The following is a 72,089-nucleotide window of genomic DNA, read 5'->3' on the forward strand; positions in this document are numbered from 1 at the left end:
TATTATCTGCTACTTAGTATTATTAAATCATGTTTTAGACTGTTTTCTTGTTGTTTAATTGTTTAACATCGAATTGGGAATAGTTGGTTGACTTTGTCTTCACGAGAGGCGCCATCACAATCGGGTCCGGGTTTAGGGTCGTGACAAGTTGGTATCAGAGCCTAGGTTACATAGGTCTCATGAGTCATGAGCAAGTTTACTAGAGTCTCACGGATCGGTACGAAGACATCTGTATTTATCTTCGAGAGGCTGCAGAACCTTTAGGAAAAACTTCATATTCTTGAAATTCTTGTCGTGCGAATTTGTTGATCCGAGTACTAAACTTCTGTTATTCTATTCTCTCACAGATGGTGAGGACACGTGCTACCGGTCAGGATGGACGACCACCAGTACCACCAGTTGGGGCCACTAGAGGCCGAGGACGCGGTCGAAGTCATGGTAGGGGCAGGGCAGCTAGGACAGCACCTACAGATCCACCAGCTGCCCCAGTTCAGGATCAGGTCCCAGGTATGGATGCTCCTGCAACACCAGCTCAGGCACCAGCTGTGCCCATTGTGATTCCGGGTCTTCAGGAGGCCTTGGCTCAGATCTTATCAGTTTGCACTGGCCTAGCTTAGGCAGTTTCAGCCACTACAACTGCAGCTACTTCTCAAGCCGGGGGAGGCAATCAGACTCCCGCCGCTTGCACACCTGAGCAGGTCGTGCAGGGACTTCAGACGCCAAGGGCACACCCAGCCCAGCATGTTGCAACTGCTCAGGACTATGTAGTTCCTGCTATGCCGGAGGATGAGCAGCATAGGTTGGACAGGTTTGGTAGGCTATAGCCTCCGACCTTCAGTAGTGCAGAGGGCTAGGATGCCCAAGGTTTCTTAGATAAGTGTCAGAGGATGCTTCATACAACGGGTATTCTGGAGACCAGCGGGGTCGCTTTCACTACTTATCAGTTTTTGGGAGCTGCCTTTACTTGGTGGGAGGCTTTTGAGAGGCGTAGGCCTGTTGGTGCAGCACCTCTTACCTGGCAGTGGTTCTCCGTTCTCTTTCTAGAGAAGTATGTGCTGCAATCCCGTAGAGAGGAGCTGCGTAGGGAGTTTGAGTGGTTACGTCAGGGAGAGATGATTGTGATGTAGTATGAGATAAGGTTCTCCGAGTTAGCTCGTCATTCTATTTGGATGGTTCCGACAAATAGGGAGAGGATTAGGAGGTTTGTTGATGGCCTCACTTATCAGGTTCGTATTCTCATGACCAGAGAGAGGGTAATTGATGCTACTTTTGAGGAGGTTGTGGAAATTGCCTGTGAAATTGAGTCTGTTCGTCGCTAGGAGCGAGAGGAGAGGGAGGCCAAGAGGCCTCGAGGATTTGGTAGTTACAGTGGTGCTCCTTCGAAAGGTTAGTTTCAGTACGGCAGAGGTCGTCCATTCAAGCATGTCAGCCAGCTCGCCCAGGTTATCGTGAGGCGTCGTCGGGTCATGGTTCTCACAGTTCTCATCAGGGCCATTCGTCACTTAGTGACCTTCCAGCTTAGAGTTCGACCCATGCTCCATTAGTCTAGGGCTCTTCTATGCCGAGTGCATCTGCTAGTCACTCCGGTATGAGGGGTTCCCTTCAGTCCCCTTCTCCAGCACCTGAGAGTTGTTATGAGTGTGGTGAGATGGGTCATATGTGGAGGTAGTGCCCTCGTTGTCTTGTGAGCTCATCTCAACAAAGGGGTCAGTCATCGACTTCAGCGCTAATTACTTCACCACCACCTGCCCAGCCAGCTAGGGGTGGAGGCCAGTTAGCTAGGGGTCGCCCTAGAGGGGGAGGTCGATCAAGTGGCGGTCAGGCCCATTTCTATGCACTTCCAGGCAAACCCGATGTTATTGCTTCAGATGCTATTATTACATGTATTGTTTCAGTCTGCCACAGAGATGCCTCTGTATTATTTGATCCCGATTCCACCTTTTCTTATGTGTCATCATACTTTGCTCGTTATTTGGGTTCGCCCCGTGAGTCTCTTGCTTCACCTGTTCATGTATCTATTCCGATGGGCGATACCATTATTGTAAACCGTGTGTGGTGACTATTGGGGGTCTGGAGCCCGTGTGGATCTTTTATTATTGTGTATGGTGGATTTTGATGTCATTTTGGGCATGAATTGGCTATCTCCGTGTCGTGCTATTCTGGACTTTCATGCTAAGATAGTCACATTAGCTATACCGGGTGTGCCGCGGATTGAGTGGCGAGGTATGACTGATTATGTTCCCAGTAGAGTGATCTTATTCTTGAAAGCCCAGGGTATGGTTGGGAAGGGTTGTCTTTCGTATCTAACCTTTGTGAGGGATGTCGGAGCTGAGACTCACAGTATTGATTCTGTTCTAGTTCTGAGGGATTTTCCTGATGTGTTTCCTACAGACCTGTCGGGCATGCCACCGGACAGGGATATCGATTTTGGTATTGACCTGGTGTCGGACACTCGGCCTATTTCTATTTTGTCGTATCGTATGGCACCAGCAGGAATTAAAGGAGCAGCTTCAGGAACTCCTTGATAAAGGGTTCATTCGGCCTAGTGTGTCACCTTGGGGTGCGCCGGTTCTATTTGTGAAGAAGAAGGATGGCACTATGAGAATGTGCATTGATTATAGGCAATTAAACAAAGTAACAATTAAGAACAAGTATCCTTTGCCTCGCATTGATGATTTATTCGACCAGCTTCAGGGAGCGAAAGTGTTCTCCAAGATTGATCTCCGTTCAGGTTATCACCAGTTGAAGATCAGGGAATCGGATATTCTTAAGATAACTTTTAGGACCCGATATGGTCATTATGAGTTATAGGTGATGTCTTTTGGGCTGACCAATGCCCCAACAGCGTTCATGCATTTGATAAACAATGTGTTTCGGCCTTATCTTGACTCGTTTGTCATAGTCTTCATTGATGATATTCTAGTATATTCGCGTAGTCAGGAGGAGTACGCGGAACATTTGAAAGTTGTGTTACAGAGATTGAGAGAGGATAAACTATATGAAAAATTCTCCAAGTGTGAGTTTTGGCTCAGTTCAGTGGCTTTCTTGGGGCACGTGGTGTCCAGCGAGGGTATTCAGGTTGGTCCGAAGAAGATAAAAGTAGTTTAGAGTTGGTCAAAAGATCGTCCTCATCTACAGAGATTCGCAGCTTTCTGGGTTTGGTGGGTTATTATCGCTGTTTCGTTTAGGGATTCTCATATATCGCATCGCCCTTGACCAAGTTGACTCAGAAGGGTGCTTCATTTTTATGGTTGGACGAGTGTGAGGAGAGCTTTCAGAAGCTCAAGACAGTTCTGACCACAGCTCTAGTGTTGGTTTTGCCATCAGCTTCAGGTTCATATATGGTGTATTGCGATGCTTCGAGAGTTGGTATTGGTTGTGTTTTGATGCAGGAGGGTAGAGTTATTGCTTATGCTTCTCATCAGTTGAAGCCACATGAGAAGAACTACCCCGTTCATGATTGGGAGTTGGCTGCCATAGTTCACGCGTTGAAAATTTGAAGGCATTACTTGTATGGTGTGTCTTGTGAGGTGTTTAATGATCATCGTATCCTCCAGCACTTGTTCAAACAGAAGGATCTCAATTTGAGGCAGCGGAGATGGTTGGAGTTGCTTAAGGATTATGATATCATTATATTGTACCATCTGGGAAAGGCTAATGTGGTGGCCGATGCCTTGAGCCGAAAGGCGGTGAGTATGAGAAGTTTGGAATATATTCCAGTTGGGGAGAGACCTCTTGCAGTTGATGTTCAGGCCTTGGCCAATCGGTTCGTGAGATTAGATGTTTCGGAGCCTAGTCGGGTATTGGCTTGTGTGGTTTCTCGATCTTCCTTATATGATCGCATCAGAGAGTGCCAGTATGATGATCCGCATTTGCTTGTCCTTAAGGACAGAGTTCAGCACGATGATGCTAGAGATGTGACCATTAGTGATGATTGGGTGTTGAGGATGCAGGGCCGGATTTGTGTGCCCAATGTGGATGGGCTTCGGGAGTTGATTCTGAAGGAGGCTCATAGCTCGCGGCATTCCATTCATCCGAGTGCGGCGAAGATGTATCAGGATCTGAGGCAGCAGTATTGGTGGCGGAGAATGAAGAAAGACATTGTGAGATTTGTAGCTCGGTGTCTCAATTGTCAACAGGTGAAATATAAGCATCAGATACCAGGTGGCTTGCTTCAGCAGATGGATATTCCCGAGTGGAAGTGGGAGAGGATCACTATGGACTTTGTTGTTGGACTTCCATGGACTTTTAGAAAGTTCGATGCTATTTGGGTGATTGTGGATTGGCTGACCAAGTCCGCGCACTTCATTCCTGTGTGTTCTACCTATTTTTCAGAGCGGTTGGCAGAGATCTATATTCGGGAGATTGTTCGTTTGTATGGTGTCCCAGTTTCCTTCATTTCAGATAGGGGCACTCAGTTTACATCGCAGTTTTGGAGGTCTGTGCAGCGAGGGTTGGGTACTCAAGTTGAGTTGAGCACATCTTTTCACTCTCAGACGGACGGACAGTCCGAGCGCACTATTCAAATATTGGAGGACATGTTGCGTGCTTGTGTCATGGATTTCGGAGGGTCATGGGATCAGTTTCTATCGCTTGAAGAGTTTTCTTATAACAACAGCTACCAATCGAGTATTCAGATGGCTCTATATGAGGCTTTGTATGAGAGGCGGTGTAGATCCCCAGTTGGTTGGTTCGAGCTCGGTGAGGCTAGGCTATTGGGGACAGACTTGGTGCAGGATGCTTTAGAAAAGGTGAAGGTGATTCAGAAGAGGCTTCGTACAACGCAACCGAGACAGAAGATTTATGCTGATAGGAAGGTTCGGGACGTGTCCTACATGGTTGGCGGGAAGGTTATTGAAGGTTTCACCTATGAAGGGTGTTATGAGATTTGGGAAGAAAGGTAAATTGAGTCATCGGTTCATTGGGCCTTTTGAGGTGCATCGAAGGATTGGGGAGGTGGCTTATGAGCTTGCTTTCCCACCCAGCTTATCGAGTATGCATCTAGTATTTCATAATTCTATGCTCCGAAAGTATATTGGGGATCCGTCTCATGTTCTGGATTTCAGCACGGTTCAGTTGGATGATGATTTGACTTATGATGTGGAGTCAGTAGCTATTTTGGGTCATCAGGTTTGAAAGTTGAGGTCAAAGGATATAGCTTCAGTGAAAGTGCAGTGGAGAGGTCGGCCCGTGGATGAGGCTACCTGGGAGACTGAACGGGAGATGCGGAGCCGATATCCTCACCTATTTGAGGCTTCAGGTATGTTTCTTGATTCGTTCGTGAACGAACGTTCGTTTAAGTTGGGGAGTATGTAAAGACCCGGCCAATCGTCTCATGAGTTACCGCTCCGTTTTCCCTATTTCTGCTTTGTTATACTTTGTTTACCCGTGTTATGTGGTATCGGGTTGGTCGGATCGAGTTCGGAAAGGATTTGGCAAGGTTTGAGACACTTAGTCTCTTTAGAGTGAGTTTAAGTTGGAAAAGTCAACCGGATGTTGACTTATGTGTTAGAGGGCTCGGATGTGAGTTTCGATGGTTTGGATAGCTTGGGGAGGTGATTTGGGACTTAGGAGCGTGATCAAATTTTGTTTTGGAGGTCCGTAGCTAATTTAGGCTTGAAATGCCGAAAGTCAAATTTTTGAAGTTTCCGGTCCGATAGTGAGATTTTGATCTAAGGGTCGGAATGGAATTCTGAAAGTTGGAGTAGCTCCATAGTGTTGAATGTGACGTGCTTGCAAAATTTCAGGTCATTCTGACGAGGTTTGATAGACTATTTGATCGAAAGCATAATTTAATAGTTCTTGGAGTTCTTAGGCTTGAATCCTATGTTAAATTGGTGATTTGATATTGTTGTGAGCGTTCCGAAGTTTTGAACAAGTTTGAATGATGTCATGGGATGTGTTGGTACATTTGGTTTGAAGTCCCGGGGGCTCAGGTGAGTTCCGGGTAGGTTCCGGAATGTTTTAGGCCTAAAATCATAGCTATTGCAGGTCCAGAGGAGTTGCAGACCTCTAAACCCACTAGTGCGGTCTGCATAGGATTTTGTGCTGCCGCGGTGGGGGCTTTGCGGCCGCACAAAATCTAGTGCGTTCCGCGGTGAGGAAAGTTTCGCTAGTCTGACTTCGGAAGCTTATACTTTTGATCTACTAGGAAATTTGAGATGATTCAAAAACGAAAGTTGTAGCCCTTCATGTCTAGTTTCCAGAAAGGTAAAGAAATCACAATTTGGATATATGTAGAGAATGTTATAGCCAAAATACTAAAGCCTGTCACTGCAGTCAAATCCACCGCGGACAGCACTGGTTTTTGTGCGGTCAACGGTGGTTTTTGTGCGGCCAGCAGTGGTGGAAATCCGGGAAGTGCACTATAAATACGAGGTTTAGGGTTTTATTTCATATTTTGACCTAGAGAGCTTGGATTTTGGCAATTTTTCGAAGGTTTTTCTAGAAATTCATTGGGGTAAGTGATTCTAACTCGGATTTGGCTAGAGTACATGAATCTATCATTGAATTAATCATTTGATTTATTATTTGGGATGAAAATTTGTGAAACCTTTCAAAAATGTAAAATGATGATTTGAAGGAACAAATGGTATCAGAATTGGATAATTTTGGTATGGTTAGACTCGTGATAATATGAGGATTCTAGTTTTGTAAATTTTGTCGAATTCAGAGATGTGGGCCCGGGGGTCGGGTTTGACCAATTTCGGAATTTTTGATGTAAATTGGATATTTTCTAGTAAGCTTTGTTCCCTTAGCACATTTTGATGGTTTTGTACTGATTTTGATTAGATTTGGAGCATCTGGAGGCCGATTCGAGAGGCAAGGGCATCGCGGGATAGAGTTCGGACCGCATAGAGGTGAGTAATGATTATAAATGATGTTCTGAAGGTTTGAAACCCCGGATTGCACATCGTAGTTCTATATTGAGGTAAGGCACACGTTTGATGACGAGCGTGGGGTCGTGCACTATTGGGGATTGTGACTTGGTCCGTCCCGATTGATGATTTTACCGCGTATTTGACTGAAATCTATTTGTTATCGTCATTATTTGGGTTGAATGCCATATTTGGGCCTTGTGCCAACTATTTGAACCCTTCAGGGATTTTTACTGGTATTTTCTCACTGTTTTGACTTTATACTTGAACTCAGTCATGTTTTATTTCACTGTTTCGTACTCAGCCATCTTTACTTTGTTTTAACACTTAAATGATCTTTTAAATGATATTTTGGGCTGAGAAACATGTTTTACTACTGCCGAGTGGCTTGTGAGGATTTTGATTGAGTAAGGTCGAGGGCCTATATTGTGAGGAAACATTTGATACTAATTATGAGGCTGAGGGCCTGAGATATGTACGCCACGAGGTGGCTTGATTGATATGAGGCCGAGGGCCTAGTGATGATGCCACGAGGTGGCTTGATATTGCGCTTGAACCGTAAGGGGCCCCTCTAAGAGTCTGTACACCCCAGTGAGCGCGGGTACCCATTGTGATGTAAGATTGAGCCCGAGGGGCTGGTATTGTTCTATGTGATTGTCCGAGGGGCTGGTACTATTTTGAGATGTTGCCCGGGTGGCGGATTTGTTGATACTGTGCTCGAGGGGCGAACCTTTATGTGTTTACTTTTTATAATTGACGGTGTTACCTGCTTAATTATTGAAAAAAGGATTTTCATGAAACTACGTTTGAGTTAAAGAATTTTACCTATCTTTCACTGGTTTACTGTTTTAATTATTTTACTACTTCATTATATAATGCTTTGTGCCTTACGTGATTTCTTGCTTTCAGTCTTTATTTACATTTATTACTCACTGAGTTGGAGTACTCACTTTACTCCCTACACCCCTGTGTGTAGATTCAGGCATTGCGGATCCTGCTAGTGCGAATTGAGAGCTCTCGACAGATATCAGAGTCCACGAGGTAGCTGCTTGACGTCCGCAGTCCCGTGTTTCTCCTCCTTTATCATTTCTATCTCTTTTCAGATATTTGTACTAGCTTATAGACTTAGCAGACTTATATTATGACTTATAGATGCTCATGACTAGTGACACCCCGGTTTAGGGTTGTGTTGGGTTGTCCTTCCGCATATTATGATATTACCTGCTACTTAGTATTATTAAATCATGTTTTAGACTGTTTTTTGATGTTTAACTATTTAACATCGAATTGGGAATAGTTGGCTGGTCTTGTCTTCACGAGAGGCTTCATCACGACCAGGTCCGGGTTTAGGGTTGTGACATTATTTTACCAAATTCTTCTTCCAATTTTTCAAAAATCTAATATAAATTTTTGCTACTGGTACAAGAATCCACAAGAGAAAACACAAATGGACGAATGCAGTTTTGAAGCAAATATGAAGCCGTTATCGCTATTGAAATGGAAATAAATAAATCCACACCAAAGAAATACTTATTTTTTGTACGGTGATATTTTCTAAAAAAAAAGTAAACCTTATACAATTCATATACAATTATCATACATTTATTATACAATTTGAAAATAATTTCGATACAATTCTGATATAAATGTGATATAATTATGAACTTCTTCCTTTTCAAGGTTCAATATGAAATTCCACGTAAAACCAGCAACAAACTCCATAAAAACCAGCACAAAACTACCAATAACCATAATTTTTATTTTCAAATTAAAAATTGAGGAGAAAGAACAAATCATATACAAAAAACATACAAACCAATAGAAATTTGGTACAATTTTGATACAAATATTGCATTAAACTTGTATTAATATTCTATCAGGTATTATTTTATGTATTGATGCATCAGATACAACTATAATACAATTCTGATATAGTCCTCAAAGAATTTTAATGCAATTGTGATACAATTATCATACAATCCTAATTCAATTCTTAACTACTACTACTACCAACTCTAAACTTAATCAAATTCCCTCAAAATTGATATATAAACTCCAATATATATTCAATCGTTTGGAAGAAAACCCAATCCAAACAAACCACAAATTCGTAAAATGCGAATAGTGATACAAATGTGATACAATTAGTATACAATCATGATACAATTCTAAAACAACTTCTTCTTTGAGTTTCAATCTGAAAACTTTAACTAAAAACAACTTTGAACTTAACCAATCTTCCTCAAAATTAAAATATAAACTCCAAGGTATATTTTTAGTCATTTACAAGAACACTCAATCCAAACAACTCACAAATTCTTAAAACCTGAATATTGAATTCAAAGCTTCGAAACCTTTTAATGGCTGTTAATGAAACACTTTTCATGCTGCAATTTTAGAGATACTATCGATATATTGTATGAAGTGGGAGAGGTTTGGGTTGATTTATATGAAAGAGAAAGGAATATTTTGAAATCTTTTTTAAAATGTGATAAAAACGTGATTGTAGGAGTTTTCTATAATTGATAACATGCGAGTGAGAAGGGGAGGGGGAGGGGGAAACGTGGGAGGGGGACTATATTAGTTACATGCAATTTTTAAGGGATGCTCTTTTTTAAGGTTTTGTATATAAGTAGTAAATTAAGGGATGCTCTTTTTTAAGGTTTTGTATATAAGTAGTAAATATAGATAGAGAATATAATTTTTAAGGAACCTGAAGAAAAGTGGTAAATAAGTTTTTATTATAGTATAGCTAGATAAATGTCTTTATGCCAACTTAATAGAAAGAAGACCACAAATTCTAAGCCCTATATATTTTTTTTAAATAAAACTATTATATGTTCAATTGAGAAAGAAGCCTAGTATTAGCTTTTTCTTCCTAACATATTTCTGCCGCCAATCCACTGAATAGTCCTCCAAACCTTTTTTTTAAAATTATATTTCTTTAGGGTTTTAGAAAGAGAAGACTAATTTTTATTCTTCCTCTTTGCCATTTCGTCGCTGTCACCATTACAACTATTGTAAATGAAGTGAAACCTTTGTTTCTTCTTCTTCTTCTTTTCTTTGCCATAGCTCCATTTTTTATTTATTTTATTAGATATTCAGAGAGTACAGAAGCTATGGCCTGTCACTACCCCCCCCCCCCCCCCTTTTTTGAAAAATTTCCGGCCATGACGATGTGACAGTGACAACCTGCAGCGGTGGCAAAATCTCAGGTACGACGGGTACAGATTGATCGGAAAAAAATTGTTATATGAGAAACTGATTCCCCTTAATAGATTTGGAGTAAAACCAAAAACACTCGTCTTTTTTTTATATATAAAAAGACTGATTACCATATTTAATAAAAAAAAATACAAGCACTGGTAATCTCAAAATCAGTGTTGAAACCTTATCACACTGATTTAAAAAAACTATACTTAAAAATAGTGTATATAAAATTTATATGCATTCCAATTGCACACAGTGAAAACAGATACACATATTATTTTACAAAAAGGACAGAACAGATCTATTATTTTTTCGGACCAGAATGCCAACCTATAACTCTGATACCGATGAAAGGAACATGTTAAAATAAATATATTAGATTAGCGTGTAAATCGTAAAATAAGAACTTACGTGTTCTCCGTGAATCGGTAGACGGACGAACCGCGACTGTAATTCCTGGTCGACAATGGTTTACGGTGTGTTGGAGCAACCCCCTATATCACAATCTAAGCCCTTCATTTGATATGGGAGTAGAAAGCATGTAAAATTACTGCTTAGATTAGTATTTTAGTGTACACACTAAGTGTACTTATATAAGAAATATTAGAGTTAACTAATAATCTTATTGGGCTTTAAAGCACCTCTTATGGGTGGACCAATTTTCCTACAATTCCTAAATATCCCTTAGATATCTTTAGCATTTTAGTTAGATGCTCATATAGAGATTCATAATATTAGACCTTGTCTAGGTATGTATGAGAAAGATTCATTTGCTTCGCGATTCACATGAAGTTAATATCTAGGTAGCCCTTCAAACTTAGCACGAAATATTAGTTGAATACTGTAACTTTATCAGTGAAAAATTGAACACCTTAACTTGATCAATATGTGTCTTATGAATTCAAGAGTTAAGTTTGCAATTCATTTGCCTTGGTATAAACAAAAGATTCATTATTGTATTTGCTGAATGTCAAATTTTCATACATTAAGTTCATGTTAAACCATGAGTTTTGCCAGAGTTATAGTTATATGATTTAGATCTTAATACACCAACTCATGGTGCACATTGCCAGAGTTATATTTATATGATTTAGATTCTTAATACACCAACTCATGGTGCACAACAGAAGCTCCAATTCATTTTTGAAATTGGCTAACATAAAAACAAGGATTGCTTGGCAGTAATAGAAATGAATATGTTGTAGTTTATTTTTTAAATTGATTGACATGAAACAAGCAGGTAGCAATGGAAGATAGATTTTTCACTCTTGTGTAGAACTGAAATACTTAAAAGAGCAGTACCTTTTATTTTATTATTAATTTTTTTGTATAATATTGTTTCGAGTTGAGTTTATATGAAATAATATGGTCAATAAAAATTTATATAGCGGAACATAGTTAATATGAGATTGCGACATAGTAATTGTTGTTGTATATATCTGAAATCACTTTGCTTTAGTTTATAGTATATACTAACAACTTGTATAGAATTTTATGGTATCAACCTATTCTTACCAACTAAAATGGATCCTATATTTTATTTTTTAAGTTACCATGTTAATACACTTAAACGTTATCAATTAATAGACCATGACTTTTAACATGTTTTTTTTCCTTTTTCCGGCAGTTAATTCAAAATACAATAAATTTAAGGCCGAATATATAGACAGACACTTATAGTTTATCAGGCACTCGAACATCCTCCCAAATGTGCCAATTAAACACAGACCTCATATCCGATCTTAAAATTTAGGAGCGTGTATGTAAACACGGCTGATGTGTAATATATAGCTAATAAAAATCATCCACATGTCTAAGTAGTCCACATAAGCCGTGTTTGCCTTAAAACAAATTTACCGACTTCATTTTTACCCTAAATCAAACCCGATTCTCCCCACTGTAAAACCCTAAAAATTGTAGGTCGATTATTGTTTGATTTCAATTTTCTTCCATGCTTACAAGTGTGTTTCGTTGTTTAACCGACTATTAAGCGAGGTATTTGTTGAGGTGTTGGTTGCATGTATACAATCCAGAAGTCCAGGTTAAGAAGCTATTAATTTTCCAGATTAATCAAGACTTTTAAGTACAAGTAAGCTTCTATATTGTTTATATTTATGATTATTATAGTTATAGTGGTGAATTTGGAATTTTTCCTAAAAATTTAGGATTTTTTTCTTGTCTGATTGAGAGAATCTTCTGAGCTGGGCTTTTTGTTTTTATCTTTGACATGTCTAGGGAATATATTCAGGCCCGATTTCACCATGGTGGTACTTTTACCATGAAGCCAAACCAAAATACATAGATGAGAAAGACGTGGGAATCTACGGTATTAAAGATCACTTAGTTGGACCTAGACATAAGTCAATTATAACAATATTGGAGAAAATCAGATACAAAATAATGAATAGGGATAATGACATGAGGAATTTTGCTAAGACTTGGATAAGTGACATTTCACCAATAGCAAGGATGATTTAGAGGAGAACAAGGAACTGTATAGGAGATGTAAAGTAAGATTTAATGGATATGATGGTTTTGAGATTGAAGAAGGTGATAAGAGGTTTATTGTTAATATGGTGACAAAGACTTGCACTTGTAGATCCTGGATGTTGAGGGGAATACCATGTCAACATGTTGTTTGTTCATACTATCACTTAGAGCAAGAGCCAAAACAACATGTTGAAATTTTGGTATAGAAAAGAAACACTCCTAAAGGCTTACAAATATTTTCTTCAACCCATGCCCAATATGAAGATGTGGCCAGAATCTAAAAATCCAGTTATTGAGCCTTCAGAGCCAAAACTAATGCCAAGTAGACCAAAAGATGTAGGAGAAAAGCAAAGTATGGCAAACTGTTCAAGAAAGGGGTGAAGATGACATGTTCAAGATGTCATCAAGTAGGACACAACAAGAGAGCCTACAAAACAGAGGTAATGTTGTTCAATTAAGTTTAATTGTGCTTTATAATTCAATACTTAATCATTTATTTGGTATTACAATTGCAGCCTGCTATGAGACAGTCAAGTCAGTCAACTCAGCTAAGAGAACCAACTCAACAAAGACAGCATGCTCCATCCTCAATTTGTGATGATACAACTGTTGTCACCAGATGTAATCTGGACACAATCAACTGGTGTAGGCAGGGGTAAGGGAACAGGGAGAGGTACTGGCTTAAGAAATGGAGCATTCCAAACAGCTGCTTCTAGAGGAAGAGGATTTGAAACCAGTCAAGAAGGCACATCCTCTAACATTGAACAAAATAGACCAAGACCTGCAGGGTGGAGCAACAGTTCTGAATGTAAACAACAGTTATCTTAAGCAAATGTTATTTTATATTTCATATTAATTGTGACTATGTGGCAATTTTAACCTGGTAATCCATCTGAAAGAGTGATATCATAGGGGAGACCTCTGAATAACACAGCTGAAACCAATATAGATATTGGATTTAAGCCGCCTGGTCTAAAATGGAAAGGCAAACAAGCAGTGACAACTAACCAACTCCAGCGGATGAGTGCATCAAAGAATACAAAGACTTCTAATCAAGAAGGCACATCCTCATCTTTTCTGTCAGGCTAAAGGAATGGAACCAAGTGACTTCATTGTTTAATATGGTTTAGGTGCTTATTTAATTAAGTAATTGGACATGTAATGACTTCTTGAACAACAACTTTATTTTTATATTGTATTGATGGTTACATGATTAGACTTTGGTTTAGTTCTTATATTGGCTTCAAGAACAGCTTGTGCTTTAACTCTTGTATTTTAGTCTTGTATTGGCATCATGAACAACCTATTTTGTAGCTCTTTATGATCTTAGAGATATATATAAGTCTTCATTTGGCCGCTATTATACGATCTTGCTGTTAACCTTCATACTCTTGTATTTTAGTCTTGTATTGGTATCATTTATCAATAACATTTATACAAATCTTGCACCAGTCAAATATAGTCTAAGCCATGTAAAGTAGACTCAAAAATACCATTATCATTAATTGAATACATAATCCAAATTTGGGTACACTTTATGTCCCAATCATGACCAATGATACCATTTCAATTACAACCAGTGATACCGGGTACAAAATTGTGTAAAAGTCTTACAATAGGTAATACAACGATGTGTTCTTATCGCAGCTAATACAATCAACCAGTAATACCATTCCAAACCCACAACATAAATATCATAACTAACACCAAGCAACTTCTTTTCCACACTTTAGCATTAAGTTCAGTTGCATCATTCTTTTTGACCTTCTTCAACAACCCCCATATCACCCTTGTAGCTTGATCTGAAAATTGAGGCTCATATCACATAAAAAATTTGCATCCACTTTTGTCTTGAAAGCAGACAAAAAACATTAGAATTTATAAAACCAACAAATAATAAAGAAAAATTCAACAACGATGATAAATTCATGCGCTTACTTCGTCAATTCTATAGCGATAAAATCGACGACCTGAGTTTCTTTCTGACCATGATGTTTTTAATAGAGCATTTATCGTACAGTGACAAATAATCGGTCCATTATACAAATTCATTGTCCTTTGCGAAATTGAACTAGACGAATCCACTACCAATTACATCGAGTCACAAAACAATAAATAGAAAAGGAAGAAAGAAACAGAAGAAAATCATTTACTTGTTTGAGCCTTCAGTTTGTGGTAAGAAACAAGAAAAAGATATTGAACAATTTCAACTTGGATCTTCGATCTCCTATGTTAGAGACGACCTATGATTTTTTTAGGGGGAAAATATGGTAAATTTTTGGGTTTGGGGGAAGGGGTAAAGAATCTATTTTTTTACCGGTGGAATCCTCTGTGTCAATAAAAAAATCAATTTTCATGCACCTATTTTTAATTAACGTCACGTTATATTACAAGTCGAACACTCTGTATTTAATTGACACATATTAAAAGACGTTTGAGTGCCTCGTAGGAAAGACCTAAACTTTATGTGTCCATATAAAAGTGGGTGCCAAGTTTCGGTGCCTGTCGATGTATTTGGCCTAAATTTAACTAGATTTCATGAATTGAAACCACAACTGTGGCAATTTGGAGTCTTGTACTTGCAGACGAGCAAAGTAACGGACACACCAAAAAAAGAAGGAAACCCCGAAAAACAGACCTTGCCTCATATTCAGTTGGCATTTTCGTTTTACAAAAACCCTAAACAATTTTGAAATAGCAAAGTGAGAAAGTTTATCATCTTCTTCAACCATGGCAGAAGCAAATTCTGTGACTCAAAGCTCTGAACAGCCCAACAAATTGCCTGAAGCTGTGGCAAATCAAAACCCGCTGCCAAACATTCCTGAAAATGAAGCTGAAAAAAGTGGGCCTCAAAGTAAGTTTGGTCTCTGGTCTTTAAAGCTATTGAAACTATCAATTGGTCATATTTAACTTGAGTGATGATAAAAATTGAGCTTTTGTGATATCTCATTTTTGCAACTTTACAGGATGGTCGGGATTTAGTATTTTTAATCTGCGGAACCATCACTTATGTGTCTGTAACTTGTCAAGTGTGGATATACTTGACTTCCAGAGTAATAAAAAAATATGATGTGTCTGTGTTCCTAATTTTTGTTTCATTATTTGAAGCTCGTCACTGTTGGGTTATCTATAGCTTTAAACTTTAGTAACTACGGTCGATTTTGATTTAGTCTCATGGATTTATATTCGGGAAACTGTTATTTAGGGATTAATCACCAGACCGCTATTTAAAGGTAGAGGACCATCACACATACCCATTGGTGGTACTGGGAGCTTTAATGAACTGATTTAGAAGATAAGAGGGCTGAATAAGTAGGATGATGCATCCTAACCCCTACTCGCCGGAAGTTTTTATTTTTTTATTTTCTCTGAAGAATTACTTGAAAAATCGGTGCATGATTTAATTGATTTGCATGCACGTAGATAGGTGTATGCTAGTGTATATATTATGAACTATGTAGTAGTTTCCTAGTTAGTTCTCTGTTTTGAGAAAGATGTATTATGCATATGTTTTGAATGGAAACTGACCCTCAAAATCTTCCTCTGTTTAGCCTTTTTATAGAAGACGACGGACAGTATTTTTTTTTGGTTAACTTGTTTTAAACTATTGGAACATAATGCGTTTATGATACTAGCTCCACTTTTCTGAGTTGCTCCTTGTCATTTCTTGTTATAGAGATTCCTGATACACACAAGAACCGCCTTCAAGAGTTCACCCAACGATCATCCCTTGATCGCCCTGTTTATCACACTGTCAATGAAGGCTCTCAGCATGCACCTCTCTTTAGATCCAGTGTCTTGGTTGATCGGTTTTGGTATACATCTCCTAGCACATTTTCACAGTTAAAGGTTGCGGAGCAGGACGCTGCAAAGGTTGCCTTGACTGGCGTGAAAGAAAAGATGAAACATGAAGGGTGCCCTCTTATTCGTGAGGTTTGTGTATCATTGCAAAATAATAGATCTATGACATTTAGCTAATATAAGAGTCCAAATGGCTTGTATCTAGTTGCTACGTGATTTCTCAAAGGAACACTCTTCTTTAAGGCATGTTTTATTTTTAATAAATGCTCTTTTTTAGAAATTGTCCTTGAATTTTATTATTTCTTTGGGCAATGTCTTAGCAGCTATTATTAGGGTTAGAGTACTGGATATCTGGAGGTTAACAAGGTTGATTATGATCATCCTGAAGTATGGCACTGCTAATGTTGTAATATGAGATGAAGGTCTCTTCTTTTTCCAACTGAAGAGATCAATAGACGAAAGCTTGAAATTTGTAAAGTGAATAATAAAGCACACTCATGTGCTTCATATAAGGATGCGTAGGCCGATGCATCATAGTTTTGTATTCATTTTATAGATCTATGACTATTAAGAAATTCATTGTTGATCTATCCCCGATCTATTTAACTTGTGAATATTGAGGAAAGGTTCAAAGTGTAATACTCTGAGATATTTTCTTTATCAATGATTTAAGAGAGTATGCTAATGTGTAGGCATTCTCTCCAAAATCTTTATCTCAGTATATAAACAGTCTCCAAAGTGCTGGTCAATAATTACCAAGTACAAGTTCTTGCAAAGAAGAATTTTTCAATATCTATATGTTTAGTCTCAGAGTTTCCTATTATGTGCAACTTCCTCAAAAACTTAGTGTCAGCGAAATGCCCAAGGAAGTGATTTTCTTCACTTGCTCTCTATTATCCATCCTCATGTTCGTTTTCTTTGTCATCACACAATCGGTTTTAACTTCATAGCAGTGGTAGTTATGGCAAATATTATATGTTTGATGTTGATGAATGGGTTTCTATAACTTTCTATTTTAGACCCAGGGAAGTAGATGTGATGGTGGCGCTATCACAAAAAAAGAAAACAAAAGAAGATGTGATGGTGGCATGTGACAAGTTTATCTAAGAAATGTCTGTCTGAAAGATGGTATTCTTCTTTGGTTAGTAATGAGTGGGTTAATGACTTAATTCAATTGGCCGGTTCAGATGACCTTCTCATAACCCCGTAATAGTAAAGACAAAGCTGATTATGGATTGAAAAATTCACAGTTCTGGTAGATGATTTACCATTTTAGTGAGTGAAACGAGATTCTCTTTGATTGAAGTTTTTAACAGTCCTGTTTTTCAACACGAGCTGTGAACCTGTAGTGCCCGTAATTTTTTTAAAACAACAGTGGTGTCCAAGTCATCTTGGGCGCACCTTGGCTAATTCCATGGGATACTTCGGACATAATTATGTGCAAACATTTACCTTATATGGTGCTTTAACTTTTAATGCTCTGCTGTATAGATGAAATCTCTGAGACTTTAGTTCTTTTTTAACTTACCATAACTTATTATCAACTCTAATTACAGATATTGTTAGGTTGAAGCTGATAAAAGCGTTCTTCTTGCTAACGGTCATATGAAAATTAGTCAACTCTGAAGTGCTATTCGTCTTCTTTCCAGCATCATCAATAAACTGCAGATGACTTTTTAGTAAATACTAAATAATAAGTTCAGCAAAAAAAAGTTTGTCAATTACTGTAGCTCTCCGTTATTGTGTTTATAAGCATACTAAAATCAACACAATAGGATTCTGCTATGTTCTTCATTATAGACTTGTCTGTATTTTATGGTGTTATTGAACTTGTATGTATTTTGAAAAGAGCATATGAAGACCTTTATATTGAAAGCTGAAATTGAAAAGATAAAAAAACTCTTAATCTTACTGAATTAGGTGAAGATTACATACCATGCATGGAAGAGTTTATACTAAGGTATAAATTACAAGCATATTTCCTTTCTAATTTTACATAGTCAAAGGATATTTGGTTATAACCTAAGTTGCTCCGACATGGCAGTTTAGGTGCCGAACCCGTGTCGACATGACACTAGTATGAGTGTGGGTGTAACAATTTCAAGTACTTTGACCATGATGGACTGAAAAATTCGAGTCGAGATACAATTTGATTCCCGAAATCAGAACCAAAACTAGGCTAAATCTGAAGAAAATAGCATACCTTATCTAAGAAATCAATCATTTACTTATCTACAGCTTGAGAATAAAAAAGAGATTCACACTTTGCAAGCTATACGTAAGAATTCCACAAAATTTCTCATAATTTAGAGATATTTTTATATTTTTATTGTTTTGAATTATTTTTAGCCGGATCCCCGCACCCGTATCCGTACTAGGATCCGTATCCCCAAATTTTAGAATTTACATCTCGAAGGATCCGACCTCTAGATCCGCACCCGTGTCGGACACCCGCACCCGTATCCGAGCAACTTAGGTTATAACACTAACTGTACGGTATTGAAAATATTCATTATGGATATCCTGGAGTAGTAAGCTCCTTGACAGTATTAACTTTCTACCTTAAGTACATTCATGGTGTGTATATTTTCTAAAAGGTTTTTTGATTTTTCATTTCAAATATAAACTCTTAAAAAATTCAAAGTAAGATCATATTTTTTGAGATGTTTTCACGATAGAGAGAGAGAGAGAAAGAGAGAGAAGTAATAGGCTATTTTTCTTTAGCATTGTGACTTTGGACATTTCTGTTCATTTTTTACATATCATGGATGTATAGACATTCTGACACAAAATTAGGTTGGTTTATTTATGAAGTGTTAAAGAGCCAGAGAATTGAGATAATGGAGAAACTTTCGGTTAGAGCTGTTGTACTGATGTGGCGTTTGGATCTTAGATCTAGTATGCTGGTCCATCATTTATATAATTTCTGAATATCTAAAATTTATGCTTCAAAGATTAGTTAATCCAATTCTGTCTCACTCTTGGTCAAATCGGCCCCATTGAAGTTTCTTGATCCATTTACTCCAAACCTGGAAGACAATCTGACAAATGTTTCTCCTTTTTCATATTACTTATGCTGATTTACCTTTTGTACTTTTGTCTAGGATACGGTGTTTTGCAAGTCTATCTTGAATGAGTATGCTGTTAAGATGAAGCTTGAGAAACCTATTTATCATACAGTTCAACCTGAGGGGTTGCTTCCTGTTTTCAAGTCTACAGCAGTCTTTAATGGTAATCAGTATATGGGAGAAACTGGGAAAAACAAGAAAGAAGCTGAACAAATGGCAGCTCGAGCAGCGGTTATGTCCATTTTAGGTCAATCGCCTTCAACCAAATTCCGCTCCTGGAAAAGGAAGGGAATCTTAATATCCAGTCTTTCAAGTATTTGCTTTGTAACAAAGTGTTTAACTTTTCATCAATTCTTTTGCAGAAACTGATTCTGGAACCATGATGTTGGAGATCATCAAGTCTAAGCGCAAGCTTTATGTTGCACTGGATAAAGTTCAGGATACAGGTGATATTAATGCTGGCTTCATGCCAACGGAACTTAACCGTCCAGTTCGTGTGAATAAAAGGAAAGAAGTTGAAGTTATTGAGGATGCTGGGGAAAAGACTTATTCTGGACTTTTAGCGTGTAGTTTGGGACAGCCTAGTGATATTCAGGCACTTAATCAGCTTCATGTCTTTAAAAGACCAAAATTGGCATCTTCATCAGTGGAAGTTGCTCCTCCCATGGTATTTGTGCCCCCTGTCGTGGATCCATCTTTGCTATGTTCAACTTCAGGAAAGAGACGTAATCGGCGAAACAAGAAAAATGCAAAGAAGGATGTGCAAGTTGACCCTCAGTAAGTTTTATAATTGAATGATTTTAAAGGTTCTGCCAGAATTAGATTCGCTGAACTTTTTTATTTCATGGAACTTAAAGTCCTGTATAAGAAGCCCGTTCTATGTTCACAACCAAGTCAACTAGCGCTCTGCTCATTTTTTCTTCTGTATATAATCCTTTTTTCTCTTCGCTGATGGGCGGCTAATCCTATCTGTTTGCCCCTCAGTTTTACATTCTCCCGCGTACTTCGGTCATTGCAATTTCTTCTCAACTCTAGCAAGTTGGTTTCTGGTCAAACATACCTTGTCAAGTCATGAGTCTGTTAGTTGACCATATTATAAATATCTTATCGAGATGAACACAACAGTAAAAGTCTCGCCCACCAAGTTTTTAAAAAACACAACAGTGCATTTGTTTCACATGCCTCATGCACCATCAATTGTCTATGGTTGATTTAATTAGTTAATATCAACTAATTCGTCTAGTTAGCTATCTATGTCAGCTGACCTGTTTAGCAGTCTAGATCAAGTTAGCAATTATGTCAGCTAACCTTTCTAATTAGTTGTCCACGTCAGCTGACACATCAAATCAACTTACTGTTCTTTCAGCAGTAGACGCCACACAATCCAGCACTTAGTGCCCCATCATCAAGCACGTCATGATGTCTTCAATAATTAATATCAATAGTATCTGGAAAATATAATAATTGGTTCTATGTATTATTTCGACGTTTTGATTCTATTTTGCAGTAATTCGTTAAACACACTATGAGATCCCAAAATCCAGAATACACTATGTGTGACAAGTTTAGGACGTAATTTTTTTTTTTTTGGACAACGTTGGTATCCGGGCTAGCTTGTGCGCACCTCGGCTATCCCACCGGGTACCTGCTACCTCACAACAACACAGATACCAACTAATGTAGTCCACCAAGGCTTAGGCAGATGAGAGATGTTGGCGCTTGAGAGAATCTTGTTGAGAGAATCTTGTACTTTCCTTCTCTAGGTGTTGAAGTTATTCTACCACTCAAGGAGAGATGTTGTCTCTTCCAATTCGCCAACCTTTTTTCCATCTTCTCAAGGACCTCATTCCAAATTGACACTGATTTGTATTTGGCTCCTAAAGGTAACCCCGAATATTTTGTAGGAAAAGAACTGTGATTGCATTGCATTATTGTTGCAAGATGACTGATTTGACACAGTATTCACCGGAAACATGGAACTTTTTAAGAAGTTTATGTGCAAGCTCGACGCAGATTCAGACAAAGACAAAATCATTCTCAAGATTAAAACCTGATGTTCATCTGCATCACATAAAATTAGGGTGTCATCAATGTATAAAACGTGAGAAATTTTTATATTCCCCAAGCCTCTACTATTCACGTGGAAGCCCGAAATCCAGTTTACTTGTGAAGCTTTGTGTATCATGTTGCTATGCCCTTCCATGACTAGAATAAAAAGAAATAGTGAAAGTGGATCTCCTTGCCTAAGTCCTCTTTATGAAGAGAAAAAACCCTGTGGGGTACCATTTGTTAGAACAGAAAATTTTACTGAAGAAATGCAAAATCTCATCCAGTTAATCCATTTGTCGCTAAAACCCATTTGACTCAGCATACCCATTAAGAGCTTCCCGTTAACATGGTCGAAAGCGTTCTCTATGTCAAGCTTACAAATGATCCCCGGCTTTCCTAACTTAACCCTCGAATCCAAGCATTCATTAGCGATCAAAGCAACATCTTTAATGTTCCTGTTATTGAGAAAAGCCATCTAAGAAGAGCTGATTAACTTCGGAAGCACTACTTTATGTCTATTCGCCAAAGCTTTTGAGAGAATCTTGTTGAAATTGCCTATCAAACTGATAGGTCTATAATCTTTAAGTTCCTTTGTACCTATTTTCTTAGGGATGAGAGCAATGTAAGAACAATTCAAACTTCTCTCAAATGCCTCATGGGTATGGAAATAGTTGAGAGCATTCAACAAATCAACTTTAATAATCGGCCAACACCTTTTGTAGAATCCCATAGAAAAACCATCCGGTCCTAGAGCGTTGGCGCTTTCACAACTTTTATTGATGCATAAAATCTCCTCTTCTGTAAAAGCTCCATGTAGCCACTCTTTTTCATCATTGGAGATACAACCGTTGATTCACGTCCTGCACCTCTCATATGCACCCAGCATCGGGCCTCGCTCATTCACGTCTTGACCCTGCTACTACTATGGACTTGTCTCCTCCTAGTCAGCCGATTGCACTTCAGAAAGATTTACGGACCACACTTAATCGTAATCCCCATTATGTCGGTTTAAGTTATCATCGTTTGTCATCACCCTATAATGCTTTTGTATCTTCTTTGTACTCTGTTTCCATCCCTAAATCTACAGGTGAAGCACTGTATCATCCAGGATGACGACAATCTATGGTTGACGAGATGTCTGCTTTACATACGAGTGGTACTTGGGAGCTTGTTCCTCTGCCTTCAGGTAAATCTAATATTGGTCGCCGTTGGGTGTATGCAGTCAAAGTTAGTCTAGATGGCCAGGTTGATCGACTTAAGGCTCGTCTTGTTGCCAAAGGGTATGCTCAGATATTTGGGCTCAATTACAATGATACTTTCTCTCCCGTTGCTAAAATAACATCAGTCCCCGTTTTCTATCCATCACTGCGGTTCGCCATTGGCTTCTCTATTAGTTGGACATTAAGAATGCTTTTCTTCACGGTAACATTGAGGAAGAAGTTTATATGGAGCAAACACCTGGTTTTGTTGCTTAGGGGGAGTCTAGTGGCTTTGTATGTCGGTTGCGCCGGTCACTCTATGGCCTAAAGCAGTCTCATCGAGCCCGGTTTGGTAAGTTCAACATAGTTATTCAGGAGTTTGGCATGACGCATAGTGAAGGTGATCACTCTGTGTTTATCGGCATTCTGCTTCAAATCTCTGTATTTGTCTGGTGGTCTATATTGATGATATTGTTATTACCAGCACTGATCAGGATGGTATTACTAAGTTGAAGCAACATCTCTTTCAGTACTTTCAGACTAAGGATCAGGGGAGATTAAAGTATTATCTAGGTATTGAGGTCGCTCAGTCTAGCTCAGGTATTGTGGTCTCGCAACGGAAGTATGCCTTAGACATTCTTGAGGAGACATAAATGACAGGTTGTAGACCTGTTGACGCTCCTATAGATCCGAATTCTATACTTCTATCAGGACAGGGGGAGCTGCTTAGCGTTCCTGCAAGATATAAGCGGCTGGTTGGTAAATTAAATTACCTTATAATGACTAGACCTGCCATTTCCTTTCCCGTGAGTGTTGTGAGTCAATTTATAGATTCTCACTGTGATAGTCATTGGGTCGCGGTTGTCCGCATTCTTCGGTATATAAAATCAGTTCCAGGCAAAGGATTATTGTTTGAGGATCGAGGCCAAGAGCAGATCGTTGGATACTCAGATGTTGATTGAACAGGATCACCTTCTGATAGACGTTCTACGCCTGGATATTGTGTTTTAGTAGGAGGTAACTTGGTGTCTTGGAATAGTAAGAAACAGAATGTCGTTGCTCGGTCTGGTGCAAAAGCAGAATATCGAGCAATGACTATGGCAACATGTGAGCTAGTTTGGATCAAACAGTTGTTCAAGGAGTTGAAATTTTGGTGAGATCAGCCAAATGGAACTTGTGTGTGATAATCAAGCTGCCCTTCATTGTATAGAATCTGGTGTTCCATGAGAGATCTAAACACATTGAGATTGACTGTCACTTTGTCAGAGAAAAGATACTCTCAGGAGATATTGCTACAAAGTTTGTGAAGTTGAATGATCAGCTTGCAGATATTTTCACCAAGTCCCTCACTAGTCCTCGTATTGGTTATATATGTAACAAGCTTGATACATATGATTTGTATGTACCAGCTTGTGGAGGAGTGTTAGAATAGCTGTATGAATATATATGTAATTAGTCTTAGTCCCGTATGTAATAGGAGTAGGTTATATATTTTGTGTACTTATAAATATGGCTCATTGTATTACAATTAAAATCAATAATATATTTTTCTCCCGTGCTTTCTCACACTCTTTATACTACCTAAATAAATCCACTCCTAGATAGCAACCATGCATGGGTTTTTATGTAATGCTAGTCCAACCACCTCTTTTCGTTTTAGCAACCCAAGAATTATGCAAGTTGTCTTCTTATTCGCGATCATCACATGTTTCTTTGGGAGCTCTCTGTATGGTTTCATTCGCTTAATTAACACATCCTCTTGTGTATGCAGGGCGCCTGGTGCCATGTTGCCGTTGACTCAACTTCCTCCCTGCTCGGTGGCGCAGTGAGTTCCTTTGGTGATCATTTCTGCCAGAGGTGAAGAAACTTCACGAACCTCGTTTGAATTCTGTTAAAAACCATGCAAATACTAATTGTTTTCGCTAGTTGTGATTAATTCATCTGTTGAAATATGTTGCAGGTGTGAAATCGTTGCATTTGCAGGACTTGCGTCCTATGTCTGATACCATAACAAGACCCCTATATGTATGTAACATTATGTAAACTTTTGCTCCTTGTAGTAAGTTGGTGGACAGTGTCCGACATGTTAAAGCCTTGCAACTTCTGCTGTAGTCGCGGATAGTTTGTTATGGTTTGGTAGCAAACTCATGACATTCTAATTTTCCTTGTGCTTTTACTTCCCATGGCGTTTTCTTGCATTGTTTTCTTTGATGCTAATAAATGAAATTGATTTTACAAATGCAAGGAAGTAGCGGATATAAAAATCAGAGTGGAGACTAGAGAAAATGCGCTCTACACTTGGAGTGTTAAGTCATGTTTGTTTGTGGTACTCTTAAGTCGTGTTTCTTGTTCTGCTCTCTGTCTTCCTATAAATTTGGTATTTTTTGTACTCGGTAGGTAATTGAGACCAAGTGAAAAATAGGACACAACAGAGAGAAAAAAAGATCCATAACAGTATCAATTGTCATGTTAGTACGCTTGCTTTAATTTTATGTTCTAGGACACTTGGTCATGTCTGAGATTTATATTCTAGTAGAAAGCATTGAGAGCTTCTAGTACTTGATATTTATTTTGTTTAATATCGGTTTGAGATGCTCTTAATGAAACCACATGATTAGTGAGGATTTATATTGTTGATTTCAACTCGTTTGGTTTTGGCTATTGAGGGGTAGGTGTAGGTAATTTAGATGCTGATACTATGTCCTAAAAATTATACAAAGAAACAAAGCATAGCATGATAGAGAAACCAAAATTTCCCAACGCACAGTAAATTAGTGACACGAAAATCGTTGGCCTCGATCATGCATACACCACTTTTGTATAGTTGGATGATAATTAGCGCACCACATTATTATTGGGACGATTTGTAAAAATTGTACGGGACGCCCCCATTTAACCTATACCCATTTTTTTTAAAATTTTTTAACTTGTACCCACTTTTTAAACAACTTTAACCCCCTTTCTCCTCCTCCTCCTCAAAGTTATATCCGCCTCTTCTTTTTCAAACTTCTCCTCCCTTTTCTGCAAGAAATCTGTTACACAACGTTTTTATCTAGGATTTCGTACGTAAAATACACAAGCTCCTTCATAATTATAATCTAATCAAATACTATTAATAATAATGGGAAACAAAATTTAAGGAAAATCAGCTGCAATTATCACAGTGTCAGCAGCCTCGACCTCCATTTTTGCTCTCAACATATCAGCCTGTGTTGCTTCCTCCTCACTTCTTGCCATCATCTTCTTTCCCTAAAACATTAATAAACTATTCTTGTAAAGCTACAATCAGTTACATTAATAAACCTGCAGTCTTAGAACTTCAGCTCTAGAATCAGTTCTAGAGCTCTAGAGCTGAAGTTCGCCAGTTACAAACAAAAACTTCAGCTCTAGAGCTAAGTTCGCTAGTTACAAAATAAAAACTTCATCTCTGGAGCTGAACTTTAGGCTCGGCTACTAGAATGTTGAAGTTTTGCGTGATTGTCTTTGCTATTTTAGCCCCGTATGCTGAAGTTATGCGAAAAAGTGGGTACGCTTGCAACTTTTTTTGCAAAGCGGACACAAGTTAAAACGTAACACAAAAAGCGGGTATAGATGCAAATGCACGGACGATTTTGAGTAAAATTCCAATTTTTGAGGGATTATGTTGGGCATTTAGCCCATTTTACGCTAATGGCCATTTCAGAACAGCCTTAGCTCATACTTAGCTCAAACCCATTGTTATGTGATTTCCTTAAGCTAGATAGCAGAGATACTTTTTACTTTTTAGGACTTACGTATAGTAGATGATAACTGGATATTTTAACTATATAAAACGAAGCGAAGGCATATTCGAATATGCGAGCAGATTCCCTTAATAACCATCTATTAATCCCATGTGGGAATTAATGATATGACAAAAATTATATGAAGACAAAAAAAAAAAAATCAAAATACATTCGAGTAAATTAAAGTAATCCATCTTAATATAGACTGTTAATTATCCGTTTACTTATTTGTTAAAATACCATATTTCCTACTGTAATCTATATTTATTTATTTCAAATTTTATTCTCCAGTTTAGTTACTAACAACAATTTCAATTCTAAAGATGTCTCTGTCCATGTGCTGACACGTAGCAGCCCATGTTAAAAGAGCAGGATTAAAGGGATCCGACTTCATTAAATGTTAGCCAAGGCCAATCTAATCTCAGTTAAGTAAATCATTGAGGCTTAATTAGCTGTTTATTAGATAAGGGATTTATATATTAGTACATATTACCTGCCCAGATAAGATGTATTCAGGAGGTTTAAAAAGGAACATACGGTGGCGGATTCAGAATTTTCATTAAGGGGTGTCAAAATATAAATAATTAGATATATCAAAAAGTCAAGAGGAGTCAACATATAATAATATACATAAAATAAAAAATTTATCTAATAAAATAGCGTAAGTTTTCGACGAAGGGATATCACCCATTGCTTTAATGTAGCTCCACCACTGGGAACATGGGGTTTTAACTATACTACATATAGTATTAGGATATTACTGCCTTTAAATTAAATGCACTAGACCTAAAACACAACATAATCTCCTTGAGACAAGGAATTCTGCTCATCTCCCAATGCCAGCTTTGATTTACACATTCCCCATTTCTTCTTGTCTGTGACAATACACACAAACATGTGGATGACTATCTTCATCGGGTTTGCCAAAACATTATGAAAAGAAATTGCTTAATTTATTTCTGTTTTATGACTTAACCAATATTAATTTAATACTATCAACCATCTCTTAGCGGGAGAAATAAAAAAATAGCCAAATTTACAAGTTGTCATTTAAAAATAACCACAATTTCAAAAATAATCGAAATTTAGCCATTTTTCATGTAAAGATAAATCTGAATGAAAATACTGTTCGAAATCCGGAAAAATACTCCAGTATTAGACTGGAGTTCCAGTATAATATACCGATCCAGCATAATATACTGGAGTTTGGAGCACCTGTGCTCCAGTCTCCAGTATATTATACTGGAGCCAGCAAAGTATACTGATCCAGCATAATATGCTGGAAGTTTATACATAGGTGCACCGAACTCCAGTATATTATGCTGGACTGGTCTCTGTTGCAGCAAAATAATGGTTATTTTTTAATGACTTGACAAATACTGATTAGTTTTAAATTACCAGTCCGAAAACTGAGTAGATGTTACTATTTTAACTCTCTTAGTTAGTGTCGACATCTCGAACTTACCTTAAGAAGTAGTACTATAACGACTTTGCACACTTGTGAAGTACAGTTTGCCAAGTCGTGTAGAAAGAGACGTAGTGCGTTTCCGTCAATTTTTCCTATAATTTTCCTAAAGCTAATACTAAAAGTTTAAGTTCTATATATGCTCTGATGATGTACTTCTTTTCAATAACCAACTCATGTTAAAAGAGCTCTAATAATGTAAATATTTTTACAATGTCAATATATATGATAAAAATGCAAGTAATCACATAATTAATGTGTCAGGATAACTACTATTTTCTCCGTTTTAATTTGTTTGAGCCTTTTCGGAGTATGAGGATCAAATTAATTAATTTTCTGTGTGAATTCAAATTTAGATTCTTTAGATTTTTCGAAACAAAATTTACATATAAAAAGTAATATAAATCACAATAATTAATAATTTAAAAACTATTTATAAAAAATATGATCAAAGAAAACCTTATTTAACTCCTCAAATAGTAAAAGGTGGTTTATTCTTTTTAAAGCATATGGAGTATATATATAGTAAGAGTTCCATGGTTATTTTAAGAAGTAGAAATAAGAGTGGCACTGTTAGTCAACAAAAATGGAAGTTGTGTCCAAGATCAATTAAGACAAAACGTCCCTTTCCTGCAACTAACTCAGGCCAATTGTTTTAGCAATTATTGGAAAGAAATTCCATGCAACCACACTTGACGACTTGAATAATTGATCGTCAACTTGGTGCTGCATGCTATTAAACAATAATACAAGCTGACTGATCCAAACTAATTGTGTACATGTACAGATAGTATCCGAGTGGAAGCATGAAATTTAAAATATAAATTATGACTAATTGTAAAACCTATAGTACTAGCATCCCAACAAAAGGGATCATCAACGACGTTGGAATACGTTGTATAGCTAGTCCTATAATTGTCTAAAACGTTGTTTTCTATACATAAACCATATAATGTAAGCAACATTAGGATGCACTCAAAAATAAATACGAAAGACAAATGTACATCAATTATTTTAAATAGAGAAAACTTTCATTAATGTACTTTAGAAAACGATCTCTTCACTTCGACCGTCCAAACTTTGTTTGCGTCGAATCAAATGTTTATACGTCGATTTTCCTTTTTTAACTGTCATAATTCAAACTAAGTACCTTCGTGAATGATTTGTAATAATGTAAATTCACGCATTCACGATAAGGTAATAAGGTTCCAAACTTTTGAAAACTCAGAAGTACGAGCGAGAAGTATAACCAATATTTACCTTACAACTAGCTAGAGTAGTTCCGCCACCCCACCCACCCCCCAAGGCGAGGGTCTATTGAAAACAACACGAGGTAGGAGTAAGGACATAAGATCTGACCAGTGGCAAAACCACATGGTCATAAGGATGGTCAATTGACCACCCTTCGTCGAAAAATTGTACTGTATATATAGGTAAAATATTATGTTTTAGAGGTATATAACACATACTGAACACCCTCTATCGGTTATTGTTTTTATTTGTTTTAAATTTGAACACCTTGTGAAAATTCCTAGCTTCGCCACTGGGTCTGACAACACTCTACCCTCCTCAGCTTATGCCCTACTTATGGGATCGCGCTGGATATATTGTTGTTGCTGTTGTAACTAGAGTAGTTTTTTGGCATCGAGTATTCGTGGATCAGTCGGACCAAGAAATTCCAAGTGAATCTGGCTGCATGTTAAGTATATCTCAATTAAACAAAAAAAAAATCCTAGAAGAATTTCCAAACCAATCTAGGCTGGAGAAAGTATATGTAAAATCCATCACTAGCTTAATTAGCTGGCTCGTTTAGCTTAGACACCTCCATAGAATGTGATATATAATTTTATATGAAGATCCACGTGCCGTAGCTTGGCTTCTCAAGTTTGAAGGAAGGTAGGTAGGAAAGAACGCCCTCAAGAAAACAATGTCCATTTTCCAGAAATTTAGACTTTTAACAATGTGTTGTATTGGAATCTGAGACGTGGGTTTTGCGAAAGAAACGCCGAAGGTCTTGCTGACTTCTCCATTTTTTTTTTTTTTGTAACATTAATCACTTCTCTCATTCAATTCTAGTCACCTTCTGCCAGCTAATTAATTATTATCAATCTCAAACTGTTTTAAATAATTTATTATGTACTATCTATATATACTCTATTTTAGTCTCACTCTTGTTTCAATAAAGACAATTGCACCTTTTTATTACTACAAAAAAGCCAGAAACAACCAAAATTTAGACCTAGCTAGCAACTTAACTTTAGCTTAGCTATTTTCTTCAGATATGTCTATGGCGGCGTTAGCCAAAGAACATATTATGAATGACACAAAAATGGGCTTAGTTGATAATTATGAATATTATGAAGGTGAATTTGGAATGAATGATCATTCCTCCCCAGAGCTATATCATGGGATAAATGAAGAACCTCCAAAATCAGTTTTTGAAAATCCAGAGAAAACAAGTCCAAATATAGCCAAGAATTTTGCTATAAGCAGTTCTTCTTCACTATCCAGTCCCAGCAGTTCCAATTCCAATGGCCATTCTGTTATTAGCTTCAAAGGAGGGTATGGTGGTAATTTTATGCATTCAGCAAATGGTTCTTTGCTAAGCTTTGAGCAAAGTGAAAGATTTTGTCCAAATCCAAGAATGAGTAGTAATAAAGTGGAGTGCTCAGTTTGGGAAGATAATAATTTGCAGTACAATAATAGTAGTAATAATTATAATCAGAATTCCCTTACTTCTAAGGGTAGCAGCAACACTAGTCCTCGAGTATTGATTAATGAGAATTCCAAGAATATTCAACGAGCCAATAGCTATGGGAATAGTAATGCGATACCATTTGGATGGCTAAATTCTGAGGCTAATGCAACTGTTGAGGACTTAGAGAGAGAGGAATCACGTTTCAATAAGCGCCCTTGCATGGTAATTTCATATCTAACCTTAATTACTCATTTCACCTGTTATACCAAGTTATTTATTCTTATTTTTCATGTTACCAAATTATGTTTGTTATAAAAAGTACTTACCAGTTGTTGTCAAAAAAAATAACGTAGAAATATTATATTTTGTTAGTGCACAAATAATATAACATAGATAGAGTTAGATCTACATTCTCAACTTAAAACTCACAACATCTATATGTCACTAGAAATATCCATAGACTCTTGTGGTCCCTCAATTTAGAAACCACGTCATCTAAATTATGTATACGACACTAAAAATATCCATCATATATTCGCTAACCAATTATATAGGTAATAGTAGGCACTTACATACCTTTTTATTTGTTCACAAAAAAGATGATTCAATACATCGTATTTTATTATCACCAATTTTCTCAATGATTATGATTCCATTATAAAGAGATGGATTTAATGCAGGAAGAGAGCATGCAAACTAATAAGAAGCAATGCACTGGGGGTTCAAAGAAGGCCAAATCAAATACTTCTGTTGCTACAAAGGATCCACAGAGCATTGCAGCCAAGGTTTGCTAGCTCCTAATTAATATTGAAGTAATTTAAAAGCTTAATTATTTTGGAATAGTGTGTTAAAGAACAAAAGGAATGTCTGTTTGTAGAATCGTAGAGAACGGATCAGTGAACGCCTTAAGATATTGCAAGAACTTGTTCCCAATGGTTCCAAGGTAGGTTTAATTAAATCCTTTAATTACTGTTTCTCCATTTATAATTCTGGAGGTTACTTAATCATATGAAAAATCCTTATATTAATGCAGGTTGATTTGGTCACCATGTTAGAGAAAGCAATTAGTTACGTCAAATTTCTTCAGGTGCAAGTGAAGGTGAATACTTATAAACCTAATTATTTTTGTGCTTTTATCCTAAAAAGAGTCACTTTCCTTTTATATGATTTAACTTGTATACACGGGCAATGTAAGAATAATTTATATTTTTAACATATCTTGTAGTAGGTAACTTGATTTCTAGGTAACTAATTTCATTATTTTTTATTAATTATTTTATGTAAAAACTTCTTATGTAACATGATAGTATAAAATTCGTCATACCGTAATAAAAGTTAATTAAGATCTTATCATTATTATTGTTATTATTATAGGTGTTGGCAACAGATGAATTTTGGCCTACACAAGGTGGAAAAGCTCCAGACATTTCTCAAGTAAAAAATGCCATTGATGCTATCCTTGCGACTCAACGAGACAGAAACTCAAGCTCCAAATGATCGATAAAACCTAAGATTAAGGAGTATCGGAGTTTTCCGTTTGTTAATTATCATGTATTAGAATTAAAAGATTCCAAAATAAGTCGTTGGAAAAAAGAAAAAGAAAAAACAGCTCATTGAAAAAGAAGTGTTCTTTTTTTTGGATCGTCTTCTTCAATTTGTCATTTTTTTTTTTAAAGTTCAGTCATCAGTGTAATATAGGGAGTGAAATTTAGGTTAATTTATGGAAGAAGCTGGCTATTTTCATTACAGTCTTCCAAAATTCAATTTTTAGCTTTCTCATATTTGAAGTACTGAAGAAATCCCTAGGTGTAATGAGGAAGTACAAGAATTCAAGGTGGTTGACAAATTGGGACAAAACCAAGATTTATATAAATGCATGTCAATGGATAAGCTAATGGTTTGTTTGGAAACTATATATATGGTCTAGTTACAAAATTGTGTAATTACCTTCTTAATAATTGCACCGTATAACAATTACAAAACTTATTTGTTTGTCATATAAAGTGTAATTACAGCGTAGTTTCTAATTTCATGTTTGATTGCACAAGTATAATTATAAAATTAAATATTTTTAATTAAAACAAAAGTCGATTGTAAGAAAATAAATATATTTTATATTAACAAGCTTTTTTTTTTGGGTAGGAATACGAAATCTTCATTCATTAGATAATACGATTACATAAAGCTAGAGTCCCATTGGGATCACTAGTAGTTACAGTCATAGTGCTGTTAATACTAGAATTACAAGTAACAAAAGGATTTTCAAGTTCAGCCAAGCTATTAAAACATTAGTAGATACAAGTCTAGAGCTAGTAGAGTCGATTTTATCTTCAAGGACAAGTTTCAAAAAGGCAGGAGGAGGTTGTGTCCAAAGAGACAGTGAGTTGTTGCTTGCTTGCTTGGATCCTTTAGTAGCCAAAAAGTGAGCAACCTCGTTTCCTTCCCTAAAGTTATGCCGGATCGGCGGATTCCCCAGTTTCTTCAGTAGTGACCTGCACTCAGTACCCAAATTAGTATAAAATGAACCAGTGTGAACTCCAAGCAGGCGAATGATATCCGTAGCACCAGTTTCAATTTCTAAACCTAAGAAATTTTTTTCAGAGGCTAATTGCAGCCTAGTTCTAAGGGTAAGCAAGAGTATAGACATATGCTAAATTGCAAAATCTCAGAATCCAATCCCCATGATTGTTTCTAAAGGTTCCGCCAATGCCTCATTTCTTATACTTATTCTTAAAGACACCATCAATGTTGAGCTTAAAGGAAGCTGTTGTGGGCAGGAGCTACTTTATTATAATGGTTGAAGTGGGAGGGGTGTAACGTGAAGAGTTGGTACAATATTTATATTCCTTACAGCGCATGATAACCGTATCTAGGGACAGTTGGCTACATAGATTGTCGAAAGAGTTATTACATCTATTGAGCCAAAGATTCCAAATAGCAAATGGGAAGAATTCTTCCCATGAGATACCCAAACGATGCATATTAATGTTTGTGTCCTTGAGCAAAGTGAGCCAGTGCTCAGAGTAGTGATTTAATGTAAGAAAGTTTAGGTGTGCATCATTCCAAAATTTTATGGCTATAGGGTATTCAAAGAAAATGTGAGTAAGGGTCTCCTCAGCACCTTTACAAATTGAGCATATAATGTCTATGTTAATGCAAATGTGATAGAGATATTGCTTAGTGGGAAGTCAATTATGGGAGCAATGCCAGAGAAGGAATTCAATTTTATGGAGTGTTTTTAGTTTCCAAATCCAATAAAACTTATAGTTTGTGGATGGTGGAGGGGAAATAAGTTTGTAGGCAGAGTTGGTAGAGAAGATACCATTTGGAGTAAGAGCCCAAATTGGGGTATCTCTAGTGTTATTGATACTGATGCGGTTGATGAAGAGGATTCTATTCTTGATGTCTGAAGGAAGTACAGAGGATAGTTTAGAAAGATCCCAATGGTCATTTATCCAAAGATTCTTGACTTTAAGAGATAGGTCTGATTGATTCATCGGCCCTTGGATTAGAGTATCTAGAGGTGGGAGATTAGGTATCCATGCAGAGAACCAACAATTAATTTTTCATGGACCAATTACCTATTCAAGACCCATACTACAGGTTTTCCAACCTGTCAGAATGTTGTTCCAAATGAAGGAGTGAGAGGTCAGATTTCTCTTATGGATGTATTGGCTAATAAGTGTGGTGGCTCATATAGAGCTTGGGTTGGTGAAGAGTCTCCAAGAGAGACTGGCAAGTGAGGCGATGTTTTTGTCTGATGCTTTCCTAAGGCATAGGCCCCCAACTTGTTTGGCTTGGGTAACAGAAACCCATTTGGTGTAGAGGATTTTTTTCCCAAAGTGGTAGTGCTCCAGATAAAATCTTTTTGAATCTTGTCGATTTGTTTAAGTATGGAGAAGGGGAGTAGAAAGTATTGCATTGAGTGGTTTGGGATGGAGTTGAGAGTTGATCTAGCGAATGTTGTTCTCCCCGTAATTGAAAGAATTTTTTTTTTCCAACTAATTAGCTTAGAATTCATGTTGTCAATGACGAAGTGTAAGTCAGAGGCCTTAGGTTTACAAGAGAGAATAGGGAATCCCAAGTATTTACCAAAGTATTTACTAATTTTGATGTTGAGAATATTTGCGAGGTGAGTTTTGGTTTAAGGGTCACAATTCCCGGAAAAGATAATTTTGGACTTGGTATTGTTTCGTCCAGATATTTGAGAGAAGAAATGAAGGCTTCGATTTATGGTGTGGATTGATTTTAAATTGACATTAGCTGAAAGAGTTAAATCACCCGCATAGAATAGGTGAGAGATTGATGGACCGATGGGATTGAGCTTTACGATCCCAGAGTCCAATATTAACTTGGTGATTTATATATTTAGAGAGTAGTTCCATATAAAGTATAAAGAGATATGGTGACATAGGGTCGCCTTGTCCAATACCTCTTGATGGATGAAAAGTTATTTTGGACTCGTTAACTAAATTAGCAATTCTAGAACTGATGATGCAGTTCATGATAAGTGTGGTGATTCATGGAGGAAATTTGAAATAAAGGAAGGCACGGTAAATAAAGGACCATTCAAGTATGTCGAAGGCCTTTTCAGGGTCATTTTTAAGAGGACTTTACCCTGGCTACCCTTAATTTTTGGAAATAGTTAATAATCTCTTGTATAATAAAGGCGTTGTCACTAGTTCGTCTACTTTGAGAAAACTAGATTGATAGGGGCCAATCAACTTATCAAGGTAGGGCTTAATTCTATTAACAATAATATTAGTAATAACCTTGTAGATAGTGTTACAAAGACCTATAAAGCAAAAATTATTGAGATTGTTCGCATTGTGAAATTTTGGAATGAGGCAGATGTAGATAGAGTTTAGAGTTTCTGGGATTGAGAGATTTTTAAAAATATTGTGAAACGAAGTTAAAAAAGAATCTCTAACCACATGCTAATATTTTTGATTAAAAAAAAGATGAATTTCATCAGGGCCCGGAGCCTTAAAAGGCTTAAATGAAAAAATAACACGAGTAACTTCAATATCTTTCAATGGACAATCTAGTTCTGAGAAATCTATTGTTATCAAAATAAGTTTGTGGATTAAGAGTATTTTTCTATGGTGTATCTATATGATCAGTTTGAAAAGCCTTTTGGAAAAATTCAGATGTGTGATTAAGGATTTGTGTTGGGTCATTGATCCAGTTACCATCACTTTCTTTGAAGAATGAAATACTATTTTTTCTTTTACGATTCACTATACTTAGGTGGAGGAATTTTGTATTACCATCACAGTCATTAAGCTAATTAATACGAGACCGAATTTTTCAATAGTTTTTCTCAATTTTTAAGAGGTTATTATAGTCATTTATAAGGTCATTTTCTAGTAAGTATAGAAAGTGGCTCGTGGGATAATGTGGGGAAGATTGAATTCCTTTGAGCCTAGTAAGAATTTTATTTTTCTTCCTATTAAAATTACCAAAGTTAGGTTTTGTCCAGTCCAATGCCTTATGTCGGAAACAGTTAGTGGCTTCGAGTAATTGTCTCCCATGCCAAGAGTCCTTGATAATATTGTCAAATTTATGGTGATAACACCAAAAGATTTCAAGACTAAAAAGCTTCTTACTAAGGGGAGGGGCGGGTTTGGTAAAATTAAGTAGTAGAGAAGTATGGTCTGGGTGAGTTCTAGGTAGATGAGTGATAGATGCATCAGGATATTAGTCAAGCCAAAGTTTGTTGGCAAGATATCTATCTAGTCTTTTCGGGATCAGACCAATGGAGTTAACTCTACGGTTGGTCCAGGTATATTTTGCTCCTTTAAAGCCTAGGTCACTTAGGTTGCAATAATTCACACATGACCAGAAGCGTGAGGAACATTGAGTATTAATAGGTCTACCACTCCATTTTTCATTTTAAGAGAGGATTTTATTAAAATCCCCACCCACTAGCCAAGGGCCATAATAAGTGTCCACTATGGCACAAAGATTATTCCAAAGGTTACTACGAAGACTAAGAGAAGTACTAGCGTAGATAATACTAATAAGACATGGAGGTTGGTTAGGAGATACCTGGAGCATTGCATGAATTTCCTGATGTGACTTGTTAATGAGATTGATTGTAACCAAATTTTCAAACCAAAGGATCACCATCCCGCCAGCAAAATCTACGTCTGGAACCTCCAGCATATAAGTGAAATAGAACTCATCGCGGAGAGTAGTGTGGTCAGTCATTTTGGTTTCCAACAGTGCAACCATGTGACAGTTATGAGTATTAAGAAGTCCTCTAAGATTTCTTTTAAAATCATCATTGTTAGGACCTCTAATATTCCAGACTACTAGACTCATTGACCTATTTATTAGGAGTTGGTTGTTGTTGAGATTGTTGTTCCCTAGCCCCTCCTATAAGAGCTGAGTGAATTTCCTCAGAGATGAGCTCAGTACAATTGTAAAGTTCCCTGTTGCTTCTAGGATTGGAGGTCGGATGGCGATGGAGCACTTGTACAGACCTACTGGGCACTTGAATGTGTATTTCCTGTCCTTCATCTCCTGGAATAGCATGAAAGATGCTTATTTGATTCTTGAAATTTCAGTGAATGATCCCCCGACCTGTGGAATGATTATTTCCTCTACCATCTCTTCTGCTATCTCTTAATCCTCTTCTTCTTGCTCGTTGTGAGGGTTTCTTTGGTTATGGATGTCTAGAGGGATCGGATTGTGTTGTGGGATTGGTTGCCATAGGTTAAAGATCGGGTGATCCGTCATTTGATTGATAGGAGTGAAGAAAAGAAGTTGGTACAGTAACTCCATATTGTTGAGAGGGTTAAAGTTATGTGGGAGATTTTGGTGTGCTTGCATATTGTGAAAGAGGGCAGGAGATAGGGCTGGGGCTAGAGGGTCTAGAATGTTGGCTAGCCACATATAGTTTATGTAGTTCCCCGTAGCTAGGGCCATTGCTTCCGAGATCAATTGTGCTAGGAAGTTTGGAGTTTGTAGGACAATCCATACCTCTTGACTATTGATGGTCATTGGGAAGAAAGCTGCATGTCTGTTTACCGTGAAAATGGTAATAACAATTAAATTTGTTGATGGGACTCTAAAAATACGTGATCTATTTTTAGCTAGTTTGTTAAGCAGTTGATGCTAAGTATATGAGATTTAGAGATGAAATAAAGTTAAGGTGGGAGATACCGATAGGCCAGTTACTTGGGACCTCGGGCTTGTTAATTCTGGGCCTCCAGGTTGATCCCGGGGCTCATCCATGAGCTGTTGAGGGTAATTAGGGTAGGGCTAACATTTATGAGGTAATTAAAGAGGGCTCTTTATGGCCAATGATAAGCAATAAATGATGAACAAATATGAAGATAATAAATGACAGCTATAATATCAAGAGAATATGTTAGAGAGTGAAATAGAGAGTTCTTGTATATTTTCGTGTGGAGCAACTAAAGTGACCAACCCTTACAAAGTGATTGGGATCCCCTTTATATAGGAAGGAAATCCCACCATAGTACAACAAGAATTAATTACAAAGATATGGAGATGTGACCACTAGATGACACCCTGACTCGGGTCTTAGAGTAGCTCTCTAGGCTCTGTCAGTCCTAGCCACGTGCCTTGGGAAATCCCCGTTTCTACCGTGACAGTGGGCAACATTATCCTAAGACCGAGTGTCGACGAGCCTCGAGGGAGGAGACTCGATCATAACCTTGTATCCTCGAGACTTCGAGATGGTCTTCTGAGGTGCTTTGATAATGAGAAATTGGACCCTCCAATTTTACCGTATACAGATAGTCCCCGCGTTTCTTAGAGAGGAGTGATAAGAAATGATTTCGACATCCAACTCTTCGGACTTCTCGCAGTGATGCCACGTTGATGATATCATACTTACGATGTAAACCTTCACGATAACCGGTATATCCCATGGACTTGTCTTTTCAGCATCATTCAATACACTTCCGATTCCCATTCTTCAAGGTGTCCGTATCGCCGTCGATCCAGTTTCCAATGGCGCATTGATTGCGCTTGTCGATCCGTCTTTCAAAGGCATTGATGACATTGTTGGCCACATTATCATCCCCTATAAATGGGGCCTTTCCATGCTATCTTTTTATCCAAGTGCCTTTAAACATATTTCCATTCCTTTCTTCTCATTCTCATTATCCTTCTCTATTTCTACTCGCCATGTTTTAGGGTCTCTGATCTTAAGGTCTTATGGAGGCATTCTTATCAGTCACGCCATGGCCTTTTACCTAGGCTCTACTGTGTCAAGCGATATTATACTGTCTTGTTGCTATCGTTACGACTATCACTGCTGTTGTCGTTAGATCGAGGTGACGAGATAAAGGGGGTTGGCCTGTTCCGACTTGGGGGAACATTTGGACTCTACACCGTTGCTCGGGAGAGTGTTCGGATTATACACCGTTGTTCACTCTCCTCCCCTGTCCTGGTGCGGCATTTCACCCCTCGAGTCTTTTCCCAAGGGATAAAATGGCACACCGGCCATTAAGCTCGCACGACACGATGTCCCGGAAGGTGGAATCGGAGTGGTCGTGCGAGTAGGGTTGAGGCCCGCCGAATCTTCAACCTTTGGATTCAGCGGGCTATGTCTCTTTTTTCTGCCTCTTCTGCATTACCTTCCTCTTCTTTGCGTTCTCGCTTGGAGATATTGCTCCGTGAGATTGAGCTAGGAACCTAAAGGAGGTGGCAGTCGAAGGTATCACCGTCGAGGACACATGCTTGAGGGGGTGGTGCTCGGAGATGAGCCTTCGAGAGTAGACTATTGCTTCTTTATTTCTGTGTAAGGACCCCTCGTAGGCTTTTGTAATCAAATGTTCATGAATACAAAGATATTTCTCCAATTTGTCTTCGATACTTGCTATATTCTTTTATGTTTGCGGAGACTCTAAATGCATGACTCTGTTTGCTGATGTTGAGTTGCAAGATGACGAAGTCCCTTTGGTAGTTGAAGATATGCTTGATGAAAATCTGAACAATGAAGTGAGGATTGATATTCAAGAAGTTGAGCTGGATACCCAAAATGATGTGAACCCGTCTAGGGAACACATAATTGACATGCCGGAGCCGGTTGTGCCAAAAGCCAAGGCTACTTTGCCAAGGCTACCTCCACCTTATCCTCAAAGGCTCGCGAAGCAGAAGAATGATAATCAGTTTAAAAAGTTCATTGACATGATGAAGAGCTTATCTATTAATGTGCCTTTGGTGGAGGCACTTGAGCAAATGTCGGGTTATGCAAAATTCATGAACGACTTGGTTACAAAGAAACGTTCTATGGATTGTGAAACTATAAAGATGACTCACTAAGTTAGTGCTATATTGCATTCAATGGCCCCGAAGCTTGAAGATCCCGGTGCTTTCACCATTCCTTGCACTATTAGGATTGTAGATTTTGCCAAGGCTCTATGTGACTTGGGAGCTAGTATCAATTTGATGCCTACTCGGTTTTCAAAACTTTGAGTATCGTGCAACCTGGACCAACTTCAATGAGACTTCAAATGGCGGATCGATCGATGAAGCGACCTTTGGGCATTATTGATGATGTGCTTGTTCGGGTGGACAAATTCATTTTGTTGGCCGACTTTGTCATTTTGGATTATGAAGTGGACTATGAGGTTCCTATTATCTTGGGCAGACTTTTCCTTGCAACGGGGAAGGCATTGGTTGATGTTGAAGCGGGTGAGCTCACTTTCTGAGTGGGAGATGAAAAGGTCGTTTTCCATATTTTCAAGTCTATGAAGCAACCCAATAGTACCGAGGTGTGCTCATTTTTAGACCTTATCACAGCTGTGATTGTGGGTGATACCTGTGCTATGATCAACGTGGAGGATCCTCTTGAGGCCGTGCTATTAAATCTTGATGTCAATGAGGATTCAAGTAGAGTGGAGTGTGTGAATACTTTACATGGGATGGACTCTTATTCTTATGAGCCTAGAAAATTGTCTTTATATCTTGAAAACCGGAAAACTCCACCAACAAAACCATCAATTGAGGAGCCACCGGTGTTAGAGTTGAAACCACTTCCTCTACACCTCAAGTATGAATTCTTGGGCTCAAACTCTACTTTACCAGTTATTCTTTCTTCTTGCCTTACTAACATATAGGTTGAGGCCACTTTGGCGGTGCTTCAAAAGCGGAAAAGGGAAATTGGATGGACTCTAGCTGACATTCGGGGAATAAGCCCCGCATTTTGTATGCACAAAATTATCTTGGAAGATGATGCAAAGCCTTCCTTGGAGCATCAAAGAAGATTGAACGAGGCTATGCAAGAAGTGGTGAAGAAAGAAGTGATCAAATGGTTGGATGTCGGGGTTGTGTACCCTATTTCTGATAGCTCTTGGACTTCTCTGGTGCAATGTGTACCGAAGAAGGGTGGTATGACTGTGGTGACCAATGACAACAATGAACTTATTCCTACTCGGACAGTCACAGGTTGGAGGGTTTGCATGGACTACCGGAAGCTAAACAAGGTGACCCGAAAGGACCATTTCCCATTGCCATTCCTTGACCAAATGCTTGATCGTCTCACGGGACGTGCTTTTTATTACTTTTTGGATGGATACTCGAGGTATAATCAAATCTTGATTGCTCTGGAAGATCAGGAAAAGACCACATTCACTTGTCCGTATGGCACTTTTGCTTTCTCTAGGATGACGTTCGGATTGTGTAATGCTCCGGCGACATTCCAAAGATACATGATGGCTATTTTCACCAATATGGTGGAAGATATATTGGAGGTCTTCATGTATGATTTCAGTATGGTTGGTGATTCCTTTGAAGAATGTTTGAGAAATTTAGATAGAGTATTGGCCCGATGTGAAGACACAAACCTCGTACTCAATTGGGAAAAATGCCATTTCATGGTTGAAGAGGGTATAGTGTTGGGTCACAAAATTTCAAAACATGGAATTGAAGTTGACAAAGCCAAGATAAAGGTGATTTCAAGGCTTTCCCCCCATTTCCCTCAAGGGGGTGAGGAGTTTTCTTGGGCGCGCGGGTTTTTACCGGAGGTTTATAAAAGATTTTTCAAAAGTGGTAAACCCCTTGTGCAAGTTGCTAGAAAAGGATGCAAAGTTTGTGTTCGATGAGGGATGTATGCAAGCATTCGAGCTTCTCAAGCTTAAGTTGACCACTACCCCAATCATTACCGCACCAAATTGGAGCTTGCCTTTAGAGCTCATATGTGACGCAAGTGACGTTGCGGTTGGGGCTGTTTTGGGTCAAAGGGTTAATAAGATATTTCATCTGGTGTACTACGCAAGCAAGACCATGAATGAGGCTCAAAGGAACTACACAGTCACCGAGAAAGAGTTGTTGGCTATAATGTTTGCAATGGAAAAATTTCGGCCATATCTTATGGGGGCCAAGGTTATAGTACACATCGATCATGCCGCCCTTAGGTATTTGATGACAAAGAAAGACTCCAAGGAAAGATTGATGAGATGAGTGTTACTACTTCAAGAGTTTGATCTAGAAATTGTGGACCGGAAATGTAGTGAGAACCAAGTGGCGGATCACTTATCCCGTTTGAAGTAGGAGGGGAGGCCTTGTGATGGCCTTGATATCAATGATTCATTTCCTGACGAACAACTCCTTGTGGTGTCAATGAATGATATGCCATGGTTTGCCGATGTTGCCAATTACCTTGTGACTAGAGTAATCCCGTGTGAGCTCTCTTCTAACCAAAGGAAGAAGCTCAAGCGGGATAGTTTGGATTTCTATTGGGATGAGCCATACTTGTTCAAGATTTGCACGGATGGTGTGATTCGTAGATGTGTCTTGGAGGAAGAACAAAAATTTGATCGCAGCCTACTCCGCACTATTAAAAGTAGGAAGAGAGGGTCGCAATAGCTTTTACCCGATTTGTGGGTCGGGATCGATTTCCACAGAGAGCTAGGAATGGAGTTGAGTATCTATTTAGGTTGGAATTGCGTATTTGTTCCAAATATCACTTCTAATCATTTTTGGGTTTTCTTTATATTCTACTATTATCAAACTACAAATTACAGTTGTTACTAAATTAACTACGAGTAAATTGCTACAAGTTGTATCTAATAGTTTAAAAGGCACTAGGGTAGTGGCATCCTCCTAGGTGGCCAATTGACGGGTAATTGAACCTAAGGCACGATTGACATGATTGGGGAATATGCTCTAACCGTTGCACAATTTTATCCACTCTCACACCTCTCTGTAGAGAGAGTGATTTTGCCCAATTGACTTTCTCAAGACCAATAGGGTAGACAAATTTGCTCAAGCAACTGGGGTTCAAGTCGGGTATTACTCTCTCGAGGTTTAACCCTTTAATTGGGACTATCAATTCTCTTGAGTCCATCCCAATTCCTTGTTGGGTCAATTTCGGAGACTTAGGCTCTCTTTCTCAAGAAGAACCCAAGTCAACTTAGCACAAACTAGTGTTTGCAACCACTAATTCATAGATTAAACCATGAAATTGACCCAAATAACAAACACTCATAGTCAATCTAACCTTAAATCACAACGCCCATCAATTACCCACACTAGGGTTGAGCCACAACCCTAGCTAATGGGTCTAGCTACTCATGTTTGAAGAGAAAAATAGAGAAATAGATGAAGATAAAAACATATTAATTAATTGCTAAGGTAAATACAAAGATTCAATGATAGAAACTAAGTAAAAATGCCCAAAATGGCAAAGAAAAGTCTTCTCACGAGTGCAGCTAACGTCTGATAATATCTGATACCCTAAAAATGGAAAAAGGTTCTATTTATACTAAGCTAGAAAAACTGGACAAAAATGCCCCTGCGGGGTCAGAGCGGACCGCGCAAAATGGTGTGCGGCTGCACTAGGCTCTTGACTCTGCAAATTCAACTCTCTGAACCCAGGCTCCGCAGACCGCACAGAATGGGCTGCTGCCGCGGAGGTATCTAGTGCAGTCTGCACAAACATGACCGCGGACCGCACAGGCTTGATCTTCAGAACTTGGCATCTCTCTAAACTTTGGTTCTGCGGACCGCACAGACTAGTAGTGCGGCCGCCGTGCCTTCAGTGTGGGTCACACAATATCTACTGCGGACGCACTGCTTTAATGCTTGAAAAACCAACTCTCTGAATCTCCCTAGTGCGGACCGCACAGAGTTTAGTGCGGCGCACTAGGCCTGTTTCTCCTGAGTTTTCTCTTGTCTTTGGTACTTATGCCGATTTCACTCCTTTTGAGCCCATATTTGACATCTTGTCGCTTTGTTGATCAAACCTACAATCAAGCATAACTTATGAGCCTTTTGGGACTATTTTGTATGAATTTATAATCAAAACGTAAACAAGAAGGAGCATGAAATGCGTCAAAATCCCTAATTATCATCTGCTGTTTCCAATATCAAACCTGGGTGTTAGTATTCTTTCTGGACTTTGGTCGATTAATATGGCCTTGCACGAAATCTTTTGCGATCCCTTGGATCGAACCTGGATCGGGCTGATGAACTCGGGTCGCTGGAACCTTGACTTCGAGTAGAATGAGAGTAACGTTTTGGGCCTTGAGACCATGATTGATTACTTAAACTCCATGGTAACCTTTGAGAAGAAATTTACTCGGAGGCCTGTGGATAGGGACTGCCTTTGGTCTCTCGAGGGCAGTCCCCGAGCGGAGGTTCGTTCAAATTTGGACCACTTGAAAACTCACTTTGGGCTTAGTGTAAATAGCCTTAAGGTGCTGTAGATAGATCTTGAAAGAGGGTTTGTCCGATCTCAGACGGTACCCGGGGGCCAAGCCCATACGAGTGGAGTTTAAATGCTTATTTCCTTGGAGCTTGATTCCCTTTTGACAAACCACCCCCCAAGGTTGGGTACCACCTCGAGTCTCGTAATGATGCCATTGGCTTCCTAGAGCCTAACCTTCCCTTTGATGGAGATCCTCGAGGTTGGGTACCACCTCGGTGCTGGCAAAGGCGTCATAGGCTTCCTGGAGCCTAGCCTTGTCCTGATGGAGGTCCTCGAGGTCGGGTATCACCTCTGGACTGGAGAAGGTGTTATTGGCTTCTTGGAGCCTAACCTTGTTCTGATGGAGGTCCTCGAGGTCAGGTACTACCTCGGGACTAGAGAAGGTGTTATTGACTTTCTGGAGCCTAACCATGTTTTGATGGAGGTCCTTGAGGTAGGGTACCACCTCAGGACTGGAGAAGGTATTACTGGCTTCTTGGAGCCTAACTTTGTTCTAATGGAGGTCCTCAAGGTCGGGTGCCACCTCGGGACTGGAGAAGGTGTTATTGGCTTTTTGGAGCCTAACCTTGTTCTGATGGAGGTCCTCGAGGTCGGGTACCACCTCAGGACTGGAGAAGGTGTTATTGGTCAGTATTCTTAACCGGCTTGCGGCAGGCGAATCGTCTCCATTTTTCCCATATATAAATAGGGTTGTTTATGCTTTTTCAGGGGTTCCACAATTTTAAGCAGTTGCCCTTCTTTTTCTGTGCCAGCCTTTAATACTTCAACACTAACGCGTCTACACATATTCCTACTTTTTAGTTCTCTAATTTCGTCACCGCCACGGCCGCTATGTCGGGGTCTTCCTGACAAGGAGGGGAGAGCTCCGCCTCTGGTCATCAGGACCAATGAGAGCACGCCTTGAAGACCACCTAATTGATAGGAGAATAGCATATTGAGTTAGTGAGAAAAGACTGTGGATGGGGGGAGAAAGTGATGTTACAAGCATTTTCCCTGGGTGAGGGCATCATGGATCATGCTGATGGGTTCTTGAATGTGTACACGTACTCTTTCACACTGGGCCCCCTTGATAGGGTTGTGCTCGACTTCTGCTTAGAGTATTGGGTTACCTTGGCACAAGTCCATCTATCATTTTGGCGAACGATGATGATGGTGAGATTTTTTGCGGAGAAGGTGGGGCTTGAACTTTTGCTCAGTCATCTTACTAGGTTGTACCAACCCTTTCACCATCGAGGTCTGCTAACCTTGCGATGTCGATCGACCACGCCCTTCATCATTGATGATGAGGAAGATAGAGATCGGGGATGGATGAGTCATTTTGTCCGAGTGCGGACCGCTGGCATTATCCCCGTAGAGCTTATGCCATTCCCTGAGGAATGGAATTATACACGTAAGTGGTGCATTTCGCGCTTCCTCAGTTTTACCTATAGCGAGAATTGGTTTCGTAACTGTACCTTCCTTTCTTCCTCTGCAGCGGTTTCATGGGCGCCGGTGACATTCCTGATCTGTTGGATTGGGTCTGAGAATTGGCGACCCACTCGACCTGTGAGGAGAGCAAGTGGCGAGCTTTGTCCTGGGGCAGATGGGAAGCAAAATACCATGGTGAGTGCTGTGCTATTCTTTCCTTTCCCTCCTTTCATGTGGAGAAGCATATTCCCTTTATGCATATTAATCTTACTGTTATAGGCATTGGAGAGACTTTCGAGGCGAGGTCATGCTCCTTCGGAGAGGGGGAAGGGTTTCCAACTTCCGGGCTGAAGAACGGTAACAATGAACGAGAGGTGCTTTCACAGGGCGATGGCGCTCAAAGTAAGGTAGATAGGGACCGCGGCTTTAGAGCAGAAACATCATCCGAGCTTGTCGTGTACGTGGCTCCCGGTTCTGGAAAGAGGGTTTCTCCGTTGCTGTAACATTCTTTTTCCGTTGATAGCATTTCGGGAGATACTAGAAACCCGGGGTCGCATACACCGAGCGATCGTGCTTCGACCGGAGTAGGCTCTTTCAGGGCCGAAGGGACTAGATTGGCAGGTGTGCGTTCGACCTTCGAGGAAGCCCAGCGACTTCACCTTGCGGTGAGTTTCGACACAGGTTTTTCGAGCTTTGCGTCTTCCCTTCATTATTGAGCTTTCTTTTGTAGGCACTCGACAAGCTTAAGTCCGGGCTGCTTCGTTGTGAAGCCAGGCTACGGAAAGCTCTGGATGAGGAGAGATCCTTGAGGCTCCTTTGTGATGAAAAAGAAGTCGAGTTGGTACATTTGCAGTATGAGGCGGGCCAGAGCTTGAATTACGAAAACCACCTGAAGGAGCAAGTAGTTTTCTGTCCCGGGTGAGTGTGCATTTCACCTCCTGGCTCCTGGGGTTAATACTTAGTTTATTTCAGTTGCAGAAAAAGACAGGCCCTGGAATGCCTTTGAGATGAAGTTGACCGGGTCAGGCGTTAGCGTGATGAATTGGAAGCATGGGTGGAGGCTCAGGCTTTAGAAAGAAGGATACTCTGGCCAAAGTTCCTACTTTTGAAGCTCAACTTCACCTAGCTCGTGACAATGCTTTGCTTCAGACAGAAATGATTGCAAAGCTCGAGTTCGAGCTTTTAAAAGTCAGGGCTGAGTTCGTTGATGCCCGGGCAGAAGCCGCAATGAGTCGGACTATGGCTGACCAGGAGATGACAATATACTCAAAGGATGTTGTCGATGCTCAAGCCGAGCTGAGAAGGATCCTCGACCATGAAGGGAGGATTGAATAATATGCTCGTTGCAAGTCTCGAAGAAAGACCCTCGAGGAGATCCGTGATAGCGGTTTCGCCCTCTCGGAAGAATTGGTGCTACCAAGGGCAGATGAGCGTGATGCTCGACTGCTTTTGCCTGATGCTGAGGAAAGCGAGGATGAGACCGACAGGCTATAACCCCTAGGGGGCATAGATTTTGTCATCTGTATGTAGTGTTTTCAAAGCATGTTTGTAGCTGGAGGTTGCGTTTCTTGCATGTGTATGAAAGAAAACCTTGCGGCTTTACTCCTTTCGTATTTTTTTCTGTCTTGATTGGTACCAGGCGAGCTGGGTTTGCATTGGTAGGAATCCTCAGAGTAGTGATGTGGCCCCGAGGCTCATTGGACTGTCTCGGGGGGCTCTTATCCGCTTGGTCGATGCTACCTTTAGTATAAGCTTGAGCTTGAGCTCTTATGCTTTTGTTCAACCGTTGTGGGTTTAGTCTCCAAGTCAGGTTTCGACTCGAGCTCATTTGACCCTCAGGCTTTTACGTTTGCGTGGGCTGGCGACAATGGCTCTTCCACCTTGGACCGAATTGGTCTTTTAATGTAAGCTGGCGACAGTGTCTCTTACGTTTTAGGTCGAAGTGACCTTTTAATGTAAGATGGCGACAATGGCTCTCACACTTTGGGTTGAAGCAAACTTTTAATGTAAGCTGGTGATAATGCCTCTCACGCTTTAGGTCAAAGCGACCTTTTAATGTAAACTGGCGATGATGGCTCTTACGCTTTGCCCTTATGCATATATAGTTAACTATTTTGGGTCCAGTCTCCGAATCGTATTACGACTCGAGCTCATTTTGACCCTCAAGTTTTCAGATTTCAGGCTGACGACAGTGACTCTTACGCTTTCGGTCGATGTGACCTATTATGTGTGTGGCCCTGAGGCTCATTAGGCTGGCGACAATGGCTCTTACGCGCTTGGTCGATGCGACCTTTTATGTAGGGTTTATTTTCCTCTCGTTAAGGACTTTTGAAGTAATTTTTGCCTGACTCGTCATCGGTTCGGGAAAAACCTCGATTTCGAGTAACTTGCGGCGATGTTCGAGCACCTCGGGAGGTTTGGATCAGAGGCTGAGTAGCTCGAAGCCTGTGATTTGGAGCTGATATGGTCGAAGCTCTTTTGCTTATGCCGAGGTGGCCTATTTAACCGGTTCTTTTCGAAGTAGATTCGGAGTAATTTGAAGGCCTGTGTGGGCTGGCGACAATGGCTCGTACGCCTTGTAGCTACGGTCGGGCGTCCCCGAGTCGCGTTAGTTTGGCTGGTCTAGCCGTGTGATCGGAGTCACTTGTGTTTGGCTGGAGCCTTTGAGTCCTGAGTGAAGTAGTTTCAGCATCTATATCGAGGGTATGCCTTTTTTGGGGTCTTACAAGTTCGATATATAGCCGAAACTTTGGGATCAGGTCTATGCATTTAGTGAGGTCTTACAAGTTTTATATGTCGTTGAGGTCTTACAGTTTTACATGCCGTTGAGGTCTTACAGGTTTTACATGTCGTTGAGGTCTTATAGTCTTACATGCTGTTGAGGTCTTACAGATATGATCGCTACCTTATATAGGCCTTTCGAGATTGAGTCTTCCCTCTCGGTGTCTTATAGCCTCGGGTTTTGATAAGTAGATGGAGGTGGCGCTTGACGGCAGTCCCCGAGTCGTTGAGAGTTTCTTGACTCGGGAGCCATTTTTTGCAAACTTTGCATTGCCTCGTCATGGGCTTACGATTTTGGAGATCCTGACCCTGAGGTCGTGCATTTTTTATGAGATTTTGATGCTAGTCCCCGAGTATTCGGCGTACTTTCGTCATTGAAGATGTTTCGCGATTTCTACGTTGCCTTATCGGAGGGCTTATGATTTTGGAGTCCCGACCCGGAGGTCGTTTAGGTGTTGAATTATTGACGCCAGTCCCCGAGTGTCCGGGACGTTTTTAGAGGAGGAGTTGTTTTTGCGAAGGTGCTGAGTCTCTTTTTGGAGCGTGAGATGCTTTGATAACAAATATTCTTTAATTATTTGGTATAAGTGTACACGTTTTTGCCTTCGGGGGCCCGGCTATACGGACACGGTTTGTTCGGCCGTTTGGCTCGGTACATCATTTTCCTATAGGGACCCGATTCGGCGTCTCTTGGCTTTTTTGAGCGGATGACCTTCGGGGGAGGATGCCTTTCAGTGTTCGAGGTTGGTTACAAAAGAAGCCTCGAACACTTGTTGAATCTCCCTTAGGCAACATGCAGATGTTGCCTCGTTAAAAATCTTGCCGGTAAAACCCTTCTCGGGATAAAAACTTGGTCGAAGTAAAAGAGTGCAACGGATGCTTTAAAACCTTAAGGTCTTCGAGCTGGGTTAGCGCTCTGACTGCTTCGATCGGGTGCCTGTATAAGGGTTAGTCTGAAATGTGAAATAAAAAGTGAGATGGTTATACCTTAATGTGGGATGTGCCGACGATGTTTCAAGGACCAATATGTCCTAATTACTCGAGATGAGGACGTAGTGTGGTCCTTTACTTTGTTCGATCGGGTTTAATCGAAAGTGTGGCTTGATTACCCTTTGGCTCTTTTGCAAGCGAAGGTATTGATGCCGGTGCCACGTCGTGCACCATGAACATTTCCCTTGCTGCATGTTATTCCCCGTAGACAGTTTTAATTCCATCCTTTGTTGGGAATTTCATCATTTGGTGGAGAGTGGATGGTACTGCTCTCATGTAGTGTATCCACAGTCGTCCAAGCAAGGCGTTGTACCTCATGTCTCCTTCGATGATATGGAATTTAGCATTTTAGGTTGTGCCGACCACGGTGAATGGGAAGGTGATTTATCCTTTCGTCGTTTCACTTGCCACGTTGAATCCGTTGAGGACTCGAGTGGCGGGCATGATTTGGTCAAGCAGTTTGAGTTGCTCTATCACCCTCGACCTGATGATGTTGGCCGAGCTACCTGGATCCATGAGTACATGTTTTATTTGAAAAGAATTTACAAGGAAAGAGATTACCAGTGCATCATTGTGAGGCTGAGACAAGGTCTCGACGTCCTCTTCGCTGAAAGTGAGGGAATCCTGGGGTATGTACCCCCGGGTTCGCTTTTCTCTGGTGATGGATATTTTTGTCCTTCTCATCATGGGTTCTTGCATGGAATCGATGCCTCTCAAGATCATGTAGATGATATGTTGTGGCTCATTTGTTTCATTCTTTTTGGTCGCCTCTCTTTCTTGGAACTAATTTTTGGCTCGGTCGCTGAGGAATTCCCGAAGGTGACCTTTGTTAAGTAGTCGAGCTACCTCCTCTCAGAGTTGGTGGAAATCCTCGGTCATGTGGCCGTGCGTGTTGTGAAACTCGCACACTAAGTTATGATTCCTTTGTGAAGGGTCCGATTGTATAGGCCTGTGCCACCTGGCATCTCTGATTTTACTGATGGCGAACACGATGTCTGATATATCGACATTGAAGTTGTATCCTGATAAGTGAGGTGCCCCAGTTGAAACCCACATTCCTATCGAATCTGGCTCTGTTGATGGGTCCCTAAGGATCTTGTCCTCGGTCTATCCTTCGATTATTGCAAGGTGGATTGCGCCGCGGGGTGTTTCTCCTGTCTTCGGTGTATGGCTGGTGCCTTTCTTTGTTCGGCTTTGGTTCCCTCGTCGGAAACCTGCTTGGATATACTGAGTCCGAGGGGCTCCCAGCTGGTCGTCTTCGGCCCTGATCTTCGACTGGTACCAGTTGTGGACATCCGACCAGGTCATAGCGGGATATTCGATCAAATTATGTTTCAACTATTTTGAAGCCATCGAACTTCATTCGTTTAGACCTTGAGTGAAAGTCTGCACTGCCTAGTCATTGGAGACTGGTGGTAGCTCCATCCGTTCCCTTTGGAAGTGAGATACAAACTCTCGCAGCATTTTGTTCTCTCTCCGCTTGATTTTGAACACGCCGTATTTCCTCGTTGCTACTTTGATGGCACCGGCATGTGCTTTTATGAAGGAGTCTGCTAGCATGGCAAATGAATCTATGGAGTTAGGAGCTAGGTTGTGATACCACATCATGGCCCCTTTCGAGAGTGTTTCCCCGAACTTCTTTAGCAAGGCGGACTCGATCTCATCATCCCTTATATCGTTTCCCTTTACTGGACAAGTGTATCCAGTAACGTGCTTATTGGGATTTGAGGTCCCATTGTATTTTGGGAGTTCCAGCATTCTGAACTTCTTTGGAATGGGTTTTGGGGCCGCTTCCTTAGGGAATGGACTTTGTATGAACTTCTTCGAATCCACGCCTTTCAGGACCGGGGGTGCTCCCAAAATTTGGTCGACCCTGGAGTTGTAAGTTTCGACCTTTTTATCATTGGCTTCTATCATCTTCTCGCCCGACTCAATCCTCCTAGTGAGGTCCTCGAGCATTTTTACAATGGCGGGATCGGTCATCGACCCATTATTGCTTGATCTCTCCGGTACCTGTTCAGTTGGGGGAGCTGTCCCCGGTACTACCGTGCTGGGAGTTTTCTGGTGACTTTGCAACTGAGCAATAGCTAGCTGTTATGCCTGAAATATTTCAAAAATAACGTGAAGGCTAAACTCACATTCTTCCCTGGTCGGGTTTTTGAGCTTCTTATGGATCTCCCTAACGCACGCTCCTATCGGTATGTGAGTTTATATCGATGCGTTGGGCGTCACGCGAGATCGCGTCCACGGGGATTGGTTCGGGCAAATTCCCAGGGTTTTGTGGTAGCACACCAATACCCGAAACATCCACACCGTTCTTCCCGTGGTCCTCGAGATTGTTGTTTCCGCCTATATTCACTGAGTTAGACATATTGACCTAAAATCAGAGATCTTGGACAAGAAAAAACGTGAAAGATAACTTGCGTTGGGTGACGAAACCAGCAAGAAAATAATCACTATTATTTTTAGCCCCACGGTGGGTGCCAAACTGTTTACCGTAAAAATGGTAATAACAATTAAATTTGTTGATAGGACTCTAAAAATACGTGATCTATTTTTATGCTAGTTTGTTAAGCAGTTGATGCTAAGTATATGATATTTAGAGATGAAATAAAGTTAAGGTGGGAGATATAACCAAACTGATAGGCCAATTACTTGGGACCTCGGGCTTGTCGATTCTAGGCCTCCAGGTCGATCCCGAGGCTCGGCCAGGAGCTGTTGAGGGTAATCAGGGTAGGGCTAACAGTTATGAGGTAATTAAAGAGGGCTCTTTATGGCCAATGATAAGCAATAAATGATGAACAAATATGAAGATAATAAATTGAAGCTATAATATCAAGAGAATATGTTAGAGAGTGAAATAGAGAGTTCTTGTATATTTTCGTGTGGATCAACTGAAGTGACCAACCCTTACAAAGTGATAGGGATCCCCTTTATATAGGAAGGAAATCCCATCGTAGTACAATAAGCATTAATTACAAAGATATGGAGATGTGACCACTAGATGACACCATGACAAGTTTATTAACTTGTTAATGTATAGACATTCTAAAATATTTATATCGTCATATCAATTTATGCATACCTATGATTGTAGATAATAATCCATTAAAAATACTTCAATTTTACGTAGTCTTCTCTCTTGAGGATTGTCCCTTCCACTTCTCATGAACAACATCATCAGTCACAATCCAGATAAGGACCTGGATTCGCACATCCCCACAAAACCCCCTAATATTACCAATAAATCCATCCTTCAAGGAAAAATTATTAGCCTATGAATCCATAGAAAACCTCAACTCGATGAATCTTGATACCCCCTAATCCCCTAACAATTTAGACGACGAAAGAATTCAGAATGATACAATTACGGAAAACATAATGCTGGATATCCCTACTACTAGTACCAACGGCATCAAAGAGATAAAGTTAATTGAAGCCGACCAGAGTAGGGTGTACTCGCCATGGAAATACTCTTTGATCGTTAAACTGATTGAGGAAAGAATCCTACATCAATATTTAAAAGAGAAAATTGCAAAACTGAGGAAACCTACTGAACCTTTTCCTCTGATTGACTTGGGCCATGACTACTTCATTATCAAGTTTACCAAGGAAGAAAATATGATACAAGCTCTTCAAAATGGCTCATGGTTTATTAATGGCTACTTCCTTTCAATGCGCCAATAGGAACCAAATTTTGTAGCGGAGAAAGCCAAGCTGGCTCACACGACAAATTGGGTACGCCTACCACAACTACCTACAGAATTCTACGACAACATAATACGAAGGAAAATTGGTTACTCAATTGGAAAACTTCTCAAGATAAATGCTTGTACCAGTGCTACCCTCAAAGGATGATACGCAAAACTCTATACTGAATTGTCATTAGATATACCAGTACAAACATGCATTCTAATAGGCACACATATACAACAACTAGTTTACAAAGGGAATAATTTCTTATGCAAAAAATGTGGCCATCTTGGGCACACAGTTAATACATTCCCTCAAGCTATAGTCAATGCAACGACAGCACGGGATTACAACAAAGATTCGCCAGGATTACAACAAGGACAAGAACATACCATAACCTCCACCAGAAGATCAGTGGCAAACTGTCACCTTCAATAAGTGGAGGAACCAAGGGAAAGGAAAGCGCTATGGAACCAACAGGAAATTTCTCTAGCCAACAACTCCCAACCAGGTACTAGTATTAATGTTAAAATCTACGACGCAGTGTCAGGTAAGTATCTCAACACCCAAAAATTAACTTACAAATCTATTAATAATGGCGCCTCCATAGTCGCCCCTTATCATAACCCTATGTTATTTAGTGACTCTGACAATGCTGCCCCTAACACTATAAATGCAATCTCACACCCTAATTTTAAGGAATATGAATTAATTCCTACATCTAAAAAATTCTCTTTCCTGTTAAACCAAGAGTCCATATCTATCACTTCAGAGGAACAAACGGCTTTTGTCAATGACAAAAATTTCTGAATATACATATCTTTCGATAACTCCGAAGTTGTCCCTCTCCTCCATAAGAGCAACCACTAATAAAGGTACACATGGTAATTCCAACCCATGCACTTACTCAAACCCTAATCTATTTGCCAACTCAATGCCAACTAATAAATTAGCACTCCTCCTATCACCCAAAATTCACAACAACACTTGGCAAAAGGAACAAGGTAAATATCAATGACAACAAACCTCCCCATCACCATAAAACCTTCTCCCCAATATTCCTCTACTCTCATGCATGCAAAATCTACTCTATTAGATTTGCAATCATTACCACCAAATACACACTCAATCACAATGTCTATATCTTGCCCCTCAAAGAGCTATGAACAACACTCAAACTAATCTCAACACCAACAAAAACCCCTCAACCTTCATTATAAGGAAAACGATGGTTCACTTTCCACTATTCCCACCACAGATTCCGTTCCACCCCCCAACTTTTGTATCCTTACACGTTTTTCCTAACCAAGACCCTCAGACTTGGATAGAACAGGGGCTACATGGACATTGTGTATGGTGAAATCAAAGGGTCTAATTTCTCATTATCAAAGCACCTCAGAAGACCATCTCGAAGTCTCGAGGCTACAAGGTTATGATCGAGTCTCCTCCCTAGAGTCTCGAAGATACTCGATCTTAGGATAATGTTGACCACGGTCATGGTGGAAATGGGGATTTCCCAAGGCATGTGGCTAGGACTCGGGTCTTAGAGTATTAATGGTGATAGACGTCATGGGAGTTAAAACAACAAAGAAGAATAATGTGCACTGAATATGTGAACCACACCCTCGGGTTGTTTGTGCAGATACCATACCTATCAGTCTCGAAGTTGAACATAAGAGAACAACCACGAGGTTGCTAATTAAGGTCATTAATAGCTACAAATATGGAAAGGATCAGTCAAATCTCTAATTACACACAATTTACTATTATTGCTTCAACCGTTAAAGCCAATCACGTAAAGGCAACTAATGCACTAAATGACGGTAACGGGCAGGAGAAAAACAAGGCAAACAATTATGAGATTTAGTACTATTTAAACCCCCTTCCCATATCTTGTATCCTATCAAAAATTCTACTAAGTCATATTGTTGTATGACCCAAAAAAATAGATCTTGATTTAATACAATTAGATTTATTGTAAAAATAGGATTACTCATAGTCAAAATTAATATTCAATACAGATTTAGCACTTTGAGGCCAGTAGTTACTTATTTAAGAAAACAGTTGTGGGATAATAATGAGGCTGTAATACATAAAAAATATAAAGAAGAGCAATAAATAGTAATAAATAACTTTCAAATAGTAAATAAGATAATGACAACCCGACAAAGATGAAATTTTCGGATGTCTTTCTGACAGTGATAGATGATGATGAACAACCTAGTATTCAAATCCTTCTTGGATAGAGAGAGACAGATAAAAGAAAGGAAGCGTAAAGGCAACCTTTGTTTTTATTCAATAAAGTGAGAATTTTGTACAGAAAATGTTGATGAAATTCATTACAAAGGGTCCAATCCCTATTCTAATCTACATCTCTTCCTATTTATAAGAGCACATGTGCCTAAAAACTCTAGATAGTACAACAAAAAGGAATATCCATCAGAATATTTCCTAAGGAATCTAAATCCTAAAATTGGTCGTCACTTCGTACCGAAGGCGGATGCTCGTCCTCATCCTCGCCGTCTGTTAAACTGTTTCGACCTCGACAATTATTTATCCCCCACATACGACCTCGACCTTTTGGAGTAAGGTTGACACGTCACAACTTCCAAAGACTTTATCGTCGTTGACCAGGTCAAACACATAAAATGAACTTTTCGCCCATACAGTTAGTCCTCCCGCTTGTTGAGGTTGTCCTCAGGGATGAGCTTGCTAAGTGGATAATAATGGTCATGGTCGTCGTTAGAGGTGGGTGATATGGCATCACGAGAGCTACATATTTTGAATTTTTGTTGTCTTGATTTTCCCGGGTAACCTTTGGAGAGAACCTGACGTGGATGAGATGTGACGTCATTCGTCATGATGACGTATGTTCTAAATGTGTCACGTCAGAACATGCGTAACTTGTGGATTGGCTCTGCCATTTTGACTACGACTGCAATCATGGCGAGTTTCTTTGAATCCCAACACATTCCTTTTAAAAAGGGGGACAACCTTCGTTATTTGAATCCTTTATTATTTTCTGCTGCTTGAATCCTCATCTTCTGCAAATTTTCTCACCTTGCTTATCACTTTCTGAACTTTCTTGCATTTTCTCCACCTTATTCCTCCTTAAATTCCATATCTTTACAACCATGTTTATCTCTCCCTCTAGCATTCATGATGGAGATGTTCTTGGTGAGAATGAAGAGGTTCTAGCCACCCCACTGGCTATTGTTTCCCCCGTTAGTGGAAGGGATTCCATTGCTGCCATTAAAGTAGAGGCTCTTCTCTTGGTGGAGGAGATAGTTCCTCTTAACCCTGATGCAAAACCGGACCTGCAGCAGCAGTCGGAGGCGATGGAGGAAGCTTTTCGATCTTCTTTAACGTCCAAGCACTTAGCGGAATTTAATGCCAAATTTAACATTCCTAACCAAGTGGAGCTCATACCTACGGGCAACGACGAGGTGTATACTCATCGTCCAGGTATTCTCCTTTTATGCCTATTCCTTCACCATGGGCTATTTCTTTCCTCTTCGCCCTTTGGTGTAAGAAATATGCCACAATTACCGGTGTCTTCCCGGCGCAACTTGTGCCCTTGGTTTATAAGGTAATTAAGATGCTGTCAAAATTCACCGAGCTGGCCAACGTCAGAAGCATTTTGCGGCATCTCGTACATCTGTTCATGCCCATTTTCTATCGGGGTACGATGTTGAACATTAGCCACCATAGAAGCAAATCCCTGGTTGTAAAGACGGACGACAAGGGTAGTCGACAATTTTGAATCGACTTCTTTTTCATTAAGACCGAGTCTTTCGTGGCCGATGTCGCGGACTTCCTAGAAGCTTGGAACCATGCCTGTGAGTATTTTTACTTATCTTCATTTTTTCGTGTAGTCGTACGCTTTGGCTTCATGAGTTTACTCTTCTTATTTTGAAGCTACTACTTGGAGTCTTCAGTTGGTGGCGTACCTCACCGACTGGGTCAGGCAGGTCCTCTTATGCATTGGGGGATCCGAGATTGGTCCAGCTTTTAGCAAAAATATAAATCGGCTTCTCCCCCGAAAGGTAACATTGGTATGTTGTTTTCAAATGGAATTGTACTTGATTTTATTTATCTTATTACATTTGTTTTTGTATCCCTTTCCAAGCTCTACCAAGGAGGTCGTCAAGAGGAACTTGTCACCAACACCTTCTTTCAGGAGAATGAGGGGTGTTGCCTCCTCTACAGTTGCCTCCGGTTCGACCACTGCAATAGTTCTCCCTTTGGCTCCTTCCCAAGTTGAAGACGAAGCGATTTCACCGCATGACGCGGACTTGGGGCATCGAAAGAGGAGGGTCGTAGATGGGAGAGCTGGTGTTGTTGATGACCAATTTTGACCCTCCCTTTTAAAATTAAATTATTTATTCTTAATAATTTATAATAAATGTGTTGAAAATATTTTTTAATCATTAATACTTATTTTTATACAAATATAACAAATGGGTAATTAATAGTGTTAAATTAGTAATTCGGTGCTAAATATTTATAAATCATATTACCCTTACTATTTGAATATTTAAAATAACTTCTACATTTTGAAACATGAGTTTTACAATTAATTTAACAAATTAACCTTTGATTTTTTTTATCAACTTGTTTATTATTTAAATTAATCTGAAAAGTAATTTCATAGTTTAGAAAATAAAGTGTTTAACAAATAAATAGTTAATTACAGTAATTAGCTGTGTATTTGATTATTATATTTTCTATCACATTTAGTTAGAATTAATTAAGTTTAATTTAAATTAATTTTAAAAGGTTAAAAGATTAAATGACTACAATTACAAAGATCCAATCAAATACAAATTGGCCTTTAAATTGAAATCAACACAATGCACAGTCCAATTCCCATCTAATCTAGTCTAAGTAGCCCCTTCAGGTCAAGCTGGCAATCTGTGCCACTCTCTCTTAGCCAACCAAATTGCGCCACATCATGGTTCCTAAACACTCACACAAGAAACACACGTACATCTGAGCTGTTAATCCACTTGATCAACGACCTATGTTTAATCTCAGTATTCCTTTAATTTTTAACACCTGCCAGATCGCATCTCCACCTTTAAAATCCAAAGATCCAACGGTTCCTATATTTATTCATTAAACCCGTTAAAAACCTTCAATATCTGAATTATCAGGGTCGTTGATCAAACGATCCAACGACCCAGATTGCCTCCCTCAATCTTAACCTTAGAGACCGGTCTAGGATCCCCAACCCCTAATCATTTTCCCTACTGATCAGCCGCCCCCTTTCCTTAAATGCTCTCTACTCTCTCCTCTACTCAGCTCCCATCAATCTCTAGACCTAGCACAAATTCGTGCAAGGTCCATAAATCAACCACAAGATCATCCCTTTTGCCTTCTAATCCGTGAATCTAGCCGGTCCACTTTCATTATCATCACTCAAATTCAAAACACTCAAAATACGAAACCCTAGCTTAAAAATGAAATTCCAAAATCAACGGATTTACTTCATGATCCATCAAATCGGAGCATTAATAGAGTTATTCTTAGGGTTCATCATAAATATTCGATGTTCAAAGGTCAAACGCAGTGATCTTTAGACAATAGAGCCTTAGCCGATGGTTTTGCTCATCAATGGTTCATTCTGAAATTCAAATCTCTCAAGTAAAATTCCTCATTGGTTTTCACCTATGCCTTCTATGATTTCACTTGATTTGCTCGCATTATCAACCCTTCGTCATTTTTCACTCACCAATTTGAATCTGTTGAAACTTTAGACTTTAAGGCACTATAAATAGTAGACTTAATTGCTCTAACCTAGCAATCATCTAATACCAAAAAGAATTAAATATTATCCGAAAGAAAGAAAAGAATCCTTAGATTTCCTCACTGATTCTACTTTCTCTTTCTCCGGTTCTAAGTTCATCCACTGTTCGAGCTTGAGCTTGAATTTCTAACAGCTAAACAAAAGCTTTTGTTTGGTTTGCTACTCTGTAGAAGGTCAGTGTACACTGACCCTCTCTTTTCTTTCAATTTTGCGTTTATTTGGTATTTTTGATGTTTTCTCTGCTGATTTCTCTTCGGTCACGATACATGTTAGTAATCTCTAGATTGCCTATTGTATTTTCTACTATTCTTATTAATCTAAAAATGTCTATCCTCATGATAACTCATGATTGCCTTAGTATTATTAGTTAATCTGTGTTGATGAAATTCATAACTTAGTTGGATAACTTTTGCTATAATAGATGACAAAAAATTCTGTTGAACTCTTGTTATTAGCTAAAAGACATTTGATGTTCTTCCATAATTGTTCTGTTAACCATACCACCATGCTAACTTCACTAAACTGTGATCTTAGACTTATTTGATGTCTTACTAGGAACTTATGTTTGCTACATCTGCATTACATTAATTCTGGGGTTAATAATGTTATACCACCTGTTGATCCATACCATATACTTAACCTGTATACTTTGATAGTATTGGAACCACGCTTGTTGTGAACACTTCTGGATCCAATGCAAGTATGTTTTTATAACCTGAACTCACCAGATTAGTTGCCAAGTTATCTGCTCTTCAAATATGTCTTGTAATCTTGTGATTCTTGAAAACATCACTGAGTAATAGGCTTAAATGTCTTATGTTAGTTCTTATGTTTATGTGTTTGCTTAGATGCACTTATGAACTTTCCTGTCTGTTCATTTAAAAGGACTCATATCTAAACCACTATACTTTTCATTGCTTCATTGAAGAATAAGTTGAACCTTGCTAGTTTTAACAACTTAACAATGAAAAAATCTGAGGAGAAAAGCTATTGTTGGCACTCATAAGCTCAAACAAATTCTTTAATACCTGCTTGTCTAGTTAAAATGAATAGTGTTCTATATTAGTTAATGTCCTCTATTTGTATAAGTTTAGTTATGAACATGGATTCTTGATTAAGAATTTAATGAACTAGTAATCCTACTACTAAGTCTGAATCATACTATGATTGACCTTCTTGCCGACATGTATATTACCCCCTGAACTGACCACACCAAGTTAAACTTCATCATGTTTAGGCTGATGCATTCACTTGTGTAACTAGACTAGTCATCTTACTATTAGTACCCTGGATATTCCATGTGAAACCTCCTTTGTTCTGAATAAAAACAGTATGTATGTCTTCTCTACTTTTAGGATCACTTAACTAAGCATTTTAACTGGGGGTAATTTACTGATGAACCCTTGGTACATACTACAGCCCCAGGTGGCGAAGAGCCAACATCGAGGTGCCAAACCTTCCCGTCGATGTGAGCTCTTGGGGAAGATCAGTTGTTCTGAAAATATCCATGCTCTGCAACTATGATTGTAAGCACGTGATTTTTGACCCTCCCCGAGAATTTTCACATTTTTAGCGTGAATATGTGAAATTGGGTCTAGAATAGCTATTTTAACTATTTTTACTTTATTTCGTTGCAAAAAGAAAAAATTTCAAAAAAAAATATATATATAAATTTTAGTTTATGTATCTCTCATAAACTTGAAAAATATAAAAATTGCACTTTATTTTGGTACTTTATATAAATTCGAAAATTACAAAAAAATATAATTCTATTAATGTTTTGTAGTCGTTTTCATTTTGGAAAAATACAAAAAATATTACTTTTTATTTTTGTCTTTATTAAAAAACGAAAATTACAAAAAATAGTTTTATTAATATTCTATAGTCATTTTTAACTTTGAAAAATACAAAAATATTACCTCATATTTTATCTTAATATTTAAAAACGAAAATTACAAAAAAATAGTTTTATTAATATTTTGTAGCTATTTTAAATCTTGAAAAATATTTTAAAAAAAAAGATATAGTTTTGTTTAAATACTAGTCTTATTTTGGTAGTTATTTTGCTTACATAGGACTAATTAAACAACGTGTTCCTATTTCTCGGGTCCGGGCAAAAGAATAATATTCGGGTTCAAACTACCCGGTTTTAGGCCTAATTTTCGGACCTAGCCCATAATAAACCGTGTCCAGGACACGTGGGGAACCCCACCACGCGTGGGGGACATATGCCTTGAACCCCACCACGCGTGGGGCTCATTTTTATGGGCATTGTGTTACAAAACACGGACAAAGGCCAAAGGAACAAAAAAAAGGACTTTGGGAATTTTTAAAAAAATTAGTACTGTTCATCATCTTCTTCTTCCTAAAAGAAGAAGAAGAGAAACCCTACTGTGAAAAAAAAGGACCCCATCACCTTCCCCCAGCTCCCTCTCCGCCTCAACACCACCACAAACGATCCCTTCCCTCCGTCGACCCCTTGTCGTGACCAAACAGGCCCGTCGCATCCCCGTCGCCAAAAAGCCAAACCACCTGAAGAGGAAGACACCATCGTCTTCTTCTTCAACTCACCAAACGACCCATCCAGCCCCGGCCATCGACTACTGTCCGAACGCCACCACCATTGCTGCCCTCAACCCCACCGTCCAAACGCCATAACCAACAACCCCAAAACCACAGTCGCACCACCCTATCCCCGGCCAGCGAGCTCTTGCGTCGTCATTGTCCAAACCAACGCCGGAAACCACCACGCACCAGTCCCGTCATCCAGCCTTGTCGACCAAGCAGTCTACCAACAGCTGACCCCACGTCGTCAAACACCACCAGTCGATGGCCAATCAGCCCAGTTATCGTTGTTCGTTCACTATCGTCGTGCAGTCCATCGAGGTCGACTTTGGTTCGTCGAGGTCCGGTACGTCGAGGTGTTCGTCTGAGGTTTCATCATTGTTCCTCGTCGAGTGAAGTCCGGTACGTTGAGGTTGTTGTCCGAAGTTTCGTCGCAGGTCCAACGCATCGGACGATAATATCAAGTAGGTCATCTCTGTCCGTGTCCTTCATATCTAATGTTAGTAATGTGTATATGTGTTCGTTGAAATACAGTCCTAGTTCATGCGGATAGTATGCACGCGAGACATGTACCTATGATGTTTGTGAACTGCTATTTCCTGTTAATTAAATTCGTATGGTATTGAAATGTGGCCGTGAATGTCTTTTCCTTTGTTTCGTTACTTCAAGTGTTTGTTCAGTATTTTGTTTCTTCATGTTTATATTATTGATATTTGTCACAATAGGCATTCGTACACATTTTGAAAGGTGTTAATTATTTTAGTTTATCTTAATAATCGTTGATACATGTGGTAGTAATGTTAAAATTTTAGTAGCAATTTTAATTCCGCAGAAAAATACTCGCTTCATCAAATGAGTTCAATTTATAACCCATGATCTCGCGAAGTAGCTAAAAACGTAGTTATTTTAGTCTTGTCATGTTTCTAAAAAAAAACAAATAAATAAATAAAAATGAGACGAGCCTCACCAAAAAATAAAAAAATACAAGCTGCGGGGCCCTCTAAATGTATATATTAAATACTTAGATTCCGGGACGGGCCGTTTTAGCAAATTTCACGGCCATACCCAAAATAATAATGCGCTAGTTGCTTTAGGCGCGCTTTTTTAATAATTTAATTTTCCTAAACTCGGGTGCACATTTATGTGGCCCAAATCTAAATCTCAACGGAATCGAAATGTGTCTCTAATCACGGGTATATTGATTATGGCGTGGCCCGAGATGCATTTCCATGACGTTGTAATTCCTTTTTAATAATAAACGAGACGAGCCTCGACAAACAAAAAATGTAGAAGCTGCGGGGCCCTCTAAATGTATATATATTAAAAATACTTAGAATCCGGGACATGCCGTTTAGCAAATTTTATGGCCTTTCCCAAAATAACAATGCGTTAGTTGCTTTAGGCGCGTCTTAATAATTTATTTTTCTTAATTCGGGTGCACATTTATGTGACCCAAATCTAAATCTCAAAGGAGTCGAGATATGTCAATAACCACGGGTGCATTGATGTAACGTGGTTCGAGATATATTTTCACGACATTGCAATTCTCGTAAAAATAATAATAAAAGCGGTCAAGAGTTTAAAACTTGCACATAGGTTTAATATGTACAAAATCAGATAATTAAGCCAAATATAACAGTTGAGCGACCGTGCTAGAACCACGGAACTCGGGAATGCCTAACACCTTCTCCCGGGTTAACAGAGTTCCTTATCCGGATTTCTGGTACGCAGACTGTAATATAGAGTCATTTTTTTCCTCGATTCGGGATTAAAATTGGTGACTTGGGACACCCTAAATCTCCCAAGTGGCGACTCTGAAATAAATAAGCAAATCCCGTTTCGATTGTCCTTTAATTGGAAAAACTCCCCTGCGCCCATAGGGTGCGGAAAAAGGAGGTGTGACAGCTCTGGCGACTCTGCTGGGGACGTGAAACCCAGAACCATTGGTTCAGGGTTAAGAATTCGAGCTTAAAATGATTGTTATTATTTGGCTTTATCTGATTTTTACATGTTTTGAGCCTAATGTGCTAAATGCTGCTTTTACCGCTTTGATATTACTTGAACTGTACATATAAATTGTGCTGAAACCTTTCTCTCCTTACCTCCGGGGAGAAGCTCGCTGGACGAGACTCCCTATTCTGTTAGTGTCAATACCTGAAATAAGAAAGAGGTCGGACAAGTTACAAAGCCGGACGATCTCGCGGGTCCCCGGTACGTAGCCCCCTCCTCGGCTCGAGTTGTCCGCTCGGGTACACAGTCTAGAACGTATACCCAGGTTATAAACCCAGTATGACAAAACCGCTGCTGGAAATTAAACCCAGAACCACTGGTTCAGGGCTCGAGGATTCAAGCTTAGAATAATTGTTATATTTGGCTTTATTATCCGATATATATTGCATGTTTTGACATAACATACTAAATGTTGTCTTTTACCGCTTTGATATTATCTGAATTGTATATAAACTGTGCTGAAACCCTTCTCTTCTTACCTCCGGGGATGTGCTTACTGGTTGAGACTCCCTATTCTGTTAGTTTCATACCCTAAATAAAAGAGGCTCGGAAAGTTTCTAAGCCGGCTGGCCTTTTGGTTCCCAGAAAGGAGCTCCTTCCTCAGCTCGAGTTGTCCGCTCGGGTACACTATCTAGAACACCGACCCAGGTTTTTGAACCTAGTATAACAAAGCCACCTGAAAATAATAGACCAGCTTATGGCATCCTATGTACTACATGTTGTATTCAGTCAAGGGCGAATGGGTCATTTGGTCATTTCCAGCATGATGTTATTTTAATCAAAGCATGGGGAACATTTGTGGAATCCAAGAAGCCTTGGAATTCCCTATGTCCCCCACGCTTGCTTTTGGGAAAACACATGGGGAACATTTGTGGAATCCAAGAAGTCTTGGAATTCCCATATGTCCCCCACGCTTCATATGTTGGAAAAAGCGCATGGGGAACATTTGCGAAATCCAAGATGTCTTGGAAATCCTTATGTTTCCCATGCCACATTTTGAAAATAACAATAAATATAAAAAAATAAAAATACATATAAAAACAAGGCATGAAAATTCAAAAGATTTTGTATGTTGTCATCATTTTCCACAAATTAGAAAATCGTGAAAAGATGAGGAAATGGCAGTGTAGAGATATAACTACTTATTTTTAGAAAGAAAAAAAAACAAATGTCCAAGTAGTGTCGAAACTCTGCCGAAATTTTGAGAATATAAAATAAAAAATATATGTCTTATTAGTTTGTTTTATTAAAAAAAAGCATTAATAGAAAAGAAAATTGTTTGTCTTGCCATAAAAATGAAAAAAAAGAGTCTTGTTTTTAAAATATGTGTTATTTATTTGTTTATGAAAATGACAAAATTAAAATAATCCAAAAATATTTTCTCCATTATTGACTTCTTTAGGAAGTCTTTCTAATTGTTTTCAAAAAAAATAATATATTATAAAATAAAAAAAAACAAATCCGAAAATATTTTGATTCTTTTTCAAAGTTGAAAAGAAAATTCAAAATCCAAAAAAAAAAACATTTTGAGAAGCATTTCTTTTATCAAAAGCAAAATTCCGAAAAACATTTTCTTCTTCTTCTTTAGAATAAAGAAAAAAAAAGAGCAAATGAAAATTCCAAAATATATCTTAGAAGTGTTTCTTGTAAATAGAAAATCAATCAAAAAATGCTTCCTTTCTTTAAAGTAGTTCATTTGCCCGAACTACGCGGGTTTGATTCTCACCGGATGTGAGATACGTAGGCAACCCTCATCGGGTCCAACCCCACCTTTTGCTAAAAAAGCCAAAAAAACAAATAATAATAATAATAAAAAAAATACATGTCAAATTTTAGTTTTGTCATAAAGAAGTCGGGTGACGCTGTTTTATCAAGACAAAGCCGAATGTTCCCGAAAGGGACGCCGGAAGGCTGACTTTGTATAAACAGCTACTTTTTGGGTCATGTTTTGGATTTGGTCCAATTGGCCCACACAGCCTTAAAAATCTTCGTCCCCGAGACGTTGGAAGGTCGTGCTTGCAATATTGAGTTTTCTAATTTGAAAAAATGATAAAAAGAGTCATAAATAAGTCAGGTGATGTTGTTTTGCCATAAATAGCCGAATGTTCCCGAAAGGGACGCCGGAAGGCTGACTTTGCATAAATAGCCACCTTCGGGTCATGTTTAGGATTTTTGGTCTAGTTGACCCACACAGCCTTATAAATCTTCGTCCCCGAGGCGCTGAAGAGCCGTGTTTGCAATACCAGGTTTTTATTATAAGTTAAAAAAAAAACAACTAGTCAACGGTCAGGTGAATACCGTTCAAATTTTGTCATAATAAGCCGAGCCAGCTTCGGCCGCATCTTAAACCGTTCTTGCCGAAATAGCCTTAGAGTATCTTTCAGTTGTCGAAAGGTTATTTTCGTAAAAGAATGGACAAATTTGTAAAGTGTCATAAAATAATCCTCCCCGACCTCAAAATTTATATGAATTTTGGAAGGGGCCACATTTGCAAAAAATAACCGTCTGGTTGCATTAGCAAATGGAAGAAGGAAGTTGGCCATTTGTTTTTGAAGTTTGTAAACCCTTTGATTAAAATAGGCGGGTTGTTTGATTTTCAAGTTTGTAGGTCATCTTTAAACCTTTGAAACCCAGTTTGTTTTAATATGAAAGTGAAAAGAAAAAATGTTCATTATTGTTTATCTTTTATTGGTCCGAACTACGCAAGGTCTGATTCATGCGGGGTCATGATACGTAGGCAATCTCCATAAGATTCGACCACAACGAAAAGAAAAAAAAAAGCAAAAAAAGAAATGAAAAAAAAGCAAAAAAAAAAAAGAAATGAAAAAAAGAATGAAAAAGAAAATGCGGGGAAAAAAAAGAAAAAAAAAGAAAGAAAAAAGAAAGAAAAAAGAAAGAAAAAATGTTGTTAATAATGGGGACAGACTGAGTCCATTTTAACCTGTTTTGTTTTGAATTACAAAGTTAAGGTGGTTGGTTTGTGGTAAGCCGGACAATGACACCCAGAATCCTTTACTTGTACCTCATGATGCACGCTCTGCGGGGATCAGGCCTGATGACAGAAGCATTCGAATCCTGTTGGAAACTTGTTGACGGAGATTGATGATATTGAAGCTGGTCATGGTCTTGACAGTATCGATGCAAAGCTCAGTGGCTAAGATGCCAGTCTTGATAAAGTGGAAGGACGCTCGTTCCTTGGTCAGCAAGAGAAAAGCTTGTGGTGGCTTATTCTGTTGTCATTTCTGTTGTTCGGATTATTAGGATTGTAATTCAGATTTGTTTTGTGTCAATATCTTTCCGCTTATCTTTCCGTTTTGTCATAGCGGTTTGTTTAAGTTTTGTCCAAGTTGTTTAGGATTTTATTCCGGTTTGCTTTGTTTTTAAAACCATTTGTTCAGTCTAATGAAAAAAAATAATAAAAAAATTCAGTCTTTTATTATTTCCATTCATCTTCTTGTTTAGTCCTTTTATCATTTTGTTCAGCGCCGATTCTACTGACATGACATGCGCACACGCTTTGGGCCTAATCTCTAAAGTTAATCATAAAACCCTGGAAAGGCGATCAGACCATTTAAAGAAAATAAGGACGGTTTGAGATTATTCAGAGCTCGAGTCATGTGGAACTGGGGCAAGTTAAGCACAAAGAAAACCGTTAAAAGCAAGATTCGCCAAACTGGCATGAGGGTTGTTCAAGATAATGAGAGTTAGAGTGTCGCCCAACGGTGCGTTAGAAGTGACAAATGAACAAACAGATGTTGAATATAATTGTCAAGTCCAGCACCATCAGAAGAGACTACAAATTTAAATTGTGTTGTTTGCACTAAGCATGTTTTGAAGACTGGAATGACGAAGGCATTTTGTTCTGCTACCCAAACACTTTATCCTTCGTTACCCCTTTTGAGCCTTATTTATTTTCTTTCATACCCCTCGTTCGGAATTAGCAGCAACGAATAAAATACGCAAGCATGGCGGGTAAGAGAAAAGAAAGAAAAGAAAACAACAAAATGGAAAAAGAAGAATAAAAGAAAAAGAGAGAAAGAAAAAACGACAAAAAGAAAGAGAGGAAAAGAAAAGAAAAGAAAATTGATAACAAAGAAACAAGAAAAGAAAATCAAATGAAAAAGAGGAATTGGGAACTACGTTTGACCTGATTCCTCAAAGAGGATACGTAGGCGCTTCACGGCTCGGTCATAGTTTTGAAAAATGAAAAAAAATCAATTAAAATATCCCCAAGCAAGAAACTGGGGCAAAAGTTGCGTTTGTTGTAAATAAATCTAATTCCGAAGGTTGTAATTAATAACCCAAAAATTAATGCATTTTTGAGCCTTTAATACCCTTTCTTTCTAGCCCTATCCAAAACCCACATTACGGTCCAAAGAAAGACCTTCCGATCAGTCTTCAAGAGATGCCAAGTCAGACAAATATTGTCTTACCGGCGAACATAACATTCTGTTCCACAGCAGAAAGGACTCTAATCTCCAGCAGAAAAAGTCATACCGGCGACACTCCAAATCCCCAGCTGAAAAGTGATACAAATGAGAGAGTCTTATCGGTGAAAACCTTCACAGGCACCATAAGGCGATGAAAGCTGAGAGAAAAGCCAAAAATGAGAGAGACTTGATTGTGAAAACCCTTCGGGCACTGCAAGTCGAATAAGATTGGGAATCAGATGGGGAATAGCCAATTGAAGATCTTGAAAGATGATTGACGGTAGAGGATAGGCCACATACGCATGTCATGGCCATTAGAGTCGGTATCTGCGTTTGATAGGTTTTTATTTATAGTTTCTTTTGTAAAAGAGTCATCGTTTCCTTTGTCTTTTATTTTGTTTCTGTTATTTTTCTCCTTTCATAAAAAATTTCCCCAATAGAGTCTGTCCGGTCAGAACAAGTATGAAATGACTTCAAAAATATGCCATCAGTTTTCCAAGATGAGATCTGACTAGTATATCCAAATGGTATAGTCAGCGAGGAACAAGCGCGAGGCCAGTGTCAAAAAAGATATCCCCAGCAAAGGGAATCGACAGAAGGATTGACAAGTGTCAAGAGGGATACCATTGCCTTTATCAAAAGTTATAAGCCTCAAGGCCAAGGCCCATGAACAAAGCAAGGAAAGCAGTGAGCATGATTTGGCGGAATCCATACTAGACTAAAAGGTCGGGGAAATGCCAGTTTCCAAGCTATGCCGCAAAAGAAGAGGGATATCCCCCAGCAGGAAGGGATTATCCCCAGCACATAAGATCATCCCCAACAATTTGTGGAACACAGAGCAAGGAGGGAGAAAGGGAAAACCATCCCAGCAGGAGTATCACAACCAACCACCATGTTTTAAACTAACAATTTTGTTTGATTTGAAACAGGTAAGGGAAATGGCATTGAGGCAGAAACGCATGCCACAAGGGATATTATCAAACTGGGGCAGAAAATTTTCCTTCCATTTAGAAAATTTTCTGGAAGTCAGGTACCCCCAGCTGATAACATTTTACCCCCAACAGGTAAGTAAATAAATCCTCAACAGTGTTATCCCTAGCAGTTGCGAGGGGTCCAACACAAGGTTGGAAAGTCGGTATCCTCAGCGGTTAGACTTCAAAGGAGGAAGCTAATAATAATAATAATAATAATAATAAATAAATAAATAAAAGAATAATAATAAAAAATGGGGAAGGTAGAAAATGAAAATTCATCCCAATCCCCAGCAAGTATTCGAGGTAAGACATTTTCAAGTCTTAAAGATATTTTGGGTTCATCCGCCCTCAAATAGGATCTGTCGGGTTCATCCGCCCTCAAATAGGATATGTTGGGTTCATCCGCCCTCAAATAGGATATGTTGGGTTCATCCGCCCTCAAATAGGATATGTCGGGTTCATCCGCCCTCAAATAGGATATGTCGGGTTCATCCGCCCTCAAATAGGATATGTCGGGTTCATCCGCCCTCAAATAGGATATGTCGGGTTCATCCGCCCTCAAATAGGATATGTCGGGTTCATCCGCCCTCAAATAGGATATGTTGGGTTCATCCGCCCTCAAATAGGATATGTCGGGTTCATCCGCCCTCAAATAGGATATGTCGGGTTCATCCGCCCTCAAATAGGATATGTCGGGTTCATCCGCCCTCAAATAGGATCTGTCGGGTTCATCCGCCCTCAAATAGGATATGTCGGGTTCATCCGCCCTCAAATAGGATATGTCGGGTTCATCCGCCCTCAAATAGGATATGTCGGGTTCATCCGCCCTCAAATAGGATATGTCGGGTTCATCCGCCCTCAAATAGGATATGTTGGGTTCATCCGCCCTCAAATAGGATATGTCGGGTTCATCCGCCCTCAAATAGGATCTGTCGGGTTCATCCGCCCTCAAATAGGATATGTCGGGTTCATCCGCCCTCAAATAGGATATGTCGGGTTCATCCGCCCTCAAATAGGATATGTCGGGTTCATCCGCCCTCAAATAGGATATGTCGGGTTCATCCGCCCTCAAATAGGATATGTTGGGTTCATCCGCCCTCAAATAGGATATGTCGGGTTCATCCGCCCTCAAATAGGATATGTTGGGTTCATCCGCCCTCAAATAGGATATGTCGGGTTCATCCGCCCTCAAATAGGATCTGTCGGGTTCATCCGCCCTCAAATAGGATATGTTGGGTTCATCCGCCCTCAAATAGGATATGTTGGGTTCATCCGCCCTCAAATAGGATATGTCGGGTTCATCCGCCCTCAAATAGGATATGTCGGGTTCATCCGCCCTCAAATAGGATCTGTTGGGTTCATCCGCCCTCAAATAGGATATGTCGGGTTCATCCGCCCTCAAATAGGATATGTTGGGTTCATCCGCCCTTAAATAGGATATGTCGGGTTCATCCGCCCTCAAATAGGATCTGTTGGGTTCATCCGCCCTCAAATAGGATATGTCGGGTTAATCCGCCCTCAAATAGGATCTGTCGGGTTCATCCGCCCTCAAATAGGATCTGTTGGGTTCATCCGCCCTCAAATAGGATATGTTGGGTTCATCCGCCCTCAAATAGGATATGTTGGGTTCATCCGCCCTCAAATAGGATATGTCGGGTTCATCCGCCCTCAAATAGGATATGTTGGGTTCATCCGCCCTCAAATAGGATATGTTGGTTTCAGTCTTTACTTTTAAGTGTTGAAGTTGGGAGCCCGCCCAGATAACAGAGGCATACATTCAGTCTTTTTATTTCAAGTGTTGAAATTGGGAGCCCGCCCAGATAATAGAGGCATACATTCAGTCTTTACCTTTAAGTGTTGAAGTTGGGAGCCCGCCCAGATAATAGAGGCATACATTCAGTCTTTTATTTCAAGTGTTAAAATTGGGAGCCCGCCCAGATAATAGAGGCATACATTCAGTTTTTACGTTTCAAGTATTGAAGTTGGGAGCCCGCCCAGATAACAGAGGCATACATTCCACGTCTTTACCCATAGGAGATGCATTTCCTCCTAAGTTTTAGTTTTACCCATAGGAGATGCATTTCCTCCTAGGTTTGTTTAGTTTCACCCATAGGAGACGCATTTCCTCCTAGGTTTGTTTCAGTTTCACCCATAGGAGATGCATTTCCTCCTAAGGTTGTTTAGTTTTACCCATAGGAGACGCATTTCCTCCTAAGTTTGTTTTACCCATAGGAGACGCATTTCCTCCTAAGTTTGTTTTACCCATAGGAGATGCATTTCCTCCTAAGTGGTTGTTAAAGATAAAAAAACAAAACAAAACAAAAAAAAACACAATGACCTAGTCTGATGAACCTTCTCCTAGAATCAAAATCTTAGTCTGATGAATCTTTCTCCTAAGATACCAAAAAGCAAGACCTAGTCTGACGAACCTTCTCCTAGGATCAAAATCTTAGTCTGATGAATCTTTCTCCTAAGATAACCAAAAAACAAAAAATGACCTAGTCTGATGAACCTTCTCCTAGGATCAAAATCTTAGTCTGACGAATTTTTCTCCTAAGATAGAGACCTAGTCTGACGAACCTTCTCCTAGGATCAAAATCTTAGTCTGATGAATCTTTCTCCTAAGATAACCAAAAACAAAAATGACCTAGTCTGATGAACCTTCTCCTAGGATCAAAATCTTAGTCTGACGAATTTTTCTCCTAAGATAGAGACCTAGTCTGACGAACCTTCTCCTAGGATCAAAATCTTAGTCTGATGAATCTTTCTCCTAAGATACCAAAAAAATAAAAAAAATCAAAATCTTAGTCTGATGAATCTTTCTCCTAAGATACCAAAAAACAAAAATGACCTAGTCTGATGAACTTTCTCCTAGGATCAAATCTTAGTCTGACGAATTTTTCTCCTAAGATAGAGACCTAGTCAGATGAACCTTCTCCTAGGATCAAAATCTTAGTCCGATGAATTTTTCTCCTAAGATAGAGACCTAGTCTGACGAACCTTCTCCTAGGATCAAAATCTTAGTCTGATGAATCTTTCTCCTAAGATGCCAAAAAAACAAAAATGACCTAGTCTGATGAACCTTCTCCTAGGATCAAAATCTTAGTCCGATGAATTT

General features: G+C 39.2%; 2 protein-coding genes across 2 annotated transcripts; both read left to right on the top strand.

Annotated features, from left to right (window-relative positions):
• The first annotated feature begins 15,082 nt into the window (after nt 1-15,082).
• On the top strand, nt 15,083-24,876 carry LOC107818223 (double-stranded RNA-binding protein 7). The gene is made up of 6 exons (XM_016644177.2): nt 15,083-15,432; nt 16,255-16,511; nt 19,484-19,694; nt 19,810-20,224; nt 24,467-24,552; nt 24,656-24,876. Exons 1-5 carry the CDS (start codon nt 15,309-15,311, stop codon nt 24,522-24,524), a joined length of 1,065 nt encoding a protein of 354 aa, XP_016499663.1. The 5' UTR covers nt 15,083-15,308; the 3' UTR covers nt 24,525-24,552; nt 24,656-24,876.
• Nucleotides 24,877-30,121: 5,245 nt separating this feature from the next.
• LOC107818225 (putative transcription factor bHLH086) lies at nt 30,122-32,368 on the top strand. The gene is made up of 5 exons (XM_016644178.2): nt 30,122-30,844; nt 31,303-31,407; nt 31,500-31,565; nt 31,656-31,721; nt 31,997-32,368. The coding sequence occupies exons 1-5, from the start codon at nt 30,206-30,208 to the stop codon at nt 32,117-32,119; spliced, it is 999 nt and encodes a 332-aa protein (XP_016499664.2). The 5' UTR covers nt 30,122-30,205; the 3' UTR covers nt 32,120-32,368.
• Nucleotides 32,369-72,089: the final 39,721 nt, after the last annotated feature.

Source organism: Nicotiana tabacum, chromosome 3 (genome assembly GCF_000715075.1).
Source record: "Nicotiana tabacum cultivar K326 chromosome 3, ASM71507v2, whole genome shotgun sequence".
NCBI lineage: Eukaryota > Viridiplantae > Streptophyta > Magnoliopsida > Solanales > Solanaceae > Nicotiana > Nicotiana tabacum.

Bases quoted from the DNA above. Each gene is read 5' to 3' on its own strand.
- LOC107818223 (XM_016644177.2), top strand. From the start codon at position 15,309: ATGGCAGAAGCAAATTCTGTGACTCAAAGCTCTGAACAGCCCAACAAA. The intron at 19,695-19,809 runs GTCAATCGCCTT...ATTCTTTTGCAG, and splicing joins AGCGGTTATGTCCATTTTAG to AAACTGATTCTGGAACCATG. The intron at 20,225-24,466 runs GTAAGTTTTATA...TTGTGTATGCAG, and splicing joins GATGTGCAAGTTGACCCTCA to GGCGCCTGGTGCCATGTTGC.
- LOC107818225 (XM_016644178.2), top strand. From the start codon at position 30,206: ATGTCTATGGCGGCGTTAGCCAAAGAACATATTATGAATGACACAAAA. The intron at 31,408-31,499 runs GTTTGCTAGCTC...GTCTGTTTGTAG, and splicing joins CACAGAGCATTGCAGCCAAG to AATCGTAGAGAACGGATCAG. The intron at 31,566-31,655 runs GTAGGTTTAATT...ATATTAATGCAG, and splicing joins TTGTTCCCAATGGTTCCAAG to GTTGATTTGGTCACCATGTT.